This window comes from Eublepharis macularius, chromosome 5, assembly GCF_028583425.1.
Source record: "Eublepharis macularius isolate TG4126 chromosome 5, MPM_Emac_v1.0, whole genome shotgun sequence".
NCBI classification, from domain to species: domain Eukaryota; kingdom Metazoa; phylum Chordata; class Lepidosauria; order Squamata; family Eublepharidae; genus Eublepharis; species Eublepharis macularius.
This window is the reverse complement of record NC_072794.1, coordinates 174,037,782-174,108,469: the sequence shown is the minus strand read 5'-3', so window position 1 is coordinate 174,108,469 and position 70,688 is coordinate 174,037,782. Positions and strand designations below refer to the sequence as shown.

Genomic DNA, 70,688 nt, shown 5'->3' with positions numbered 1-70,688 from the left:
ACTCTAATCCGGAGAACTGGGTTTGATTCCTCACTCTTCCACTTGAAGCCAGCTGGGTGACCTTGGGTCAGTCACAGCTCTCTCAGAGCTCTCTCAGTTCTACCCACTTCACAAACTTTGTAAATAGTTCTGAGTGGGTGTTAAGTTGTCCTGAAGGGCAGTATATAAATCAAATGTTGTTGTTGTTGTTGTTATCACCCTCCCAATCCCTCACAGGGAAAACAACTTGCAAAAGAAAGAGGAAGAAAAAAACCCCTCAAATCCCAGCAGGGAACTCAGTGCAGAAGGCACAGCTCCACTTCTGGCCAGCAACAAGCTGATAATCAGTATGCAGAAAGAGGTAGCAGAACCAGAACCCAGACCCCACGAGGGGAAAAGACACATCACGAGCACCGGGAATCCTTTACATGAAACCTGCCACTGATAGCAAGGCAGAAAAGGTTGTGAAGACTCAGACTGCAGCACGAGTTTAGCATGCCTGGGTGGGAGGTCCTGGCCACACGCGATGGCAGTTCCCAGAGAATGGGATATGCAAACCCCATGAGGCTAGATACTACTTCTGGAAATAAAGAGAGAGGCAAAGGGATTTCTCTGGGTTAACTCTATTGACGGAAGCATAAAGTAGAAGTGACGTGAAAAGGGCAGTTCATGAGAGTAATTTTTACAGGGCAAGTCTATGCTACTGAACAGTAAAACACAAGAGCGTTTACTCAACCTTGCACTCAGAATATGGCATCCCAAGAAAACTGGACACAAAGGACTTTGGAAGTGAACATTAATGCCAAAGTCCTGAGTGTCCAATTTACTTTAAAATGCTCAATTGCATTCAACATAGACAATCCAATAGAGTCCACCCAGGAAAAAGGAGATTGCATGCAGACACCCTAGATGGAAGGAGGAATATGGGGGAGCCAGGATGGGGAGGAGAGGAAAGAGGGGGCGAAGAAGGCCTCGAGTGGGTGGAGAGGGAGTAAAACAGTGGGTGTAGCTGGGGTGGGAGAGTCATATGAGGGAGGGGGAGGGGGTGTCATATGGGCAGTTGGAAGGAATGAAGAAGGGCAAGGGGTGCCAGGAGGAAGTAGTGAGTGTGCAAATCTGTTCTCTGGCAGCAGGGCAGTGTGCAGGATGGCAGGGACGCCAAGTCTGTAAGAGAAAGCCTGCATGGTTAAAGGCACAAGTCAAGGAAGGCAAAAAAGGCATATAAACGTAGAGTTGGAAGGGAAATTCACAGCCCCTCCCCCCCAGTGGCAATCAGCCTTACCCTGGGCATATAAGAAAGGGCCGCAAGAGCCAAGCACCGGCTCATCGCTGTTAGCTCTTGGCTCTTAGCTTGGAGGCCTACAATAGCCAGTTGGTGAAGTTGGACCCGTAGAAGAGGTATCCTCCGTGTGTGTTTGATTATTTAAATTATTTAATTTGGTCTGGACATTTTTGTAGACAACTTTGTGGAAAGTGGAATAGCAAACTGTTAGAGGATTTTTAATAGAGTTCCCTACCATTTTAGTTTTGTGAGCAAGGAGCTGGCATGTGAAAGTTATGGAAAACACCTAAACAGTACATTCCATGTCTCGTGTTGCGATTGGTGCTATGCTACGGGTCAGTATGACACTACACAACTTGGTAAATACACAACTATAAGCAGTTTTTATCTAGAATAAGGACTCCACATTCAGCCTTGGACATTTCATACCGCAGATTATTTATGTCCCAGCTTTACCACAAGGAGCCAGAAAGGATTCTTATGTGTATTAAGCATTTTGATTGTATCTTGCCACTCAAGGTAATGGTACCATCATTCTCTGCAAGATGAAGCCTAAGTGGACAGTTCGTAAAAACTGTGGAGAAACGCCCTTGTGGTTTGTGGAGTTCCCTTTCTATGGGCTGCAGAGGGGAGGGGCCTGTTCTGGAGTGGAATGTGATTGGCGGGAGAGCGAGTCAGTTGGTGGGGCGGGAGTTGGAAGTGGACAGTTGGTGGCTGGAGAGCAGAGGGAGAGAAGGCTCAGGGGGGAGAGGTGGATCTAGTGTGACCCCAGGTAGTGAAGGATCGGGCCCGCCCTACACAATATCTCATTAGGCCATGAGGGACAGAGAGTAGGGGTCTCTGTTTAGGTTTTATTAGTCCTTCCGTTCACTGTTTATTTACCTGTGTATAGTTAGCAGTTCAATAAATGAGTTTTGGAATTTATGAAGGAAGAAAACTCTTCTGTCCCACACAGTCCCCCAACCCCTTGGGCCCACTAGCAGAGAAGGGGGGTTAGGAAGCTGTCCTGCCTAACCAGGACCCACTACAGGGACAGTGGTGGCAGCAACTACCCGGAGACAGGGGAGGGAGACAGCCCCTTCAGGTGCCTGGCCAGAGGCAGGAAGGGAGGGGTAGGCAGAGCGGGGTCTACCAGTGGGAGGAAAGGCCCCAATTTGCCACAAAAACCGTTTGATCTTATGATTAATTTTGTTCTGTAAATAGTTTAGCATTAAAATATTTAGGCATAAGGGTAAGGGAGCTTCATGCATTTGAGTTTTGTGTAACAATAAAATTCATATTTCTCTGCATCACTGTGGTTGGTGTCCTGGATTATATTTGGGTAAGCAGTAGAAGGGAAACTCATAATTGGCAGCACAGTACTATTAAAGAAATTTCTCTATCACAAACAAACAAAATCTGAGATAAAACTAACACGCTGGAGGCTCTGATCTCCTTATTCAAAGATTCAGGAGGAGAAGAGACCTCAGATTTCCTAACGTGACTTTACAACAAATAACAACCCCTCACTCCCACCATTCATGAATTTGTTCATTTGCCAACCAAGTGGTGGGGTCTGTTTTTTTCAAAACTGGAACACAAAGATGAGGGCAAGTGAATGCTTCACCCCGTTTCCCTCTCTGGGCTGTGTAGGAAGACTCCCTTCCCAAACATTGCTAAAGGATCAGGACGGGTAGCCATGTTAGTCTGCCTGTAGCAGCAGAATAGAGCAAGAGTCCAGTAGCACCTTATAAGACTTGCAAAATCCGTGGTAGGGTAGGGTAGCTTTTGTGAGCTTCTGGACTCTTGCTCTTTTCTATTGCTGAGGGAGGCTCTGTTGGGTGAGGACAGAGTGCAGTCCCTAAGAAGCTCAACCCCAGGGGCTGGGAGAGAGAAAAAACGCACAGTGGGAATCGAAGTCTTGTGTCAGGCCTGCTAACCACAGGACTGCCATATTGTTTTTAACTGCTGTATTTGCCAGTCTTGTTTGTCTGCAGGTTCACAGAGCCAGCTGTGTTCCCAGGACGGCCTTATCTAGCACGGCTAGCCACAGACCTTGGAGGAGTCTTACTTTCGCATTCCCAAACCCCTGCTGTCTCTAGACTTTGTGGGGGGGGGAATTAGAAAGGAGGGTTTGATATATTGCAACCTGTAACTAACACGTCATTCTCAACAAAGCTTTGTGTTCAGCCAGAAGCTTTCTTGCCTTCGGATTTACTATGGACACCTGTACTTTGAATATAATCTTTCAATAAAGACCCTTTTGACTCAAGAGACCTTGGAGTTCTTGCAGCAAGGGGGTGGGAGATGAAATCAGAGTAACTTGAATTCCATAGACTGACATTTTGTTGAGAATCTTGTCTTCTCTCCCTTAACCCACACCCGGGAAGGATGGCTACCGGAGATAATCCGACTGAACCTCCTGCGCCTGGATTGGAGGGTGGAGAGACTCCTTCTTTGCCTGGAGTTAGGGGATTACAAACTACCGCTGCTGGAGAGATACCGTGGAGCAAGTTGGGTGCCCGCTCTAGAATTAGTATAGGAAGAGGCATTCCCCCAGTGACTTCGGTACCAACACCTCGGCAGTGGGACCCTTGGCCCCGGGAAACCCGAGAGAGGCACTGCGGGACTATGTTTTCGCGCCCCTCAGGAATGTTTGGCCAGGATGCGCCGCTTGCCCCCTTCGCGGAGGTCCCGGGGATGGACAGCAGCGGAGATTCGGTCTGGGAGGCCCTTCAATCCTCTACGGGGGCCGCTAATGCTGCCCAGATTACCATGATTCCCCAGTATGTATGGGAAGAAGCAGCGGGGTGTTTGGTGGAGGCTCCTATGCCTCAGGACTGGGCAATTCCCCACTGCGAGCTACAGAGCTGGGATAACCTCGATGTGGGGTCCATCGGGTCAGCAAACTTGGGAAGTGATGCTGCCCAGCCCACTGGGGACCGGTGGAATCTTCTTATGGAAAAAGTCCAAGTGATGCGCTACAAAATGTTGGTGGTAACCAGCCTTACCAAAGGCTGGGTGGACAGTGCAGCTGCGGCTCAGCGCCCTGTTTCACCTACGGAAGTGTTATGCTCCGGCCAGGAAATCCCTGGGGAGGATGTAATCACGGGGCAATTGGCACCGCTGGATTTACTGAAAGGAGAGGATCGAGTGGAAGGCTCTCTTGGTTCAACCTCCTCAACCTCCAGCTACCACGAACCGGTGGGTGAACTGAGAAATGTGGGACTACAGACAACCCAGACCCTGGGAGCAGGAGCTGTTGGTGGATTTTCAGAAGAGGAGGTGGAACAGGCCTTACAGATGCAACAGGCCTGGGAGGTGGAATTGCACAGGAATGCGGAGAGGGCAGCAGCGTCAGAGAGAAGGAGGATGGATGATGCTCACTACGCAGCGATGGAGGCACAAGTGGGGGCCATGCGAGGGGATATAGCCCAAATGGCCCACCTCATGGGACTGATGGTGATACCTCCTGCAGGAATCCCTGCACAACCTGCTCTGGTGCCGAATATACTGCCAGCGCCTGCCGTCCACACACATCCAGCCCCTGCAGCCCCTGCCCCTTCCGTGATGGCTCAACAGCTAGCTCTGGTGCAACCAGGAGTGACTGGCCAGCTGGTCCTGGTAGCAGCAGGAGCCCCGAGGCCTTTACATCAACCCAGGCCTATGCCACAACCAAGGGCGATGCCACCACTGCGTCCACCACCAATTCCCCAGGCTGTCCTGACAGCCGAACCTATCCCTCACCAAGGAATCAATCTGGCCCCTGTCCTCCAGGCTCCCTACATGCCTAGGAGACCTGCCCCGCAAATCTCTTTGTGCAACCCCCCTCAATGCCCTGCTCTGGTACCGGAAGAAGTACGAGGGGTGGAGGTACCGATGGGGTGGATTAAGTTGGAAGCTATGTTTGACGGTGAGCCCTGAAAATTGGGATTCTTCATAGTGCAAGCGCTACAGTTTTTCAACGAGTGGGGGCATTTATTTCCCACGGAGCAGAGCGGTGTCATTCACCTAGCCTCGAGGTTGGAGGGAATAGCGGCAGAGTGGTATGTAACTCTCTATGATATGGGGGCACCTGAACTTTGGGATTTGCAGGCGTTTATAGCAGCTCTGAGGGCCCAGTATGAAGACCCCCTAGAAAGCGGGAGGGCTCGCATGGACCTAAGAGCCATCAGACAAGGCTCCAAACTGGTCAGAGAGTATGCGGCCAAATTCCGTCAGCTAGTTGCCAAATGCCCAAACTACCATGAAGGAGTGAAAATCGAACTGTTTTGCAATGGCTTGAATCTGGAGTTGTTGGATCAAGTGCTGATGCAAGACGATCCACTCACCTTACTAGGGTGGATTCAGTTAGCACGTGAAGTCGAAAACCGCACTCAGGTGGTTCGGCTGGTCAAACAACACCAGGCAGGTGGCGTGAGGCGGCCCACTCCCCCACTTGGAAGAGGCAGGATAATGCTGGGAACTCGAGATACACATTGGAGACAAGGTTTGTGTCTGCAATGCGGGAGTGGAGGATATTTCGTGGCCCAATGCCCACTGAGAGTGGCCCCTGAGCCAACTAAGCAAAGACCTGTCCCAACCCCTCGCACAGGACGGGTGGAGCAGAAGGCGCCGGCGCGGCACAGCTGGTCAGAAGTTGGACTGGAAGCAGAGGAAATAAGTGGGAAAGATGCCTACCAAGCCCAAGAGCCAAGTGCATCGTACTCGCTGGCGGGAAACGAGGAGGATCTGTCGTGAAAAGGCCCTCACAGCAGGTTGGAGAGGAGCCCTCCCCTAAAGAGGTGAGAGATAGGGGGGCCATACTATTTATGCCAGTGGTACTGGTAAATCCCAAAAGCGGGACCCATGTAAGGGTACAAGCTTTAATAGACTTTGGCTGCTCGAGGGATATTATTTCACCGGCCTTGGTGAATGGACTAGGGTTGGAAACCCACGAGTTGGAAAGTCCCATTATATTCAAGCAAATGGATGGGTCCAATATGAACCCTGCCACTTATGAAACTGAACCTATACCGACTGGTATGGGAAAACATTGGGAGACCCGACCCTATATTGTCAGCCAAGTAGCCATGTACCCTCTAATCTTGGGGAGCCGCTGGCTTTGGGATCACAACCCTTACATTAAGTGGTCAGATGGAATGAAGATCTTCAGCAGAGACCACTGCCAACACCATGAATGGAATAAAGAATGGGGAAAAGAAGCCCCTACTCCTTTAGAAGTGGCTCTACTCATCCAGGAAGAGCTAACATGTATACCTTTGGAATATAAAGATTTAGCTCAAGCATTTAGTGAGGAGGAAGCCGATGGACTTCCCCCACATCATGCCACAGATTGCGCCATTGAACTAGTGCCAGGAGAAAAGTTGCCCAAGGGCAAATTATATTCAATGAGTCCGGCGGAACGCCAGGAGTTACGAAAATTCATTGATAAACACCTGGAGAGGGGTTTCATCTGTCCCGCTAGTTCCCCCCATGCAGCTCCCGTGTTATTTATGATGAAAAAGGATGGGGGACTTAGGCTATGCACCGATTTCCGCAGAATCAAAGCAGTATCAATGTCAAACGCCTACCCCATCCCATTAATCTGAGATCTACTCAGTGTGGTGGTGCAGGGTAAGATCTTCTCGAAATTAGATCTTTAAGATGCTTATTTTCATGTCAGAATTCGGGAGGGGGATGAATGGAAAACTGTGTTTAACATGCCTTTGGGACAATTTGAATATTTAGTCATGCCTTTCGGCCTGAAAGGGGCTCCATCTGTATACATGACGGTCATAAACGAAGTTTTGCATGAATATTTATATAAAGGAGTGATTGTGTACCTAGATGATGTTTTGATTTATTCACAAGATAAGGCTTCCCATGTGGAATTGGTCAGGAACGTACTAAAAGCCTTGATCAAACACAAGTTGCCTGTCAAATTATCTAAATGTGAATTTCACAAGGAGGAATTGGACCATCTAGGCTACCGCATATCAGGCCAAGGGCTAAAAATGGACCCGGCCAAGGTCCAAGCAGTCAATGACTGGGCGGCGCCCACTACCCGAAAACAATTGCAATCATTTTTGGGTTTCGCTAATTTTTACAGACCCTTCATAGAAAATTTCGCCCAAATCGCCTTGCCCTTAACGGACTTACTAAAAACAAAAGGTAAGGAATTGCAGGCGAGCAAACCACAGGCTAAATTAAATTGGACTGAGGAATGTCAACAAGCCTTTAAAGGCTTAAAAACCAAATTCACTTCAGAGCCAGTGCTGCAGCATCCTGACGAAAACCATAAATTCATTGTGCAGGTGGATGCCAGCGACACGGCCATGGAAGGGGTGCTTCTGCAGCAGGACACTAATAAAAAATTGTGTCCATGCGCTTATCTTTCAAGAAAGTTCACAGATGCTGAAAGAAATTGGAATGTATGGGAGAAGGAAGCCTTTGCTGTAAAACTTGCACTCACCACCTGGAGACAGTGGTTGGAAGGGGCTCGCCACCCCTTCGAGGTGTGGATAGATCATAAAAACTTAGGAGCGCTTCACACACCCCACCGGCTTAATGCTAAACAGCTTTGGTAGGCGGAATTTTTCTCTAAATTCAACTTCACCCTGAATTACTTGCCTGGCAAATCCAATTTCTTAGCAGACACTCTCTCGCGCATGCCCCAACACGACAGCCAGAGGGAGGAGATAATTGACACCGTCTTCTCTCCCACCCAATTGGGAGAAGCGGTGACTACTCGTAGCCAAGCAACCAAAGCACAAATGGGAAAGAAGCCAGATCTCAGTGGATGGAGAGAAAATGTGAAAAGTGAAGTGGAAAAGGAGGGGGAGGAAGTGCCCACAGCTGAGCTCAGGCAAACAGAGGGGGGAGAATGGCTCAAAGGCTCTAAACTCTACATTCCCTTAAGTTTAAGAAAAGAAGTACTTCAGCAATGCCACGATGCCAAACTTGCTGGACAGTTTGGCTATCTTAAAACTCTCCACCTAGTCCAAAGACAGTTCTGGTGGCCAACTATGAGATGAGACGTCTCCCAATATGTGTCCTCATGCCCCACATGCATCATGGCCAAACCAAGGCAGGGAAAACCCCCGGGATTGTTGCAACCACTAGAAACCCCCTCCAGACCCTGGGCAGTGATTTCAATGGACTTTACAACCGATTTACCTCCCTCAAAAGGATGTACTTGTATTTTGGTGGTTGTAGATTTATTTTCCAAACAAGCTCACTTCATCCCATGCACCACTATTCCTACGGCAAAGAAATTAGCCAGCTTGTTTATGAAACACATAGTAAGATTTCATGCTTTTCCCATCAAGGTGATTTCCGATAGAGGTGTGCAATTCGTTGCCAACTTCTGGCGGGAGCTACTACAAGTAGCCGGCATTGAACAAGGTTAAGCTCCGTTCATCACCCAGAGACCGATGGGCAATCAGAAAGAATAAATCAAGTATTAGAACAATTCCTCAGGTGCTATATAAATTATCAGCAAGACAACTGGGTAAATTTCATCTCTTATGCCGAATATGCGTACAATAACAGTATCCACAGTTCTACGGGAGAATCCCCCTTCAAAATTGTTCACGGATACGAGGGGTTTGATCTTAGTGGGTCTCTCCTAAATGTTTTTGGGGGGACATGCCAAAGCGTTTAAACACAGCAGAGCAGCCAAAAGCAGTTTGAGATCTGGTGCAGTGCCTGAGGCTGCGCAGCAGAGGGAGAGCAGGAGCCAGGAGCTCATACAAAAGGCAGAACTGGTGGGGTGGGGGGTGGACTCACCGATGTACACCAGAACGTTCAGGGGACCCGAGGCTGTGTGTGCCCAAGAAAGAAACCCTGTTAACTGTGGTGCCCAGTTCAGGCGTGACCTCTGCCATACGGACTCCTTCCTTCCCTGAACAAGCTGCAACCTCCCCTGAAGCTCCCAGATCTTGGCTGTCTCCGTGGTTTAATTTTTTTTTTTAAGAAATTTTTATTGGGTGAGTAAAGATTAATATTACAGATTTTCAATTGAAACCCTCATTTCCATATTCTCCCACCCTTTCCACCCCCTCTTAATCTAAGACTTCCAACAGTTTTCCAACCCGCTGTCTAAACCTACTACTTATATCTCCTTTTCTATTCTTAACTGTCTTAATACGCTACTGAGATAGATAATATATATTGAATTAAGCAAAACCTAACATCAAACTATCAATTACATTATATTTCTAACTTATCTCCCCTCTTCTTTTGTAAAGATCAGTATCTCTTCCTTTCTGTAAGCTTAATAGTTATCTAACAACCACAATTCTCCCTTTACGTCCCACTTCTTTTCCAAATACTGTTTTAACTTCCCCCAGTCATTAAAAAATTCTTCTGGATTCTGTTCTCTCAACTTTCTTGTCATTTTGTCCATTTCTGCCATGTACAGCAATTTTTGTATCCAATTTTCAATAGATGGCACTTCTTGCGTCTTCCATTTCTGAGCATATAAAATTCTTGCCGCTGTTGTCATATAGAATAATAAAGTTCTTTGTTGCCTGGGAATCTCTTCTAATTTCAAATTTAACAACAGTAGTTCTGGGTTCTTATTTATTGGATTTGTAAAATTTCAGTCGTAACTTCTGTAATATCTCCCCAGAACTGTTTTGCTACCTCACAGGTCCACCACATATGATATAATGAACCTTCATGGTTTTTACATTTCCAACATTTGTCAGGTCTACTGACATTGTCGTTGCAAAGTTGTTGACTCTGCCCTCCTCAGGCACGATTGGGTCCATCATGGAGCAGGCATGGCTTGCCTACGCTCCGCCTCCCTATACTTACCCCAAACCTCAATCTCCCCTGGGGAAAGGGGCACGGGTGGGGGGAAGTGTTGCTTGCCTGCTACCGCAGAGGCCAAATCGCCCTGCACCAGCTTTCCAAGGCAGACCTGGCCAATGCACGTGTCCGAAGACCAGGTCTACTCACCACGGCATTGCAAAGTGGTCGGCTCCACACTCCCCAGACCCGATTGTGGCAGGATGTCATGGGCAGGCCTTGGCTTGCTTGTGCTCCACCTCCCAAGGTGAGTACACCTGGCATCCGGATCAGCAGAGGTCAGCTCTACCTGCCATCGCGTTGTAAGGTAGGTTGACCTGGCCTTCGCTCACAGATGAAGGCCAGGTCTACTTGCTAAAACTTTGGCGGGTAGACCTGACCTCCACTCATCTGAAGGCCAGGTGTACTTGCCATGGCATTGAAAGGGGAGTAGACATGGCCCCCGCACATCCGAAGGCCAGGTCTACTTTCAGGTCTAATTGCCATCCTTCTTTGGTAGGTTGACCAGACCTCCACCATCTGAAGGCCAGGTCTACTACCTATGGCATTGAACGGGGGAGGAGTAGACCTGGTTTCTACATGTCTGAAGTCCAGGTCTACAGAGGTGACCTCCACTCATTTGAATGCCAGGTCTACTTGCTATGGCATCTAACGGGGGGGGAGTAGACCTGGCTTCTGCATGTCTGAAGCCCAGGTCTGTTCGCCATGGCGCTGCAAAGCAAGTAGACCTGATCTCCGCACATCTGAAGGACAGATTTGCCATGGCCACTTGGCCTCTGTACGTCTCAAGGTCACGTCTACTTGTCATGGCTTTGCAAGGTGACTTGACCTGGCCTCCAGACCCATACAGCTCAGCTCTATCTGCCATAGACTTGCAGGGACAGGCCAATTGGGCCGGGGGAAACAGGGGAATGCCACTCCCTGGGCACACTCTCGGATGGTGCAGCATGCTCCTATGCACCACTGTAGGGGGATATCAGCCCAAAGCAGTCCCAATTCGACCCACTGTGCACTGCAGGAGCACGCCAGGGCCCTTTCTCCCCCCCTCCAGGTAGAACTCCCTGGTTCCAAAGCCGCCCGATTCAGCTCAAATCGGGGCTCAATAAAATGGCTGCAAGGTGCAGAGGTGCTCCTGGGCCCTTTCTGCCCCCCCCCGACAGCACTCCAGGTCTCTGCAGTGGCCCAATTCAGGGCTGCATCGGGTGGCTGCAGGATTCAGGAGCGCTCTAGGGCCCTTCTCCCCCCCGCCCCCTCATCAGCGCTCCTGGCTCTGCAGTGCCCAAATCAGGCCTGGGATTGGCTGGTGGAGGGAAGGGTCCACCTACCAAACCCTCTGCAGCCCAATTGGGGTGAGGAGGTGGCAGGATGGACGGGCCCGCCTCCCAGCCCTTTCCCAACATGGTCGGCCAGCACTGGGGAGGGAGCAATGCCAGTCCCAGCCACCCTGTCCTCCCCCCCACCCAGATTGTGGTGCGGCAGAGGGGGCAATGCCTGGCCCGCCTGTCCGGCCCTTTCTAGAGCCCATTGTATTTTTTGCCCAACAACGGGCTTTGTTACTAGTAATAAATAAATAAATAAACGTTACAGAAGAATTAAGAGACTGACAGAAGATATATGATTTTGAAAATCAGGCTCCTGGAAGGCAAGATTTACACACTAGCAACAATATATGTGGCAAACAATACAAGAGAAAATTTTTATGAAAATATTTTCCAATCCATTTTCAATTTTCAGGAAGATAATGATCTTCAGAGACACGAATGGGTTAATGGATCTGAAAAAAAGATAGGTGGGAAAAAACCAAAGACGGCAAACTTCCCAAAAATGTGTTTAATTATATGGAAATGGTACAATCAGAAGATGCTTGAAGGATCAAAACTCTGATTAATGGAGACTACTTTCTTTTCTGACAGATACCAAACACATTCCAGGATTGATATAAAAAACCTGAGTTATCTATATTGTTTATTATTAGAGATGGGCACGAACCGAAATACGAACCTATATTAAGCATGAACCAGTCCGGTTCGTGGTTCACGAGCCGTGGTTTGTCAGATCCTATTTCTGATGAACTGACACGAACTTTAGGCTAGTTCGTTTGGTTCATTTTTTGGTTCGTGACTGCAGACAGCCTGGTGCCAACTCAATCAGTTTCCCAGGCAACAGGGGATGGACTTCCTGTAGACCTTCTGCTGGCCCGGAAGTGACCTTCTGCTGGCCCAGAAGTGATGCTTTTCTGACCCTGTTGTGCTATTTTCATGAACCAAACAAATGGGTTCACGAACCAGGGGCAGGTTCGTGAAAGTTCGTGGTTCGTGAAATTTGACAAACCACGAACCGCATGGTTCGGGGCTTTTCCAGTTCGTGCCCATCTCTATTTATTATATATGTCCAGTCTTTCTTTTCTTTTTCTTTTGATGTAATTATAATTGTGCTATCAATGTTATTTTATTTTTTCTGTGCTGCTTATATTTATAAAAATAAATTTTATATATATAAAAAATTTATACACTGCCTTAAAATACCTATGGCTCTAGCGTACATTAATTTGCTTAGTCCTTAATAGAGATGGGCATGAACCGCATTATGAACGTCAAAAACCCACGAAAATAGCAATCGCGCGATCGTGAACTGGCGGATTGTGATCAGCCATGGCCAACGAACCAGCAGTCGGGAGAGGCCTGGTTCGGGGCATTAGGGCTCGGTTCGGGAAGCCAGACACACAGGCGCCAGCAATCTATTCCCCTGGCAATGGAGCCAGGGGAATGCCTGATCTCTGTTTGCCCTCCTTCTGTTGCCCTGGAAACCCGAATGGAAGCCCAGCTTTCCTTGATCAGCAGGGCTTCCTTCCAACCACGGAGCAGCAAAGCAGTTACAAGTTGAGAGAAGATACCCAGGGAAGGGAGGGGGAAGGGGGTGTTCTGTAGCCATGGGCACTCCAATCTCATCCCTGCAAACCCTGATAGGCAGCTCTGACGGCCAAACACAGACCTCCTGTGTTGCTGAATGGGACCCCTGCTTATAAATAGTCATGGTCTCCCAGGCTGGGTTTCACTTTCTGCTAGCAGTGGAGTGGGACAGAGCTCTTGCTTGCCACTTGCTCACCTTTGGAGAGAGAGACTGAGAGAGTACAATTGAGCTTGGCTTTGGTGGATAGGGATCTATCTCCTCTGCTTCCAGGGCTGCTGCCCTGTATTGCTGGGAACAGCGGGGCGCCCCTCCGCTTTGTCCTCCACAATCCATGATCCGGTTGGGTTTGGGAACGGGAGATGTTAGTTGCTGTTCGGGAATTTGGGATCGTGGTCTGCACCGAACCACGATCCGCTGGTTCGTTAATTTTTTTGGGTTCATGCCCATGTCTAGTCCTTAACCCTGGCTGGCTGTACCCATTTTCAATGTAGCAATAGTCAGATTGCAAGGCCTCTGTTGGACATATTTACAATATAGTTGCTTGGCTGCAATTTACATTTGGGGAATGTTAGAAGACTTCACTTCTAAAGCTGTCCCTCTTCTTAGGTTTCAGAGGGGGAGAAACCAGAGAGTTAGGTCAGAGCATCTGTTTACTATTTACTCAGTTATTGCCTTGAAATATCCTTTGATGTGTAGATTGCTAATCTCAGGACTTCCTCCTCAGAAACAGATCGGTAAATAGGAATCTATCTCTCCACTTCCCTATTAAAAGTATGGAGATCCTATAATAAAGATATCCTACTTCTTTTCTAAAACTAAAACTTTTCTAAGACTTCCACACTCACACCAGCCAGCACGCCCAACCACCCATCATCACACTTTCTCTGCAATCAATGCTACTATGTTAAGGACTAGTTTCTGTTCCTTTTAATAGGGAAAAAGTAAGTCTCTATTTTATTTTACTTTTCAGTTATGTTATCATTACATTGTATTTTGGAAATGGAAAACTGGGAAAGGGTAGGCCCTATGTTTCCTTGCTGAAATAGCTTTGTTTGTTGCTGCTGCTGTTTTCTGTTTTTGAGAGGGTTTTTTTGCTGGGTATGAAAAAAACAGTTTTTTTCATGGTAATGTGTGTGTTGGGGGGGGGCTGCTTCAGCCACCCCTAAGCTCCTCTTTCAATTTCCATTCCATTTTTAAATGGAGAGGTGGTAGCTATTGCAGAAAAGGACAGTTCCTAAAATTGAGTGCTTTCTTTCTGAAGCAATGAGAAACCCCATCTGCATGAACAGGATTGGGTGGGGCGGGGTTGCAGATCAGAGGCCTTTCTGTGATTTCTTTTTGCCCTGTGTGCAGCCTGGAAAGAACATTGGGAGGGAATGTGCACTTTGTACATGTTCCTGCTCTCCATTTTCCTGGTGTAGTACAGTTTCAAAAGGGTGACCAACTAGCTAATGCCTAGAGAAGAAACTGGAAAAAAAAGATCAGTTAAGTAGCATGTTCAAAACTACAGCAATGTATTGCTATAGGATTTGGGGATTCATTCAATAGATAGATATTTTGTGTCTTTTTCAAGCAGATGGAGGCTGTAGCTACTCCTGCTGGCTCAGGCCCTCGGTGGCGTCTGGCTTCTGCTTTTGAGGAAGTGCAGGAGAGAATGCTTGTGGGAGCAGAAGAAGGGGGAATAGGGGATTAGGAGAATATTTGATTTTATTGTAATTTTTAAAAAGAGAATAAACAGTTGGCATTGTTAATTAAAAGTTAAAGTTGTATTTCAGCTGTCTGAAGATTTGTTGAATCCAAATGTGTTTTGCAAGTTGAACCTAAAGAGCAGAAATTAGCTATGCACAAGAATGCAGTCATTTCCCATAAACTTAATTATGTGGTTTTGTTAATAATGTGGTCTGAATGTCTCTGGTTTTAAGGTGGAGTCTCTTGGGTACAGGAAAACATCTAACATTAAGGACCTCTTAGTACACTTGGAATTAAAGCCTGTGGAGAACTTATCGATGGCTGCCAGAAATAGTAGCATCACTACTGGAATGCACAGGTGCGGCCACTGTGCAGCTTGCCGCTTTATGATCACAGGAGATCAACCGGCACTACGTTGCCCTGATAAACAACTACAATTAAAACAATTCATTACTTGCCAGACATCAGGAGTAGTGTATGTTATCATCTGCCCCTGTCTTAAATTGTATGTAGGGAACACCATACGCCCCTTGCAGGTCAGAATTTTAGAACATGCCTCTAGAATCAAGAATAGAGTGCTAGAGGCACCTTTGACCCAGCATTATGTGGATTTAAAACATAATTGTACTGATATCCAAGTGTCTGGTCTATATGTGTCACCCGCAATGCCACAATTAAGTAAATTTCAGTGCTAAGTCACCCTTATGAATAAGGCAGAATCAAGACTCCTGTAAATGAATGCCCAGGAAAACGTAAAAAATGTTCCCCTACAGGCTTTTCTGTGTTGCCTTTCTTAGTGTTAGATTTGTGACCATTAGTTTGTCCCATGCACATGGTATGTATATTTGTAGATCTTAATGTGATTATCCTAAAAGACAATTTCAAAAACAGGACGCAGCAGGAGATCGCTGAGATAACACTTAAAAAGAGCCCAGTAGCACCTTTAAGACTAACCAACTTTACTGTAGCATAAGCTTTCGAGAATCACAGTTCTCTTCGTCAGATGTGCATCTGACGAAGGGAGCTGTGGTTCTTGAAAGCTTATGCTACAGTAAAGTTGGTTAGTCTTACTGGTGCTATTGGACTCTTTTTGATTTTGCTACTACAGACTAACACGGCTAACTCCTCTGAGATAACACTATAACCACTGGCCAGAACAATTAATTTTGATGCTGTCATTAGAAATTTTTCACAAAAAAGGCAAGGAAAGCTCATTTTTAAGTAAATTCAAAGCCTTTTTTTTAAAAAAAAACCTTTTTTTGATCTTATGCTTAAAATCATTATGGATAAAAGAACAAGGGCTAATGGAGCAGGAAGGGGGCCCTAAATTTTTTTTTTGCACCACCTCATAAAATTCCTCTCAGAGATCCTGGTTTTGGCTATCACAAACAAAGCACATCAGGAGGCGGTGAAGCTTCCCCTCATTAGCGTTTCCGCACCCTGGGAAACTCTTACGGGATGACGCAGCCAAACCCACCTTCCTGAGTAGATATAAATTACCTGCTAACATCTTTTCTACATTGTGACACTGAGAGATCTCTGTCTTTTGGTGCTACACCTCTGAAGATGCCAGCCACAGCTGCTGGCGAAACGTCAGGAACTACAATGCCAAGACCACGGCTATACAGCCCGGAAAACCCACAACAACCAAAGCCCTTCATGGACTTGGATCCCTATATCTGCTGGACCACCTCTCCCCCTCTTCTCTCCTATGCCAGCTTCACTCATCTGAACAGGCCTTCTGCAGATACCACCCTGCAGTTGGGCAAAAAAGCTGCCTGTACACATGCATTAAGAACATAAAAAGATAAGAGAAGCCATGTTGGATCAGGCCAATGTCCCATCCAGTCCAACACTGTGTCACACAGTGGCCAAAAAGCCAGGTGTCGTCCTTAGGAGGTCTGCCAGTGAGGAAGGGACACTAGAAGCCCTCCCACTAATTGTGCCCCCAAACACCAAGAATACAGAGCATCACTGCCCTAGACAGAGAATTCCATCTATACCTTGTGGCTAATAGCCACTGATGGATCTCTGCTCCATATGTTTATCCAACCCCCTCTTGAAGCAGTCTCTGCTTGAAGCTGCCACCATCTCCTGTGGCAGTGAATTCCATGTGTTAATCACTCTTTGGGTACTTCCTTTTATCCATTCTAACCCGACTGCTCAGCAATTTCAATGAGTGCCTACAAGTTCTTGTATTGTGAGAAAGAAAAATACTTCTTTCTCTACCTTCTCTATCCCATGCATAATCTTGTCAACCTCTGTCATGTCACCCCTCAGCCATCGTTTCTCCAAGCGAAAGAGCCCCAAGTGCTTTAACCTTTCTTCGTAGGCATTACTTCTTGGGCATTACTTAGGACCAAGTCCAGGATCGCCTCTGTGGGGCCCCCCACCTTATGGAATGGCCTGCCTGAAGAGTTCAGGAAAGCTCACACTCTTCTGGCTTTCTGCAAACAATGCTAAACTGAATTATTCAGGAGGAATTTTTATTTGGGCAATAAGGTTGTGCTGTAAGCAAAGGGTTCAGAGAAGTGCTTGGGCTAAGGATAGCAACTGAAGGCTTTACTCCTAGATTTATTAAATGTCCCAGCTGTCGATCATATTCACTTACAGTGTAATCTGCCTTGACTCTCAGTGAGAAAGGTAGCAAAATAGAAAGGAGACCAGTAGCACCATTAAGACTAACCAACTTTACTGTAGCATTAGCTTTTGAGAACCACAGCTCTCTTCATCAGGTGCAAAGTGGTTCTCGGAAGCTTAAGCTTCACTAAATTTGGTTATTCTTAAAGGTGCTACTGGACTCCTTTCTATTTTGCTACTATAGACTAACACGGCTAACTCCTCTGGATCTATGAGACAGGTAGAATATCAATCAATCAATCAATCAATCAATCAATCAATCAATCAATCAATCAATCAATCAATCAATCAATCAATCAATCAATCAATCAATCAATCAATCAATCAATCAATCAATCAATCAATCAATCACAACAAAGCCTGCTGAGGGAAAATCGGCATGGTTTCTGCAAAAGGAAGTCTTGCCTTACTAAGGTTTTGGACTTCTTTGAGAAAGTGAACAAATATGTCGATAATGGACAGCCAGCGTAACAGGACTTTCAAAAGGCTTTTGGTAAGATACCTCAGAAAAGACTCCTGAGTAAGTTTAGCAATCATAAAAGATAAATAAAAGGTTAAACAACATGAAGTAAAGAGAGAGAATAAATGGATAATTCTCTGAACGGAAGGAGGTAAGCTGTGGAATCCCATAAGGTTTGGTATTGGGGGTGGTGCCCTATAATTTGTTCATAAATGATCCGGAACTAGGGAGCGACCAGCGTAGTGGCCAAGTTTTAAGATGACACAAAATTATTCAGGATTGTGAAAACCAAGACCGACTGGGAAGAGTTCTTGGAGGATTTCCACACATTGAATGAATGGGCACCGATATGGCAGATGAAGCTCAACTCTGTGCTGAGGGATAGCCGGAAAGGGATTGAAAATAAAACAGCCAATATTCTAATGCCCCTGCATAGATCTATGGTTTGGTGCCTTGTTTGGAATAATAGGTGTAGTTCTGGTCACTGTGCCTCATAAAGGACATTGCAGAACCAGCTGCTAGAACTCATCCAATAAAGTTTTTTTTTTAAATAATTTTTTATTTTAACATCTAGAACAATAAACTACAAAAAACTACAATAGTACAAGGGGAGGGAAAAAAGGGAGGAAAAAAAAAGAGGGGGAAGGGGGGGAGGAAAAATGGGGAAGGCAACTCACAAACACTAAACACTACACTTCAATGCTTTCCCTTCATACTGCCAAGTTAAAAAATAGCTTAATAAAGCAATGATGGAATGGTTGATCTTACAAAATACAAATTACAATTCCAATTAAATCTCCCCCCCCCCCCGGGCCTCGGACGCAGTTCTCTCTGAGCAGCTACAGCCGCAGCGCTCGTTGCCTCCCCCCTCCCTTCAGGCTTCAAATCTTCTTCTTTTTGCTTGGTGTCTGGCCCAAATTCTGGATTCTTGTCCACAAAATCCCTTAGCTGATCTTCCGAATTAATCTTGTAAGCTTGATCTTTATAACTAAACCCGATTCCTTCCGGAAATAGCCATTTGTACTTTATGTCACGTTCCCTCAAAAGAGCTGCCAGCTTCTTATACTTAAATCTTCTCTTCCGGACTAAAAATGGAACGTCTTTCAGTATCTTGACTTTATTTCCCAGAAAGTCCAACTCCGCATTATATGAGTTATATAAGATATTGTCCCGGACCATCCCGGATGAGAACTCAATAACGATCTCGCGAGGCAGCTGCCGCTTCATTGCATATTTTGAAGATGCCCGACGGACTCCCAAAATGGAGCTTTTTACTTCTTCTTTAGTTGCCCTCGCGGGTGTCGGTAAAAGTTCCGAGGCAAGATCCCATAAATCCTCGTTTTCCTCCTCTTTAACATTCTGGAGACGCAAAATGGTCTGTGTTCGCTCCACTTGCAGCCCAATCAGCTGGTTTTCCACCAACTTTAGCTCCTTGTTCGTTGCTCTCATAAGTGACGCATTTTCCCGAGCAGACTTCTCTGCCCCCCCGCTACTTCCTTGATGGCTTTCACATCGCTCTCAATTAAGCCCACCCTTTGATCTGTTTCATTCAGCTTGTCAACAAAGGGTTTTATGGCTTCAATAACCGATCTTTTCACCAGTTCCTCGAGCGACTCGCCTCTTCCCTGCAGGGCAGCCGAAACTGACTTGCCCAGAGCAGGACTCTGCTTTTTTGCTGCCATTTTAGGGGGGGGGGGACCGCCAATCTTCTGAGACTCTGCGAGGAGGGAAAAAAACCGAATCTTCTAAACTTCAGATCCCACCACTCCTTCACATGCGCTTGTAGTAACAGAAGGGATTCGCTTACTTACAGGCTTCCGCCTAATCCTGTTCTTTGCCGTTTTCCATGGCCCGGCAGCACACAAGGTGCCGCACACGTCTGCCGGCCTCCATAGGGACAAACGGGCAATTTACCCCCTGCCTCGATCTGCCAGAGGGCTCTTCCCGTCTCGTCCCGGACCCAGGCTCCCTCCCTGGGAGCCCTGGGGGCTAACCTTTGCAGATCAGCTGCCCAGTCAGGCTGCTCGGCCTCTTCTTCTCGGACCTGCCGAGAGGAGCGTCCGACATGGCCGCGAAAACGAAACCGAATCACTCATCCAATAAAGTTGATGGGCAGTAGACTCAGGACAAAGAAAAGGAAATACTTCTTCATAGTGAAATTGGAGGATGAAGATGGAGGCAAAATTTGTGAAAAAGAAAGTTTCCCAGGATTCAGGGCAGTTTGTGACTCAACTGGAAAAGGGCTCAATGCTTTTGTTGAGAACACTGAAGGGAAACTCGTTAAAGACTGCCACGGGCAAGGTTATGATCATGGCGCCAACACGAAGGGACAAAAGAAAGGTATCCTGGCAAGATGGCTTAAATTGTACCTATGGCTGTTACTCTCTCATCTGATCGTTTCAAATGCATCAGCAACAGCAATGGAATCTACTCCTCTTTTTGGTGTGCTAAACTGCATATTGGTGCTATTTTCTGCCTTGGTTCAATGGTGGCAGATACTGAAAGAAAATGTGCCCAACCTTACTGTGAAACCATTGAGTGGCGCTCCCTGGAAAAGTCACATAGACAGTGTGAAGCCTTTTTGATATCAGACAAAAGAAATTTCTGCTGGTCTGACAGAAGTAGCAGAGTTGTCTCAAGCAGACGAGCACGTTGTCCACCAGACCAACCGCTAGATTGCAGGTCCTTGATTTCAGTCACAGCATGGTGTGTTATTCTGTTCCACATTAATATTGCTAGTTAGGCTATGCAATGCCTTACGAGGGATGCTGCAACTGCTACTTCCCTGGTGAAGAAATGTGCAGACTTCATCACATCATACCAAGAAAATCGGTTCTGCATCATACCAAGAAAACCGGTTCTGCAAAGGTCTTGCAGAAGCCCTTGCTGCTCATGCCACTTCCACGGAGCCCCCTTGAAAGCACCGCAAGAAGAGGCAGCTTGAATATGTGAGTCAGACTTATGAGGAGGAGGAAGGCAGGAGTGCAGGAGAAATCAGCTACGCTCTTGTAGACTCTGTTTTTCAAATGAAGAGCGATTTTAACAGCTTGAGTGTCACTGGAAAATATGAGGATCCTTCTTCAACCTGCCACAGGAGACACCTGGCATCTCCTATGTGGATCTCCACGGAGCCCTCAGTGACGGTGACAAGCCCACCATCGACGATTCAGATCTTTGGCTAGGGCTGGGCCATCTCCAGCACTTTATACCTCCTGGAAAGGGCTTAACAAGAGCTGCCCTGAAGTATGTTCATATTACCAAAACGAGCGACGCCTTTCCAGATCTTCGGGTAGCGCTATGAATTCCCCCAACACTTCCAGTAGCTTCTCAACATGGCATCTCATCAAACTTACTTACGGTCTACCCTGGATGATGAGAGACTCACATCACCTGCTAGCCTCGTCTTTGAGAAGGACGTCACTCAAAACCTTAATCTCTCAGCCGCTGTACAAGAGTGAGCACAAGCCGAAGCTCGAGAAAGCCCAATCTGAGCAGCGACGGGGGACGAGACGACACAATGGAGTGATCACATTTCATTACGCTCTTTTAACAGAGAGTTTCAAAAGAGGTCTCTCCCATGCAGGAATATATGGTTTTACTTTCAATATTTTTGTTTCCTTTTTTTTTTGGCAAATAATCTTTATTTATAATACTCGTTGCATGAATAAAAACGTAAATGAAAATAGTGTTAAAATTATCCAGTTTTCCAACCATTCTGCCAGCCTATGAAGAGATGCAAATGAACGGCTTCTTTCCCTTTAGACATTGCCAGGGCTTTTTTTCTGGGAAAAGAGGTGGGGGAACTCAGTGGGTGGCCCTCGGAGAAAATGGTCACATGGCTGGTGGCCCCGCCCCCTGATCTCCAGACAGAGGGGAGTTGAGATTGCCCTCCGAGGGCAATCTCAACTCCCCTCTGTCTGGAGTTCAGGGGGCGGGGCCACCAGCCATGTGACCATTTTCAAGAGGTTCCAGAACTCCGTTCCCCCACGTTCCCCCTGAAAAAAAGCCCTGGACGTTGCAATGAACGGTCACCTTCTGAGCTCATCTCCTGCAGCTCAGCTTGGTGCCTGCTGCAGTTTGGCCTGGGAAAAAAACATTGTCCTGCTCCTGTGCCTTTAAGAGGGTCAAACTAGACATGCTGGTTTTTTAAGACTTGAGAATCCTCCATGTGAAGGAGCACAAATAAGGAAATGCCCCCCTCCATCTCTGTTTCAGCATGGGGAAACTGCTAGGTGGAGGCAGGATCCCTTCCTACACATGCAGCAGCATTCCAAGCCCGAATGGACTTTATTTTTGAAAGGCCATTCCCCATAGGTGCTGTGTGGATGCAGGAAAACAAGGCTGTATGCAGAGAATCCACACCCAGCTCTTTAAAAACGAGCATGTCTAGTTTTTGGCCCTCAGATACAGACCGTTTGTGGCAGGGGCTAAGCAGGCCATCGTCTGCCCAGCGCTGTGGGTCACGGGGCTGCTAAAAGCACAGCTACAGGGTCTGCTTCCTGAGCTGGTAACACCCTAACAGCAACCAGGTGATGTCTGAGAGAGGAGGTCCGAAGGGGAGGCAGAGCCCCTTTCCTGTGGGACTTCTTTGTTCGTCCGCTGCCCATATTGGAGATGAGTGAAGGATCAGAGTGGACTTTCACACCCAGATGTGTCTGTGTGATGCAGCTCTCCTGTGGTTCTCTGTTAATTGCCCAGGTGTATTGCGGGTGGGCAGTTCCAGGAAAGAGGCTTACTTGGGGATGGAGGAGAGGGGCCCCTTCTCTCTAGATGTGGGGTTCCTTCTCATACAGTCTAAAGCCCTCCCGGCCCCAAGGAGAGTAAGTTTCACTTAGCTGGGCAATTGGCACTCTACCTTGGCAAATCTAGCAACATGGAGCTGTGCCATTTTTAATTTGAGGCTAGTCTACTGTACTACATTCTACATGGGTCTTCCCTTGAAGTCAACTCAGAAACTTCAGTTGGTACAAAATGGAGCAGCTCAATGACTAGCATATGCTAAGCGGAAAATGTATCTCACACCAATCACGTGTTTACTCTGTTGGATACTGGGCTCAATAAAAGGAACTGAGAATTGCCTACAAGCCCCTTCATGGTCTAGGTCCAATGTGTGTGGGGGGCTGCCTCTCCTGCTGTGTTCCACCACGGCAGCTTTGGTAGTCTGAACAGAACCTTCTCAAGGTTCCTCCATGCAAACTGGCAACTTCACAACTGGTCTGCCCCCATGTTTTCTCTATGGTGGCTCCTATGGCCTGTTTGAGGAGGTCAGAAAGGCATTTCTACCATTTTGCAGAATGTGTGAAACAGAATAGTTCAGGAGAGCATTCTTCTAATGGAATTGATCTGTAGTGGGACGGAGTGGTCCAGAAGGCACCTTCCTATGAGAGCAGGGCCAGCGCGCCCATTGAGGCTAGGTAGGCAGTGGCCTCAGGCGCGGGGTGCCGGAGGGAGCGCCGGAGGAGGCGGGGGGGGGGGGCGGGAGCACGCACCACAGAGCTGCGGCCTCCTAGCCCTCCCACCCTGCACCGCTGCTGCCGCCAGCACACCCCCCCCCGGCCGGGTGCAGCCGCCGCGGGCAGGCATCTGCGGCGGCGCAGGCAACCAAGCGGGAGAGATCGGAGGCCACCCGCGTACCATCAGAGCTGCCCGCCACAACGATCGGGCCGGCAGCGGCGCGCGCACTCCCATGATGACGTCACACATGACGTCATCATGCAGGCCGGAGCGCACATGCTTGCGCGCGCGCAGGGGAGCACCCGGCCAGCTGGCTGCGAGCGCCGAAAACCCTTGTGCCGCCCCTGTATGGGAGTGTGTGTGTGTGGGGGGGGGGATTGCATTGCCTGCACCTGCCTTGTCACCCCACATTGTGTGTTGCTCGCACTAGGACAGCCTGGGAAGTTTGGTGTTCACATTGTCATTTAATGTATTCCTAGTATGAATACATTGGTATTGGCATTCAGTTTTGTATTCCTGGTTCTATTGCATTGTTCATTTACATTGTTCATTGTGTATCTCATACTGTATGTTCACACTGTTGCTTGTGTTGCCATTCAATTTTGTATTCTTAGTCCTAGTGCATTATTTATTTGATGTCTTATAATGTATGACAACATTTTTTTTCTCTGTCTGTACTTTGCAATGCACATTTTCTTACCTGAATAGGTGGTCTCCTTGTGAGCTGGGGGAATTAGCATTAGCAAGTGAGAGGGGATAACTGCAAGATTTTTCCACCAATGTATATCAAGATCATTCCTCTAGAGAACCCTTTAATAAACAGGTGGGTATTCAACAGGAAAGGTTTCTTTATTAACAGAGAAGTAAAAGGCAAGCAAACAGAAAACACACACAGCAGGCACAGAGAGCTAACTAAGAAAATAGTGGGGAAATGGGAAGGCAATTTCAGGGAGGGCTACAGTTACCAGTCCGGAAGAAGTGGGCGCCCATGGAGGTGGTAGTGAGGATGGCCAGCGTCTCATAAAGGGGAGAGGGGGCTCGACATTGTCTGAGGGTGCATGGATGGGTCCAGAACACACAGGGTGGGATAAGAGTGCCTCTGCCCCTGCTCTACTGCAGGACCGATCAAGATCAGGGCCTCACAGCACTTTTTAAATGGCTTTAAAAGCGCGGTGGCAGCCCCCTTGTGGACACGAGGATGTCATCATATCTAGTCTGACCTTCATTTTAGGATCAAGGGGGTACTTTTAAGTGGAAGGCACAGAAGGAGACACCAGGAAAAATAGTTCTATGTAGGGTTGCCAACTCTGGCTTACAAAATTCCTGGAGATTTGGGGATGAAGCCCAGGGAGGGCTGGGTTTGGGGACTCAGTGGGGTGGAATGCCCTAGAGCCCCCCCTCCAAAGCAGCCGCCTTCTCCAGGGCAAGTATTCTCTGGAGTCTGGAAATCAGTTATCATTCCAGGAGCTCTCCAGGCCCCACATGGAAGTTGGCAACCCGAGCTCCATGCCTGGCTGGGTGCTGCAATCCTTGGTGATGGTTTTGTCCTTAGATACCTGTTGCCTCATCCATGCAATGTCTTTGGGGCCTTTGCAACAGTTTATTGCCACATCCTCTTTCTCCCAGGAGTATTTCCACACTGCCACCACAGCCACCTTCTCCCTCGCTTTGCTGGGACGGTGTTGCAACATTCGTGTGCCCCCCTTCTACCCCTCCCATTTGCACCCAGTTGACGTGAATATAAATGTGCCAGTGATGGACCCAGGAGAGGAAAGGGCTCCCAGACCGGACCCATCATGCGCCGCAGGGGCCTCCTCCTCCTCGTGGGGCTGCTCACCTTCTGGGCTGAGCTGGCACCTGGCTCTGGTCAAAGACCTTCTCCAGGTAAGCGATGCCTTCCCCTGCTTTGCCCTGGAGCCACTGCCAAACCCCTGCCGGCCCCCCTCTTTCGGCGTAAGCCCAGCCCAGACAGAGACAGCGTGCTGCTCTTCTGGCTGTAAGAGAGGCACAAGCACAGCCTGCTTTGCCAGAGGTGAGGAAGACAAAGCCAAGCCCCCCCCCCCGGCTGCCTCACATACAGCCCCCCAATGCCAGTGTTGCCCCCATTGCCCGGGGCAGCTGAAATGGCCAGTCACACCAAGCAGCCAAGGCAACCGAAGTGGCCTCTCCTAGAGAAGGGCTTTGGCAAGACACAGCCTAGAAACAGCCGTGGTCCCCTGCTGGGGAGGAAGCACCGGCTGGCTCTGAGGGGTCAGGATGCGTCCAAAGCACCCTGGGCATGAGGGACACCCTGGGCAGGAGGCTCATATTTGGCTTCTCTGGAGCAGCCAAGTCAGAGCCACTTGCGAGGCGCAAAGGGGAACGCTAGCTGGAGCCTTACCACCACCCCCATCCCAGCATCAGGGAGCGGGCCTTTCATGGAGGGGAAGGGGCCCCCATTTGGGCCCAGCCCCATTCTCAGCCAAAGGAGAGTGGCCACGTGGCTTCTCGGCCACCTCCTCCGCTGCTCCTCTCCAGCTGAAAGAAGTCTGCTCTGCCTGGGCACCCTCGTGTACCACTGATTCCCCCCACCTGCCATGAATCACTCTGCTCCTACACTCTAGTCCGTGGTGTTGAAGGTCAAAAGGATGCAGCCTCTGCTCCGAGACGGAGGCCCTCGTTGTCACTCCCATTTCCCCACCAGTGTGCTGAATGTCTGGGCTCAGCCCACAACTTGCCAGGCTGAAAAGAGGGCCACTACAGTGCGGACAGGGTGGTGATGAGCCCAGGCGTTGTGCCCCCCCCATCCACCCCAGGCATCACCCGCCCAGAAGAGACTGGAGTTGCCCCAGAGCCCAGACGTGCAGTTCTTGAGAATGGACGTGTGCCCCAAGAGGCCAGCTGTGCAGACCTTGGCCCCCTGCAACAAAACCTGCCATGGTGACAGAGACTGGCCCCGCCCCATTAAGTGCCGCTTCACCTGCTGCAGACTCGGCTGCCTGGACCCAGGTTCTGGTGAAGGGCCTCTTCCCTGCTGCTGCTCTCCAGGAGCCCATGTGTGTGACACACTTGGGCAGCCGGTGCTCTTGATAGTTCTCCTTCCTCCCTATCACAGCTCTCAGCCACCAATGCCTGTTACCAGCTGACACGGGACCGTGCTTGGCATTGTTCCGGCATTACTACTACAACCCTGTTCAAAGGAGATGCCTGATGTTCACCTACGGGGGCTGCCAGGGCAACAGCAACAACTTCAAGACAAAAGCGGAATGCGAGAAGGCCTGCATAGGTATGGAGCTCCTGCTTTCCTTGTCTGGGATGGGGAGGGCCATTGAGACAGGCAGAGCGGGAAGCCCCCCATCCCCTTTCTCCATGAGAGTTGCATGGATCTCTCCAGAAGGGGGCCAGTAGTATCCTGACAGCAGTAGGTGCAGCAGTACCATTTTTTTCTGAATTAGCAATCTCATTGTATCTTTCCCCGTAAGAATTTCACACTAAACAGATTTCCAGTTTGCACTCTTTTGCATCCATCTTAATGAAAATGGCGTAACACACAAACACATAAAGTGAGAACAAGTCTCAGGGGTCTGCGGTGGTGATGCACCCCTTGACAATGAAGCTTGTGGGGGTTCAGACAAGGCAGATGGGGGCATGGATGGAAAGAACTGCAGGGAGTGCTTGTATCTCTTCTAGAATGTTTCAGGTAAGGAGGCACGTTGGTCTGCAGCAGAACAACAGAATCTGAGTCCAGGGGCACCTGGGAGAGCCAGAAGATGTTCAGGGTGCAAGCTTTTGAGAGTCAGAGCTTCCTTCCTCAGAGACAAGTAGGAATGAAATAGCAAAGAGTCCAGTAGCACCTTTAGGACTAACCGACTTTATTGTAGCATAAGCTTTCGAGAGCCACAGCTCTCTTCATCAGATGCAGCTATACCCTGTGTTTGCAATCAATTGTCACTGCAGACAGCCTTGTGCCAATCAATCAGTTTCCTAGGCAACAGGGGTTGAGCTTTCTGTAGACTGTCTGCTGACCCGGAAGTGACCTTCTGCTGACCCGGAAGTGACCTTCTGCTGATCTGGAAGTGGTGATTTGCTGGCCCGGAAGTGGCGTTTTCACGAATCAAAATAAACCGGTTCGTGGACCGAGGCAGGTTCGTGAAAGTTCGTGGTTCATGATATGACATCATCAGAGTGGGATTACAGGCGTTACAAAGCACAGAGATAGGTTAAGACAAAACAGTGGAAGAAAAGCAGGATATTACATAGGGCAGATGGAATATACATACTATACGCATTGGTATAGATGACAGTCATAATACATGTAAGAGGCTCTCTGAATTCCAAGCGTTCAGTTTTTTTTTAAAGTAAGATGCTAGCTCCTTTCATTGGAGAGTTACAAAGGGAAGACATATATCTGCAATTAAAGGGGGCACAGAGGTAACTTTTTAAAATGTTATTTATTTATTTGCTTCATTTATACCCCGCCTTTCCCCCCAGTGGAGATCCGGGGCCTCTTCCATCCTTCTCCTCTCCTCCATTTTGCCCTCCCAACGACCCTGTGAGGTGGGTTAGGCCGAAAGTGGCTCATGGTCACCCAATGAGCTTCATGGCAGAACGGAGACTAGAACTCGGGAAAAAGTGGGGATTCAAAGAACCTGAAACACACGTTCTTACAATGTTGTATTTATATGATGGGATTCAACTACTGCTTTGTAAAACAAACCCTGAAAAGCTATGATGGTATTGGGGGGGGAGGAGAAACTGCTGAGGGACCAGGGCAGGAAAACTATGGGGAAACCTGCCATGTAGAAAACAGCATGCTGGAATTAAAATTCAGGAAACCACCTCCGGTCATCTTTTGCCTCCTGCCAAATGATCTCTTCCAAAGAAAGCACATCGATTTTTATTTTGAGCCTAACATTTCCAGTTCCTGTGAAGGAACTCTCTAGTTCTTCTTTCCCTCTCCTGGTGCACTCACCAGTTTCCTTTCTTCTTTCTCTCTCCCTTGCCTGTTGTGGCCACAGAGATTTGCAAACTCCCCAAGGACTCTGGTCCATGTGAGGCCCTCTTTGAACGCTACTACTACGACTCAGCCAGCAGGACGTGCAAGAAATTTGTGTACGGGGGATGCAAAGGGAACGGCAATCGGTTTGCCACCTGGACAGGGTGCATGGCGGTCTGTGGAAACCGAAGCAAAGGCTAAGATTTCTCTCTGGAAAAGGTAACCTCTTCGCCTGGAGTGACTTCTCTTGCTGTGGGAAGTGTGGAAACTGTGGGGCTACACAGACATCCAGGCTGCTGGCATTTACTCTTCCAGCTCCAGTGCCAGATCCCTGAGGGAGGTTTACCTGCTCATCTTGGGGTGGGAACTGGATTAGCACCGGTGTTGGCAGTCCCAAGGGACTGATGCTCAGCCCCTTGACTGCAGAAGCACCCCCTTGTCCCCCAGCCCCCCCAAGTCACTGCTGCTTTTCCTATCCACAGCCGAGTGCATAGCACGAGTCACTCACTCTTTTTGCCAAAGGACAGCTGGACACCGTAAGGAAACACCAAAGCCCCAGGAGAAGATACTGGGCTATGTACCCGTGGCGTCTCTTCTCCTTTCCTGATGCTGATGGAATCACCTGCTTTTCCTACAATAAATATTCTTATCTTCTGCTTCTAAGTCTTCTGCACCCTCTCTTATACTCCTCCCTGTCTTAAGAGCTGCCCTTTCTCTCCTATGCTAAGGTGGGGACATCAGTGGCCCTTAGCAATGCTGTAAGTCATTGAAGAAGAGACAGAACAGCTCCAAAACGCAAGCCCACAGCACTGTCCATTGAACATAAGCCAGATGTTGGACACATCTGTATGGAAGATATCCAGACTCCTATATCCCAAAGACCAGAATTTCCCCTTCTTTTAAAAGAAAAATTTCTTCTGGCTGCAGAAGAAGGTTGAAAGGACTGAATTAATGTTGGAATGGGGCAGGAGGGGGTGGTGGAAGGACAGAGGTGGGAAACCGGGTGAAAGCAATAGCCCGGTTAGCTCCCTTCTGTTTCCCTGACTGGTAACAAGCTTCCTGGGACCCAGAAGGGGCTTTTCTACAGCTAGCCCTTTTGGAATGGGGGGACGGGAATTCCTTAGCTGATATTTCATGGAGCTTGCATTGCACAACCTGCCCTCCTTCCCCCAAACATGGCACATTGCCTATACAAGAAGAAAACTTGTGCAGTCAGCAGTCCAGCATTGACCAGGCAGCACTGAAACGACAGATGCTCGCTGCTCCAAATCTGGCATATGGCCACAGTGATGGATGGTGACTGGCGCGTCGGGTTGGGATGCAGGGAATTCAGGCTGAAGAGCCTTCTTGGTCAGGCAGGAACCCGCCAGGTGAGGCAAGACACCACGGTCCCTTGCCAAGCGCACAGCCCACCTGATAACAATGCCTTCTTCTCCAGTCCATCCATCCCTGTGATTCTATCCTAGTTGAGTGAGTCACAATTGAATTCTTAAAAAATAAAATCAGAACTGTGGCAAATTTGCCTTGATAAATTTGATTGTGATAATTTTTTAAAAGCACATATCCCACACTCTCAGCCCTTGGCGGTTTGCCTGGTGGCTGGGAAGCCCAGAAGAAGCCCAGGTTTCAAATAGAACTTTGAGACTGTCTTCTGGAATACTAAACCCAGAGAGTGAAATTCTGGAGCCTCCGGAAACTGAGTGAAATCTGCCTGAGGATGATTGAGAGCCAAGCTACAAGTGACGCTTGGCACAGGTTGGACACTTGTCGGCTTCCCTCAAGTTTTGATGGGAAATGTAGGCATCCTGGTCTTGCAGCTGTAATGGAGAGCCAAGCTGTAAAACCAGGACGCCTACATTTCCCATCAAAACTTGAGGGAAGCTGACAAGCGTCCAACCTGTGTCAGGTGACACTTGTAGCTTGGCTCTCAGCCACTGGCTGGGTCCAATGGTGAGCCGCTGATAATAGCAGAAGGTTTCATAGATTTCATAGAATTATAGTGCTTGAAGGGCTGTCATGTAGAGGATGGCGCGGAGTTGTTTTCCATTGCCCCAGAAAGTTGGACCAGAACCAATGGGTAGAAACTAAGTGAAAGAGTTTTGGCTAAACATTAGGAAGAACTTCCTGACAGTTCGAGCGGTCCCTCAGTGGAACAGGCTTCCTCAGGAGGTGGTGGGCTCTCCTTTGGAGGTTTTAAAGCAGAGGCCAGATAGCCACCTGACAGCAGTGCTGATTCTGTGAACCTGGGCAGATTATGAGAGGGAGGGAGGGAAGGGTTGCATCAGGGCTTGGTTCTTGTGGCCCCTTCTTACCCGCCCAGGGTAATGCTGATCACCACTTTGGGGTCAGGAAGCAATTTCCCCCAGGTCAGTTTGCCATCTTCTGGGCATGGAGCAAGGTCATTGGGTGTGTGTGTGGGGGGGGGGGGAGAAGTAGTTGTGAATTTCCTGAATTGTGTAGGAGGTTGGACTTAGTAACCCTGGAGGCCCCTTCCAGCTCTATGATTCTAGCCTTTGTTTAAAAACCTCTAATGAAGGGGAGCTCGCCATCTCCCAAGGAAGTCTGTTCCACTGAGGAACTGTTCTGTCAAGAAGTTTTTCCTAATGTTTAGTCAAAAATTCTTTGGGTTTAATTTTAATCAATTGGTCCTGGTCTGACCCCCTAAGGCAGCAGAAAACAACTCTGCACCATCCTCTATGTGGCAGCCCTTCAAGTACTGGAAGATGGCTATCCTATCCCCTCTCACTCGTCTCCTCTCCAGCCTAAACATTCTGAGCTCCTTCAATTTTTCCTCCTAGGACTTGGTCTCCAGACCCCTCGCCATCTTCGTTGTCCTCCTCTGGAAACGTTCCAGCTTGTCTATATCTTTCTTATATTGTGGTGCCCCAAACTGAACACAGGTGCGGTCTAACTAGGGTAGAGCGATATCATCACTTCACATGATCTGGACGCTATGCTTCTCTTGACACAGCCCCAAAATCACATTTGGCTTTTTAGCTGCCACATCACACTGCTCACTCATGTTCAGCGTATGGTCTACTAAGATCCCTATATCCTGTTCACATGTACTACTGCTAAGACAGGTCTCCCTCATCCTGTAAGTGTGCCTTTGATTTTTCCTATCCAAATGCAGAACTTGAAATTCATTTTATTTGTTTTAGACCACTTTTCCAGCCTGTGAAGATCATCCTGTATCCTGACTCTGTCTTCCCCATCCAGTTTAGTATTTTCTGCACATTTAATAAGCATTCCCTCTATTCTTTCATCCAGATGATTTATAAAATGGTGAACTGAACAGGTCCCAGGGCCGATCCCTGAGGCACTCCACTTGTCACCCTTCTCCAAGAGGATGAGGAACCACTAACAAGCACTCCTTGGGTGCGATCTGTCAACCAGTTCCAGATCCACCTAACAGTAATAGGATCCAAACCACATTTTACCAACTTGTCAACAAGGATATTATGCAGAATGTGCAAAACAGAAATGTGCAGGAGGGCATTTTTAGGAAGGCATTAGAGGCTTAATAGAATGGAACAACTCAGGAGTGTTTTTTTGTAAGGGAAGGCTATTGCAGCGTAGCGGAAGGAAAGGTTGCCTACAGCTGAGAGCGCCGATGGTGGCTCCAGGCCCGTCTGTTTCCCCCTGGGGTTTTGCAGAGACCCCTGACCAATGCCCTGCCACGATCTGGTTCTGCCAACCATCCCTCCCTGAACTCTGCTAGGACAAGGAGACGTGCCCCCAAAGGTCCGAGGCCCTGCTAGTGCCAGGGGGGCTCCAGTGCCATCACAGAAGGGCAGGCACAGTCGTAGGGCTGGTGGGCTCGCTTTGAGCTCTTGTTGACCAGAGTGGATTTCCTCAGAGGAGGAAAAGGCACAGGTTCAAAATTTCTGAAATCAAAGTTCAATGTTTGAATTTAAAATATTTCCAAATTCCGATTGTTTAAACACAACTTGAAATACAAATGAAAGTTCTTCAGGCAAGCCACTGACCTGCCTTCTAAGGGTGCTGCAAAGAAAGGTGTGTGTGTGTTGATACAGTTTGGTTTCCTTCTGGCTAGCAGTGGCTCAGGAAGTAGGAACGTGGGCATCTTCCTTGGGCGAGACAATTAACGTTGAACGGGCCCTGGGACGGATGGCAGCATTACCACAGGCAGCCACAAGGAGGCGCCGTGGCATTGCGGGACTGTGCCTGGCCAGCCTGGCCTACTCCCCCAGGGCCCTCTTCTGGGAAAGGGCCTGCCCAGGCTGTTCTTGGAATGGGGCATCTTCCAACCCACGCCCAGAACTGAGACGCCTTGGCGACGTCATCATACGAGATGCTGCCTTCATGAAACTCTGGAAGAGAAAACCAACCCACCGCTCAGGGCTGTGCAGCCCTCTCCCTGGCCATGCCTCCTCCCCAGAAGGCAGACAGCTGGAGCGAGTGCCAAGCATTGGAGCCTAATCCCCCTCCAGCCGTGGGCGCTGAGCACCTGCCAGCCCCTCCCTCTGTGCGCCCCAGCAAAAGCCGCTGCTTCGAGCAGGTCCCTGCAGAGGTGGCATCTGCGCTTCATTTCATTTATTTATTTTACGACTCTTGTATTCTGCTCTCCCTGAAAACCAGGCTCAGAGCGGAGCGCAGTAGGAATATAAAACAGGCAGCGGAGCAGTTAACACGTTTCAGTAAAAACATCGCGGCATTCTTATTGCACAATCCCGCTATGTACAAAGACCCGTGGGGGCGAGTGGCAAATGGTTTGATGTTCAGCAGATGGGGGGGGATCATATCCCCCTCTGGTGGGAGGCCGACTGGGGAGGAGGGGCACCTCTGCAGCCCTGGGTTCAAGGGGCACCTGGTTCCTGATAGGGAAAAGGTGCAGAGCCCATGCAAGAAATAGTTGGGAGCCACTACATGCCTGTGAGGAAACAGGCAACGCTTCCTTCCTTCTTAAACCCAGTAGGCCGCCTGGAACTGCAGCTGAGGAGTTCATTTCAGGTGGGTAGCTGTGTTAGTACGCAGTAGATGAGCAAGGTTATCTGACGAAGGGAGCTTGCTTCTTGCTGAAATTTAAGGGGCCACTGGAGTCGAACCGGGCCTTGGAGCCTCTCCCCCTTCCCAGTCGCTCAACAGGGAAATGTTGCAAGAAAGGGGGGCTCCCCCTCCCACCCATGCCAGTCCAGCTCCTTGGCCTTACTGGTCTTCACAGGCCAAAGAAGCCTGGCCTTTCTTCAGTCACTGAGCCGCGCCTCGTCCTGCCCATGCCCAGGCGCGGGCGGCATCCTTGCCTGGGCGGCTGCCTTGTGCTCCTCCTCTGCCATCTGGCTCAACAGGGAGGCAGTTCATGGAGGAGCCGGTGAAGCAGCACTTCTCTGCGCCGAAGCACTCCTGGTCGTGGAAGCAGGTGTCGGGGGAAGGGCTCGCGCTCTTCTGGGGCTTCTTCTTGGGGCATTTTCCAGGTTTCTCTGTAAGAAACGAGGGGGTCAGTCTTGGGCACTGCGTCAAGTCTGGAGTGGGTGGGAGGGGCCAGGCAGGGGCTGGAGGAGGCAGAGAGGAATGGTTTGAAGGCCAGAGAACAGGACTCACTTGAGGGTGGCCAACTCGGGGCTGGGAAATTCCTGGAAACTTGGGGCTGCTGCTTGGGAGGGCAGGGTTTGGGGAGGGGAAGGGCCTCAGTGGGGTACCATGGCTCCAAAGCAGCCATCCATGGGTGCCGATCCCTGTAGTCTGGAGTTCAGTTGTGATTCCTGGAGATCTCCAGGCCCTGCCTGGAGTTTGGCAAATCTAACTCATTTCCTCTTGGGCCATGATCCCCACCGCAGCCTGATGCACGTAGATGCTCCTGGCTGGCTCCGGAGAATGAGCAGAGACCTCTGCAGCATGTATGTCAAAGTCTGCACTGAAGAGGAGACTGGAGGGGTGTCAGGTCAACAACTGGCCACAGACCTTTCGCTTGGCCGAGTCCCCAGTTTCCCTGGGCTCAGTGCTCATGCACCACTCTTCCTCGGACCTGTCCCCCCCGCCCAGTTTCATCGAATAATACGGGGGGGGGGGGGCTTTTGCTGAGTGTGGGTAGCAACAGGAGCCTGGCTGGGCTGGGATAGGGTTCCTTGCCTCCAGGTGGTGGCTGGAGATCTCCCGGAAATAGAACTGATCTCCAGACTGCGGCTGCTTTGGAGGGGCGACTATTTGTCCTTATACCCCGCTGAGGCTGCTCCCCAAATCCCACCTTCTCCAGGCTTCATCCCCCAAATCTCCAGGAATTTCTCAACCTGAAGCTGGCAACGGGGGACCTCCAGAGGGCTCGCTTGGGGCCTGAATGGGCTGCTGGTTAGAAATCCAGCGTTGGTGGAGCTGACCCTCCTGTAGAGAAAGCGGGGCGCATGGAAAGGACGTTCCTGGCGAATGGTGGCCCCAGCCTTTGTCCTGTCTGCATCGTTAGCATCACCACCCCCGGTCTGACGAAGCCTTCTCTGCAAGATGGGTTTGGCTTCCTTGTGTTGCCGCCTGATCCTATGGGGCTGGGACAGGACAGAGGGAGCTGACCTTTCAGTGGGGGGTGGGGGGGTGTCCATTAAGTGGGTCGGCTAGGCTGGCCCCAGCTGCGCTTGACAAGTCCTTGGTGAGAAAGGGCAGTGGGCTGTTCTGAAAGGGGACAAAGAGGCAAAGGGCGTGAGTGGAAAGAGTCGCATCTGGGCATTGAGGGTCTCTTTGTTCCACTGATGGGCTGTTTCCGCTCTGTGGCCACCTCTGCTCTGCTTGAATACTTGTAAATAAAGCAAACATTACAAGACACCGCCAGAAGTCTCTCGTGCTGTTTTGCCCAAAGGAAGAGAAACTGTTTTCCTCTTGCTGAGAGACGCCAGCAACCAAGAATGCAGGATCGCTCCTCTTACTCATGAGGAAACTATCCCTGGGTCAAGTGGCCCCCTTTCAAGGCACGGTGGAACATCTGAAATCCTCCTCTTAGCCCAGCCGTGCAACGGGGCATTCCTCTTTGGTGGTTTTTTTGCTGGGCTGGGGGGCGTGCTTGAGCTTTGGCGCAGCCGTGAGAGGCAGTGTTGTGCAGTGGTCAGAGCGCTCTAGGCTCATGGGCTTCCATGGAAGCTCGCTGGGTGACCCTGGGGCCAGCCACACACTCAGCAGATCCTGACTCGCAGGGCTATTATTCGAGGGTGATAACATGGAGGCAAGTTTCAGGTGGGTAGCTGGGTTGGTCTGCAACAGAACTGCAGGATTTGGCCCAGTGACCCTTAGAGACCAACAAGGTTTTCAGGGTATGAGCTTTTGAGAGTCACAGCTCCCTTCTTCAGATACCCAAGAAGATATCGGAGGAAGGGAGCTTCGACATTTGAAAGCTTATACCCTGAAATTCTTGTTGGTCTCTAAGAGGCCATTGAGCTCAAATCTTGTGGCTCAACATGGAGGCACGGAGAAGGATGTCGTAAGTTGCTTTGGGACCCCATTTGGGGATAAACATGGGGCATAAACGAATAAACAGGGGTTAGGTAGCAATTTTCCCCAGGCCAGTTTGGCTAGGGAACCTGACAGTGTTTGGCCATCTTCTGGGCATGGAGTAAGAGTCACTGGGTGTGCGTGTGGCCGGGGGGGGGGGACTTGTGAATTTCCTGCATTGTGCAGGGGGTTGGACTAGATGACCCTGGAGGTACCTTCCAACCCCATGATTCTATGACCCCTCCCTCTTTCCAGGGACTCCTGAGTCTCCACGACTCCCACCAGGACCCCTTGCTCATCTCAGCCTGCCCCGGATGTGCCAAAACAGTTTTGGCTGCACTGAGGCAATGTGGCTGCCTGTCTGCACCCTTTGCCAGAGTTCCCGGGGAGGGGGCTCCACACAGAGGGGGGAAAGGAAGCAGCAGTGAATACTAGGGGAACAGGGGACCCACTGTGTACTGGATGGGAACATCCCCTGCCTGTGTGAAGCGGCCCCTCCGACCAACCCCCATGAAATCCAGCCTCAGGGCAGAGAAAGGCTCTGCGCTGGACAGACCGGCCAGCTCTCCTTCCACCTTGGAGGGAGTGAACATGCCCACCATAAAGCTGGTCTCCGCCGGCCTTCTGGGGCAAGGCACAGGGGGCCCCATGGGCTCTGATCTTATCGCAGTGCCACTTGCCTGGAAGGGGTGGGTTGCAGGTTCGGCCACCGGCTGCCTCACAGCACTTCTGGGCCCCTGAGCAATCCTCGTCCACCACACAAGTGTTCGTGCACGGCAAAGGCGCATACAGCTTCTTCATCGGTGGGGTGGCGCACATCCCGGGCTTGTCTGAGGGCAGGAACAGGAAGCAGAGTCAGCAGTTGTTGGAGGCTGGAGAGCAACCATGCCAGCTGCCCTGAGCTGCATCTCCTGGACGAGGATGGGGTCACATCCAACTCAGGGCAGGGGCAACTGGAGCTTGGCAGCACCTGGAGAGGAGGGCACACTGGGGGGCATCTGCCCTGTGCTCGCCTGCAGTTCTGCTGTGCCCCAGCTGGGCCTGTTGGCATTGTGTCCTCTTCCTCCCCTGTTCCCCAGAGCCCCTCCGGCCTGCTGCCCATCCTCAAGATGTCCACACTAATCCTGACCATCAGTTGTGATGTAGCAATATGGAAGCTGCACTACGGCCGCCTGGGGGATCTGGGGCCATATCCTCGCTTGCCACGATCCTCCCTGGGGAACCTCAGGCCGGGCAGCTCCAGCTTACTGGGAGATCTAGCAGAGGGAGGTGGGAGTCACATGCGCCGCCCTGAGCTCCTTGGAGGGGGGACAGGATCAAATGCAAGACTGATCGGAGCTCCTCCTTTGTGGGGGCTGCCAACCCCACGGCTTGGGAGTTGTGAAGTTATAAGGGGAAAGGTGTTGAAGCAGCAGAGCTGCCAAGGTCAAAGCCTGTTTGGAAACCAGAATCTCTGGCCCCAATCCCACATGGCTGCATAGGGGTGAGAGGAAAGGCACTCTGCACATGCACAGTTGCACTTCTGCCTTTGTGGTTACTGCCTCCTCTTAAGGATGGGCGAAGCATTTCCCTGCAGAAGACTTTCTGGGCTGCAGCCCCAGTGAAGCCCTATCCCTGCCCTCCCTTCCCCACGCTACCTCTGCTGGGCAGCATGCAGCTGTAGCGGCAGGCGAATTCGCAGCACTTCTGCGGCCCCTCGCACTCGCTGTCGGCTTCGCACTTCACGGTGCACGGTGGCTGGAACAGCCCGCTGGGAAACGTTGGGCAGTAGCCAGCCTTCCCTGCACGTAAGAGAGGAGGAGATGAGGGCCGGGTACAGGGAGTGGGCAACCGGGCTGGCACCAGGCTTCTGCGCGGCCCTGCCTTCCCCCTGGGAAGAGGGTCCCTGCCAGGACACTCAGGAGGCACAGCCCCGTCCCAGGCCGAGAGCAGGCGGAAAGGGGCGCCACTTAACCGCCTCGGTTCGATCCACGAAGACTGCCAATTAGCACAGTGATGTGGTCCCTCTTTCATCCTCTGGGCACCTCCGGCTCCCTTCCTTTGCCCATCCAAGGGTGCTTTAATCCCTGGCAGGAGGGAAAGGCGCTCCTCTGCCGGAGACCCTGGAGAGCTCCTGACAGCCACAGAAGATGGTCATGACAGATGGAGCTGTGGTTTGAACCAGCAGCTTTGCACGTTTCTCCATTTATGCGTGGAGCCATCCTCGGGGAAGATACTAGACGATACACTCGACCCTGACTCGGGTCAAGCATCCCCCAACCATTCGGTTGACACGTGACGTCAGGGAATTAATGTTCCCAAGCAGTGGAAGGCTGGATTTGGCTGGCGACCATGGCACACGAGGAGGAGGGGCTTCCGCCTCCCCTCCTGAGCCGTTTTCCCAAGATGAAATGGCTTTTTTTCGGTACTGTCAGGTGCCACGTGCTGCAAGCAGTACACATGGAGCCGCTCTGTGTTAGGCTTAGGAATGCACCCCAGCCAGTCGGCAGTTCAGGGCCCATGCCTTGAGCGTTCCTCCCCATGCCACAGCCCTAAACCTCCCTCTCTGGCCACCACCTATAAAACAAGAATAATGTTTTTTTTGGAGGGAGAGGAGTGAAGTTGCAATTCTAAGGAAATTTCTGCAGCCAGTGCCATTTTCCATGTGCTTTCTTTGTTTTTGCAGAATCACAGAATATTTATTTGTATTTATTTATTTAATTTATAGCCCGCCTGCCCTGCGAATGGGCTCAGGGCGGGTTACAATAAAATGCTCAATAGGCATTAAAACATAGAACCACAGTTAAAAACCATCAAACAACCATAAATACAGGCAAACAGCATTTCGGATGGCGGCCCCCCTCCAATTCTCCAATCATTATGTAACAAGCAGAATAGAACAGAAGAGGTGGGGGGGTCACAGTTTATAATAAGCTGGTGACTGCACTTACAGGGGGCAGATGATTTCTCTGCCCCCCTGGTGGGAGACCAGTAGGGAGGCTCCTAAGATGATCAAAGACTGGCCTCAACCGTACGCCTGGTGGAACATCTCTGTCTTAGAGGCCCGACAAAAGGATATGAGATCTTGGCAGGCCCAGGTGTCCTCCGACAGAGAGTTCCACCAGGTTGGGGCCAGGACTGAAAAGGCCCTGCCCCTGGTCGAAGCCAGCTGGGCCTCCCTGGGGCCAGAGACCACCAGTAGATTATTTGTTTAATGCACTCTGGGGTACATACGTGAAGAGACAGTCCTGCAGGTATGCTGGTCCCAGTCCGTTTAGGGCTTCAAAGGTTAAACCCAAAACCTTGAACCTGATCCAGAATTCCACAGGGAGCCCGTGCAGCTGTGGCAGGATGGGAGTAAAATGTGCCCTGTATGGCGTGCCCATCAGGACATGTGCAGCAGCGTTCTGGACCCGCTGTAATTAGGTTAGGCCCAAGGGAAGCCGTGCATAGAGTGAGTTACAGTAATCTATTCAGGAGGTGACCATTGCATGGATCGCTGTAGTTAGGTCACGGGTCGACAGATAGGGCGCAAGCTGCCTGGCCTGTCGAAGATGGAAGAACGCAGACTGGGAAACTGCTGTGACCGGGCCTTCCATTGATAAGGAGAGAGCCAACAAAACCGGCAGCGCCGACCCGCCTGCTGATGTCTGCGAAGCTCGTCGGCGAAGGCAACCAGTACCGCCTCAGTCCCGTGTCCCCGGTGGGAACCGGACTGGAATGGGTCCAGGATGGAAGAATCCTTCCGGAAAACCTGCAGCTGTTCTGCCACCGCCCACTCAATCACCTTCCCCAGAAACGGGAGGTTCGAGACTGGTCAGTAATTGGATGGATCGGTGGGGTCCAAAGATGTTGTTGTTTTTTCCCCAGGAGAGGCCTTCAGCACTCCCGGAAAAACCCTGGAGCTCAATGATGGATTAAGACAGCCCTTATATGTTGCCCGGGAGAAACAAGGGCCCTTTTCACACTGCTTACCTGCTGCTGCAATGACGTGAAATATTGCGCAAATAACGCGGAACGTCCGTGGTTTTCGCGCGATATTTTTCATTGTTGCGGCAGCAGGTAAGCAGTGTGAAAAGGGCCAATAACTTTTCTGCCACATGCCCGAGGTAGAAGAACATGCATAATGGAGACCTGACTGCATGCAAATGGAAAATGACTTTCAAATTACACATCGTGAACAGACACGGGCTGCTTCTGCACACGGATAATTCTCCGGGGTGGCTCCTGTTGCTGCTGCGAATACAGAAGTGCCCACACATCAGTTTCTCCTGTACTTTGCTTGCGTTGGATAACTTTTCCTCCCCACAACAGAGTTTCTTTTTTAAAAATGTGAATTACTAGCTCTCTATAACATGGTAACATTTATAACAATATATTGCCACAATCTCTGCAGTCTACACCTTTCTCCTTATAACTTCACAACAAAAAGGGCAATACCCTTACTTTAAAAAAATGAAATCTGGGAACTGGTAGATGGTAGTAATAGATGGTTATCATATATTTAATTCTGAACTTTTTGTACAAACTTTAAGAAAGTCACTAATACGCAGAAATATCTGAAATCTAATAAATAAAATCGGGGGGTTAACACTCTCCCAAATAAAAAAAATGACACCTGTAGCTTTAAGCAAAAAAAAAAAAAAAAGAGGCCACTGAGCATTCAGTCTCAGTTTGAAGCTGTCAGGCAGCCACAAGAACATGGCTAAGCCATCCAAGCCTTGATTCCTGGCAAGCAAAGACAAAGTCTCGGGCAGTTAGAGCAGGAGTGGGCTTGGGCAAAACAGCACTTGAATGGGCCATGTCCCCCTTCCTGCCGTGTTTCCTGGTGGGGGAGGACGCAGCAGAGACCACTAGACACTCACTGCCCACATCACTCAGCAGGGCATAGGGCTGCCGGGGCTCCCTCCGCCTCCTGCTGCCACTCACCTGTTTGGCAGAGGGGAAAGGCTGGGGAATGTGCCCAGGTGATAAAAAAAAACCTCCCAGGCCACTGTGCAATGGGTACACTCCCAATGGGTGTGACAACTTCACTTCTTCAAGCGATGTCAATGTGCCAAAACTGGCCCCTGTGAAGAGCAGGAGCATGCCCGCTGCTGGGCACGATGATGTCACATCGCACTTGCCAGAAGCACACCCAAGGAGACCAGAACAATACATGCCAGGTCCCCCGCACCCACTAGGAGATAAGGGAACATGGCAGCCCTAGCATGGCATAGGCCTGCCAGTCCCATGATGGGGTCAGGGGGTCCCCTGCTCCCAGTCTCCCCTGCTGCCAGTCATTTAGCAGGTAGGGGGATGCTATGATTCCACGGAAACGTTACGGTTTTATGATAGGTGGTGTAATCTTAGAGTGTTGCTCCAATATGTTGACATCATTTCTGGGTTGGCACAACTCCTATTTCCCCACACACATACCAGGCTTGAGCCAGTTTGGTGTAGTGGTTAAGAGCAGCAGGACTCTAATCTGGAGAACCAGGTTTGCTTCCCTCCACTTGAAGCCAGCTGGGTGACCTTGGGCCAGTCAGAGCTCTCTCAGCCCCACCCACCTCACAGGGTGATTGTAAACTGCTCTGAGTGGGCATTAAGTTGTCCTGAAGGGCGGTATATAAATCGGATGTTATTATTATATTATAGGCTCCTGGGTGGGAGAGCTAGAAAACACCAAAGCAGCGTGCATAAAGGACAGCATCTTTAGGAGTAGAAAACCACAAGAGTCCTGTAGCACCTGTAAGACTAACAAAATGTGTAGTAGGGCATGAGCTTTCGTGAGCCACAGCTCACTTCTTCAGATACTTCAGGTATCTGATTCTGATACTTCCGGTATCTAAAGAAGTGAGCTGTGGCTCACAAAAGCTCATGCCCTACTATACATTTTGTTAGTCTTACAGGAGCTACAGGACTCTTGCTCTTTTCCAGTGCTACAGACAGACTAACACAGCTACCCACCCTGAAGTCATCTTAAAGATGTTATGCGTCAGATGTTGTGACCACAGTTCTAAGCGAGCTGAAACGTAAGCTGCACAAAACCTCCCTTATCCGAGTCTGCCTATCCCCCCATGCCAAGTAAAGAAACTGGGAAAGAGTCCAGCATCATGCCTTAGTGGGCATCAAGTTAATGACCTTTGGAAACAGAATACTAGACTAGACGGTCTCTGAGAAAGATGGATCCAGGCAGGTACAGGGTCCACCTTGGTCAATGCAACTGCATGCTGCCAAGCAGCAATTCACAGGCTACTGCCTTGACTTCCAAACTGGACCATTATTTTTTGAACTACGACATGTGCCGGTGTTATGCTCTTTCCAGGCCCTTAATATGGTCTTTCCCAAATGAGCTTTGCTTTGATTCCCCCCCAGAAATAACGCAGTCCAACATATTGCCCTGCTGCCTGGAAGGAATACGCACATTTTCCTGCCCCAATGTCAGGAAAATGTCAGGTCCCGTCCGATGTCGCTAGTTCCCACTGTTGGCTTCCCTCAAAGATTCCGTTTTCCCAACATTTTTTTGCCCCACCACCAGACTCAAAAAACCCAAACAACCAGTAATTATTATTGCGCTACTGATCTCTCACCACTTATGCATTTCCATTTCAAAGTTTAGTCCCTCGGAATTCTTGTTTTTCATTCCAAACAATGACATCTCCAGCCTTCTTCATGTCAAGATACAAGGGGAAGGCACAGGTGGTTTTTATCCAGGTTGCCTGGACAGGAGTGGGGTTGGGAAGCCCTGAGACACCTGGGGCTGGGCAGCAATTCTCCACCTGAGGATCATTTCAAACTCCCATCTTGCTGTGACTTCTCCACATTCCACAATAGCAAAAGGAAACAAAAAGTGTGTGGTGCTTAGAGGGAAGTTATTTGTATGTTGATACTGTGGTAGAGAGAGTGCATGAAAAGAACTACAAAAGGGGGTGGTAAGCAGCCACAGTAGCCACAACAACCATGCCCCATGAGCCACTGCACAATCTCTGCAGAGCAGATGTTCGAAGGAAAAGTTAAAAAAGAGGCAGAGGCCCAATATGCATACCTCCACATTCGCAGCAACAATGAAAGCAAAACAGAGAATCCCTGCCATCTGAAAGTGGCGGCGGTGTCAATCTCATATGAAGGGGGTGGGGTGGAGTCAGCCAGGTGGAGTGCCTGGGCGCACCGTAACCAGTGAGCGTGCAGGATAAGCCCAGAACCCAGGACTTGGTTCCATCTTGCCCCTGTAAGCAGCTTTGCACTCGCACAAGTCTCTTTGCACACCTCCTCTTCTTGAAGCTTCTTTTGCCAGGTCAGGCCTTTTCTGCTCAGCTGCCCTGACAACAGCCTGGAGGAGATAACACACCCAGCAAGCTTTGCCAGCCCCAGTGGAACCTGAGCATAGAAGCTTCCTGCCCACACGGCACAGACACCAAGGATTCCTGGCACTGCTCCTGCCTCCTGAGTCATCAAAGTGGAAACCCACAACTTAGGGATACAGTCAGTCAGGTTCTGAAATTCTAGTGTATTAAAGTGGCGCAGTGCAATGAATAAATAACAATACTGTTATAGGCATAGCAAATCACATAGACAAACAGTGTGCAATAAACAGCTCAACATGGGCCAATTGAGAAATACCCAGTGGTGCAATCAAGTTCATATCAGAGTTCATAGCAGAGATGAAACATAAACAGCAAACCAGAGAAGCTGTGAGTTGGCACATGGCCAACTAGAAGAGGTGTGACGGACTGCTGCTGAAGTTTGTAACAGCGGCAGAAGTGTTCTCAGAGATGTTTGGTGAGGAGGTCTGTTGGCCCCTGATGCAGTCTGGAAACAAGCGTTGTTGATGACCGGTTCCTTGTCGGGTCTCGGTCCTGCAGAGTGTCCCATCTCCTTGTTCCATCTGTTGAAAGAAAATGAGAAGAGTACATCTATTTAAGAACTTACCTTGAACAGGAACGAGGGGTCCTCACAGCTTCTCTGGTTTGCTATCTACGTTTCATCTCTGCTATGAACTCTGATATGAACTTGATTGCACCACTGGATATTTCTCAATTGGCCCATGTTGAGCTGTTTATTGCACACTGTTTGTTTATGTGATTTGATATGCCTATAACAGTATTGTTATTTATTCACTGCACTGCGCCACTTTAATACACTAGAATTTCAGAACCTGACTGACTGTATCCCTTAGTTGTGGGTTTCCACTTTGATGACTCAGGTTGTTGCTAAGGGAGCTTCCTTTTGTTTGATAAACTGCTCCTGCCTCCAGCAGGGAGACACCACCCGTGGTCACCGACCATGCAACTGTCTGCTCTCTGGGCAAGGAGGATGCTTGATCTCCATCTCAAAAGCCTCATGCCCCCGAGCATCATCCCCCAGTCTTCCAGGCTGGCAGCCCTTGGTGGAGCTAAGCCAGCTTGGCTCCACTGACTGCACGGCGTTTCCTGGCAGGTGACGAGCTCTGCCAGATTGGCCAGCCAAGAACTCACCTATCTTCTCTTCCCCATAGTCCAATGCCTCTCCGTCCCTGAGCATAAGTAGCCCCATTAACCACCAAAGGACCTCTGGCTTCATGGTGCTCTCGGGATCCAGGCTGCAGTGGCCAGAAGGGAGCCATGCTCATCTTTAAGTGGCTTCCTGGGAGGGGTGGGGTGGGGTGGGGTGGGGCCAGCTCCCATTGACCTGGTCTGGCTGCGCTGGCTCCTCCCCCTGATTGTGGGTACGAGGGATGTGGGGCAATCAGGACTGAGCCTGGATGAGATCTGGAAAGATTCACTCTGGCCTACATCTAGCACACGAGCCAAGCCTCCTGCTGGGACTGGGGAGGTGCCAGACCTGCATGTCTGTCTCTGCCAGGCCATGGCCAGGATACTCGCTCCAGCTCCAAACAAGCATTTCCTGTTTTTGCAGCTGGAGGAATTGCCTCCTCCAGTAGACAGCTGCTGCTCTCCATCTCTGCCCAAAGTAGGCTTGCCAAGTCCCTACTGTGTGTGTGTGTGTGGCCGGGGGGGGGGCGGGGGGAGCTGACCATTACCTTGTGCCTTCGACGGTCATAGGTCCAGAGGAGTTAGCCGTGTTAGTCTGCAGTAGCAAAATAGTAAAGACTCCAGTAGCACCTTTAAGACTAACCCACTTTACTGTAGCATAAGCTTTCGAGAATCACAGTTCGCATGCATCTGACGAAGAGAGCTGTGGTTCTCGAAAGCTTATGCTACAGTAAAGTTGTGTTAGTCTTAAAGGTGCTACTGGACTCTTTACTCTTGTGCCTTCTGCGTGTGAGTCTTGTGTGATGATGTCACTTCCAGAAGTCTTGTGCACGGGGCTGATTCTTTGAGAATCAGCCTCAAATGAGGCGTGGGAGCAGTCCCATGGCGAATGCAATGACATCACTTCCGGAAGTGACATTGTCACATCTGCTAGGAGTGTGTGCACTTTGGTGGGGGCTTACCCCCAAACTCTGGGGGGGGGGGGTGCTATGCTCAACCTGTTGAATTCCTGTGAAATAAAGCAAGAGTCTGGTGGCACCTTTAAGATGGGAAAGAACATTTATTCCAGCAGGGCTTTCATGAGCCAGAGCTCACTTCCCCAGCAGTGTGAAGGACCCCTCCACAAAGGTCATGCTTTCTTATTCACAACAGATCCTGTTGCACCAATACAGATAAAAGCACATGACAATAATCAATAGTGAGCAATACTAGGCCAAGCACTTGTATTCGGACTTTGCATGAACCGTCTCTGTGTTTTTTTCTATGTGTTAGGTAATTCTAACAGGTGTGCTTTAATCTTTTGACAGTTAATTAAAATAGTGGACTCTATCGAGATTAATGTTCCTCTATCATAGATTCAACCAATAGTGATCTCTCAACTTTTTCTGACACTTCTCAGAGATTTATAGTTTTGTTTTGCAAGTTTGAGTATAACGTAATTTTTTTACTAATTGGAAGGTTGTACAATAGAAACTATGAATATTCAATGAAGCATCAGACCAATTATCGTTTGTTTGTGCTATCATGTGAATAGACCTTAGATATTTGCATATGATGACTTATAAAATTGCAAATTCAGATAGAATGGCAGAGCTCTGATGGAAGAAATCTCTTGCGAGAATTTAGGTGAGAACTTATTTTTACCTATGCATTTCATAGAAACTTTGATTATGTTAAACTTGGAATTTATTAGGAAATGTTAGCAAACTTATTTCTTATTGCCTTTCTGTGTTCTGTTTTTATAGGATTTATATTAATAACCATTTATATTTTGATTACTTGCTTCATTAAAAAACTAGGGCGTATTTTCAATAAAGTGAAATAAACTCTAGACAGGTGTCTGTGTGTTTGATAAAGAGTCGCAAAGCAATATTGAACCCTATATAAATAAATGTACTGATAAACAGATGGTTCAAAGAACTTATCTGTTTGACAGGTCTGGGAACTAATTGCTGAAAGCTTTCCAAGAGAAAGATACATCTTTCTTTTGGCTAGTAGAAGCTCAGTTTCAGACACGGGCAAAAGCTCATTACAAGCCACTGGGAATGGGTGAGTACCGTGCCCGGTTAGACAGGCAAAGTACGATTAACATAAAATCTAGCACAGGATGAAGCAAAATAAGCAGATACAATAGGAAGTTACAGATGAACTAATTAATATCTATGAGGATGTGTTATGCAAGGTATGAGCACCCATGATGAGTGAGGAATGCCATGTCTTTATTAAGACCCTGTGGAGGTTAATAGTCTGGAATTTGTTAATGAATTCCAATTCAGCAATTTTACATTGCATTCTCCCTTTGAAGTTCCTTTGAAGGAAATTAGCAACAGAATGCCCTTCTGGCTTGTGGATATTGCAATTTTAATTTGCCTCTATTTGCTTTTTTGCATAGGAAGTGACCTCTTTATCCACTGTGGATGGCAGAAATTCTCAGACAAGGGTCCTTCAAAGGGAGACTTCAGTGTGAAGTTGCTGATTTATAATTCATTAATAGGTTCAAGACTATTTACCTCCTAGGTCCTAATACAGAGATGGGATTCCTCACTCATGGGTGCCAATGTTGCATATCTTTCTGTAATTCCCTGTTGTCCACTGAGATTAGGAATGGTGGCAGAATTAATTACAGAAAAGACAGGGGAGGAAACATCTTCAGAAAGGGTACCCGACATGTTGGTGCCTCCAGAGAGTCAAACATTGTCAATTCAACTATACAGGATATTCATCACTTAGAGGAGTGTCTGAAATTATACCAGGAAAGGGGGGGCAGGTGCCCGAGGGATTTCCCCAGAATATAATGGCAGCGAGTGGTTCAGGTTTGCTCTCAAACACATGCCAGGAATACCAGATTTCTTGGATGCCCCCCCCCCCCAATCTTGTATGACTCTGGGAATCAGTGTAGATACGAAGGATGTGAGTATGATATTCCCAGTGGGTCAAGAGTGATACTGAATGATATCACTGTTGAAACAACGCACATGGGTGATAGGTATGTGTGTGTGTGGACAGGGACAAAGGGGTCTCAGGCGAGGCATATGAGTGGAGACTATTGCATGATGAAATTAATAAGGATTTACTGTAGACCAATGAGCGGGGAGAGAAGTTTTACATCCACATTCTGGTGAGAGAGCACCCCCCAAGACGTACGTTCTGTGTTCCAGCTGTTCCATCTCCCCCAGCCGTGCAAACGACCCCAGTTGTGGACTAAGAACATCCTATTCCGAGACTCCTAGTGTTCAAGGAAGGAGATCAAAATTCTTCAGTAGAAAATGGCCAAATTACCCCAATATTAATTCCTGTACTTGGAATGCCCTGGAGCTCCAGGAGCTCGAGGGTGGTGGGGAGGACATGTCAGAGCAGCAGCAGGGCCAGAAAGACAGGCAGGAAAGAGGACAGGCAGGAAAGAGTCAGCGAGGGGAGCCCAAAGCTGGCAGGAGGCTAGCAGCGGCAGAAGGAGCTGCTGAAGCTACTGCCGCTGCCTTCACTTCAGCTGCTACTTGACCATCCCTTTTCACAGAGAGGGGAAGGAGTCTCTGACTACACTTCCCAGGTAAACTTGTGCGAACCCGCCACATGTCGGGCGTCTCGTGTAGTTTAGCTCTCAGAAGCTAAGCAAGGTCAGCCTCGGTTAGTAATTGGATGGGAGACCTCCGAAGAAGTCGAGGGTTGCAGAGGCAGGCAATGGCAAACCAGCTCTGTTAGTCTCTTGCCTTGAAAATCCCGCCAGTGGTTGCCGTAAGTCAGCTATTACTTGAGGGCATTCTCCACCACCACTCAGAACGCTAGTCCAACGTGGTTTACCCAAAGCGCAGGCCATCTGTCCCTAAAGAATAGCATGGTGTGATGAGAATTTGGCCTAACAGGACACAACAGGGGGAAATAACACACGGGCAATAGAAGCTGGTGAGGATGCATTGGATGGTTGTTTTCCTTTTGTGGCTGCTGGATCTGTTCCAGGATCTTACAGGATCCAATGAGTATCAAAGAGCAGTCCATTCGTAATCCCCCAACAGCAGTTTAACCACACCATCTGGTGCGCATCTTCTAGCTGCATCGGCTGGGAAAGACTGTCCAATCTGAAATTTTAGGAGGGGGAAATGATTTGTTCAAACCTTGCAGCATCCCTTGATTGGCCCACATGTGGCAAAAGGGGATCATAAAACACAGGTAATATTGGCTCCAATTCAGTCTCTTAGGCAGGACTCTAATCTGGAGAGGCAGGTTTAATTCCCCACTCCTCCACTTGAAGCCAGCTGGGTGACCTTGGGTCAGTCACAGCTCTCTCAGAGCTCTCTCAGCTCCACCCACCTCACAGGGTGATTGTTGTGAGGATAATAAGTACACACTTTGTAAACCATTCTGAGTGTGGCATTAAGTCGTCCTGAAGGGCGGTATGTAAACTGGATGTTGTTGTTGTTGTTGTTGACCCCAATTCCCCCCTCCCCCCAACTCTGCATCACTCCTGGAAGCCTCACCCTTCCATTCCTCATCTGAATCTCAGCCTTCGCCCGGTGATGCTCGCCTCCCAGGTGGCTTGTGCCCCTTCCACAGGATCCTGCCTGCTGCAGGGTGCCAGGGAGGGGCTCGTGCCCAGGGTCTGCTGCCTGGGACCTTTGCTTTGCCAGCCTGGACTCCACAGCTCAGTGGGTTCTGGCTTTCCACTGCGCTCCGCGGGTGGCTGAGATGCACTGCAGAGTGGCAGGTGTGACTCCGGCCTCTGCCAGAGGTAGCAGCACTCCCAGCCAGGCACCCTGCTTCGCTTGAGGAGGCATGCCAGCAGGCACTCTGCCAGGCTCTGCTCTCCCTTTCCGCGTTGCTCTGCGATGACTGAGCCACGCCCGCCTTCACACTCTCGGCGCTGCTTCCATGTGTGCTTCTCCCGCTCTTGCTTGGGGCCAGTTTTTGTTTATGACGGGCGCAGTCAGAAGATTACAGACGCTCAACACAGGAAGAGACATGACGAAAGGGGCCTCTAATCCGCCTCAATTACCGCAATCCGTCCCTGGCACAGGATGCGTAATTACACACCTGGAGTCGAAAATCCTTACGAGATACTGTACCCTTCAGGAGGGAGCTGGTGTTTGGCATGTGGCCTGAGCTCGCCTCAGGACCAGGAAACCTGCGGCTCAAAGCTCTCTTCCACCATGAACTTGCCAGGCAGCCTTAGGCAAGCCTCCCTCTCTTTTTGCCACATCTCCAATTTGGGGCTTACCTTACAGGGCTGTTGTAGCAGCCAGACAATACACATGACATGCCGTTGCAGGACTTGACCGGAGGGGCAAAGCACCCAAGGCACTTACCCTGCTGATTTGGTCCCTGCCAAGCAAAGTTCCCAAGTACATTGGGACCCGCTTCAGATCAAGTCTGTGGAGTGGGAGGAGGAGGGGCACTGCCCACCCCCCCCCCGGTGCCGCTTTCCTGAGCTGAAACGTCCTGCAAGGGGCGCTATTTGCTCTGCTGTGAGGCTGCCTGGGCAGTGCACGCTTTGTTTCCCGCAGGTCACGTGTTTGACTGCGAGGTGATCAGAGGCCCATGGCGTGCCAAGATGCCTCGCCTAGTTTTGGCCTCAGTTTCTGTGCAGTGTGGAGTGAAGCAGGCCTGGGAAAGAAAGGCTGCTCCCCGGACTAGGTGCCCGTACTGGAGGCCCCTGTTCCTTCTGTTTTTAAAAACATGATCAAAGGAGTTTGGGATGAGGGGGGGCTGCTGGTGCAGGAGAACGGATCCAGATCACGGTTATGGTGAGTGGGGGTGGAGTTTACCTTTTCTTATGTACCAGGGATGCTGATATGGATCCCATTTCCCCAGTGGGGGTGGGGGATCCCCTGCTTTCACCCTCCACCCCCCCTTAACTGGCCAGCAGTGGGGAGGGGAGGAACAGACCTTCTGGGTGCACTCTCGGGACAATGCGATGCAATGATATCATGTCCTGGGAGTGATGTCATCGCACCACCCCGAGAGCCAGATATGGGGCTCCAAAGTGGCATCCAAAGGTGTTTTGACTGAGATCGTCCCCCAAAGGGTTGAGAAAGATCGTAGCAAAGTGGGGGGAAATGTGGAAGCAGGATACACAGGTGACTATAGCCTGTTGCTACTTCTTGCTGTAAGAAATCCAAGGCAGAGCAAAATGTCCACGTGGCAACAGCCTTAGATGGGAACAGAAACATAAAGAGAGCACAGGGAACGGACCCTGAAAGGGAGCACTGCGGAGCCCTGGCAATTCGGATGTGAGAGTCAGAGGAGAGTTGGCTTGCGTTACCCTCGCAGCCACGGAAGAGGGCGTCCTGGGCTTGGCTTTGAATGTCGGCTTTCTTCATGCATACCCACAGACTTGGCCTGGGGTCCTAAGGGAGCTCCTGCCACTCAAGAGCAGGCAGGCCAATGGGCAAACAGACCAGCTATTCACTTCCCCCATCCCAGGGATGGTGCACTGGCAACTCTGCCATAGTTAGCAATTTACCAAGGATGGCATCTTGCCACGCTCTGCATTACTCCTCAGCTAGTGCTGCAGAAGCAAGATTTCCACCCACGTTTGGCAGGGCGGGAAGGGGGGCCTGTTGCCCACTGACCCTGGACCCTGTGAGGAGCTGGCAATCCTCTTGCATGCTCAACCTGGCAGGGTGAGCCAGTATGGCGAAGCGGCTGGAGTGCTGGAACAGGATCTGAGAGGCCCAAGTTCAAATCCCCCCCTCTGCCACAGAAGCTTGCCGCATAACCTTGGGTCAATTACCCCTCTCAGCCTAACCTACCTCACAGGGTTGTTGTGTGGGGAAAATGAAGATGAAGGGAATGATGCAAGCTGTTTTTGTCCCCATTGGGAAAAAGGATAGGGTACAAATGGAATAATTTAAATCAGTGATGTCCTTGGCAGCTTCTGTCCACTAGTTCCTCGCCATGCTTCTTCTGCTAGTTGTTGTGACCCTCGAATGAGTACCACCTTCTCCCAACAGGCCTTGTAACCAGGCTGTAACACACCTTTGGAACTGCCAGCTGTAAACAAGATGAAGAAGGGATGTCCCCTAACATGAAAGAGGCAAAGCAACAGGGATTGCATGAAGAACCTAACATGGAGCCACCCTGATATTGCTTAACTTAATTTCCCCAAGGAACCTAACATCTATACCAATAAAAAGGGAGCCGTGTTCCAGACGACTCATCACTTATCCCAGAGGGCAGGCATGGTAGCACGCCCCTAGTGGGAATAAGTGGAGAGTCGCTCCCCGGCAGCACTCTTTGCCTGCAGTGGCCTGATCCAGGGCTGGAACAGGCTGCTGCCAGGTGCACAAGCCTGGCACCCCCCCACCCCCCGTGTTCCTCGCCTGAGTCCTAGGATGCCCAGGATAATGAATGAATGAATGAATGGTTATAAACTAACAAGCATAAAACTTCGTAACTGAGCCTCCAAGAAACATGGGGGGGGGGGTTGTTCCCACAAATGTCAGGCATAGGTCCTCTTAAGACCCCCCTCCCAAGCTCTCTTAAAGAGAGTTTGTAGCCCTCCACATTCTGAGCTGGAAATTTGGTGTTTGGTTTTGCATTTTGTTGACAGCACTTGTCTCTACGGTCCCGTTCATCCTTGGGCCAGAGTTCCATCCACTGCCCTGAGATTGCTGCAAAGACTGGAATCTCTGTAGCTAAGGAAAATCAAAAAGAGTCCAGTAGCACCTTTAAGACTAACCAATTTTATTGTAGCATAAGCTTTTGAGAATATTGGTTAGTCTTAAAGGTGCTACTGGGCTCTTTTTGATTTTGCTACCACAGACTAACACGGCTAACTCCTCTGCATCTGTAGCTAAGGAAGAGGGAGAAACGTTTCCTTGGCCTTGGTTAGGGAATTTTAGCTGCGAAGCCTCCTCCATTGAGTCATAAGTAAACAAAAGCTTTGATGAGGAGGGAATGAGACGACTAGAGAGTCAGTGTACCAGAACAGAACAATCCGTTTTTGGCATGCAAGCAACACCCGTGTGGCCTTTCATGGGTGAGTGATGGGCACGGGGTTGGCTGGCAACAGTGAGCCAGTGGGTGATGGGCACACAGAAGCCTCCCCTCCCCCACTCTTGCTACACACTGGGAGCTGCCAGACTGTATCTGACGCATTTGTCTTTCTCCTGAAGTATAAGAGAGCGTTGGTGAGGAGTACGCTCTGCCCTCAGTCCCAGTCCTCTAAGCAGACCACCTGATGCGCCATTTTGCAGAAAAAGTCTCCTCCCTTGGCTAGGCTTGCTAACCACAAAGGGTGGGGCTTGGTCTTCTCCTGAATTGTACCTGATCTCCTGACTAGAGGTCAGGCCCCCTGAAGGTTTGGAGGCAGGTTTGGAGCAGGACTCTACGGTCTACCACAGAGCTGTGTTCCTGATATGCGGCCTGCGGAAAGGGTTGCCAGATGGCACAGTAAAAAAAAATGGACGTATTGGTTTAGAACTCTTCAGTCCTGGCACTGGCATGACAGCATCACTTCCGGAAGTGATGTCATCCACCACCCGCCTCCCCCTGGGTGGCTCTGCCGAGCGAGGGGGGCAACGGCAGAGCAATGTTTGTGGGGTCGAAAACTTTGGCTGTGCCTGGGGCTCTGTCTGGACGGCCTCTGAGCTCTCCCGCTGTGGAAATTAAACCAAGGGCTTTGTGCATGCTTTTGCCACGCCTATCTCCTTTGCCATGAGGCTGGCGTGCATGTCTTCCCTACTCAGCACCACACACCAGGTGTTGATGGCAGCGCTGTCAGGGAATGCCTGGTGCTTTATGCGCTGCTTGAAGGACTGCTTCTCCCATAGGAGCCTGCCCATTCAGCCTGCCCATCGTCAGAGGCCCTGCTTTGGGTGCCTCGCCATCTGAGACTAGTCGGTTGGCAACCCAAAAAAGGGCCTAATCGGGCATGGCACCAAAACTTTGAAACCCCCTCCCCAGAGATCTTCACCTCTCTCCTTGTCATTGTCTTCCTCCAGTAGGTGAAGACTTGCTTGTTTTGTTTAGTGGTCTCCCACTGTTATTGGCTCTCCTCCTTGGGGATGTAGTTATGTATGCTAATATATTTTACCTCTAAATGTAATATAGTTACACATTTTAAATGCTGTTTGTTGAAATGTTTTACTGCTTTGATACCTGCCACCTTGGGGAACCTATTTGGGCAGAAAAGCGGCACAGAAATGTATTAAGAGCAGCAGGACTCTAATCTGGAGAGCCAGGTTTGATTCCCCACTGCTCCTCTTGAAGCCGGTGACCTTGCATCAGTCACAGCTCTTCCAGAGCTCTCTCAGCCACACCCAGCTCACAGGGTGATTGTTGTGAGGATAATAATAACACACTTTGTAAACTGCTGTGAGTGTGGCATAAAGTTGTCCTGAAGGGCGGTGTATAAATCAAATGACAGTATCATCGGTATTATTAAATAAATAAAACCTCATATTTGTGTGAGTGTTTAGGGAACTGATCTTAAATGTGGGGGGCAGGAGTCTGAGCCTGGCCTCTCCCTTCTCTTTTCCTGTTGCCTGATCCCTTGTTGTGCCAGAGGTAAGTTTTGTTGTCTGCCAAAGTCTCTCTCCCTGGAAATCAGCTTTGTGCCTCTTTTTCGATTTAGCCAATACTGCGAGGCCCTCCACAGGAGGGCCTCTTTAGAGAGAGCTAGTGGGGGTGGGGGGGGACTATCCTTTGCTGAAGGTGCAGATTTGTGCCCCTTGTTGCTGCCCAGTGATTGCCCGTGCATGCGCACGCATGCATGCAGCGTGTGCACACAACACACACGCGCGCCTAGCGAAAGTTCTGGACCCTGAGCTCAGCACGCGTCAGCTCAAGTTATCTTTGGCCTTCATCTTTTCATGAAACTAACTCGGTTTCACTTTCTGTTGCAAATTTGTCAGTTTAACAAACTGCACTTGGATAAGAGGAATTATCACCCAGAAACTCAGAGACCTCCCAAATTAATGGCAATCTTGTTTCATCCTCCCCCCTCTGTTCCTTGGGTAAGTTTGGGTAACTGGTCCTGGCTGCACTTCTGGCTGTCGCCCCTTGGGGGTGCAAGACGACATGCCTCTAAGCCGGGACTCTCAGCTGAGCCCCGAGCTGCTGGTCTTGGGCGCCTGCGGCATGTGAGCCCGGAACTTGGGATCCTTCCCGCCCCCAAGCCATTCTCTGCTCTGCTCTGCCGTCTCTTTTGGGTGTCGTTTCCATGGGGCTCATTCGGCCCGGGGTTGAGCATGACCAGATCAATGGCTTTTCAACTCTCCTCCTCTTGTGACCGAAACCCTCGAGTCACGGTCACTTGCAAAAAGATAAGAACAGGAAAGCGAGTCTGAAGCATTCCTTAGCAACGGGGATTTCACTGCAACCAACTTTTGGTTTTAAAGCCAGGAATGGAGGAACCACATAAAAGCACAAAACCACGGTTGTGTCTGAGTCCAGGGCCAGCCAGCTTCTCAAAACACCTCTTGCAGATTCCAAAAAGCCAGAGGGGGAGATGGCCCCTTAAAGGGTTTGTTAATTTTATTTTTGCCTCGAGAAAGGCTCTGTCAATTTCACCTCCCCTTCCTGGAGGTGAAGATGACATTAGCAAGCCCTCCGAGGAGCGGTCTTGAGGGCTCTGTCTGTTTAGACGGTGGATGGCGCCTCCCAGGCCCGCCGCGCTTCCCTGTCCCTCACTGCAACATGGCGGCCGCCGTGCCCCCCCACCCTCCCCCCCCCGCACAGCCTGCAACCTGGGCCCCCAGGTGAGTCTGTGGGCCGGTGTTTGCAAGCCAGTACTGGAATGGGGGAGGAGAGCGGGGGGGGGAAGGCTTAAGGTCACCTAGTGAGCTTCCTGGGCAGAGCGGGGAACCAAACCGGGGTTGCCCAGATCCCATTCCGACACTCCTGCCACCATCCCACACCGGCTCTCCGTACTAACCTTGCTTCGGAGGTCAGCATTCCTAAACAATGAATGAGAAGACAGGCCGGTTGAGCCGTGGCTGAGTTGGGGGAAAGGTTAAATGAGGCCTCTGGACCTCCCTTCCCTAACCGTGTCTCTCTTTCCTCCCAGCGTCAGCACCAGCGAGAGAGGAGAGCCAGCCTTGCGACTCCTGCCTCCCACTCCGAGCCAGGGGCGACGTTGACACCTGCGCCTCCCGGCAATTAGGCCGCCACCAATCCCGCTGGAATGAATGCCACACCCTCCTGCCTACGGCTCCATGTCGCTCCATCCAACTCACCTGGGATTCGTTTCCCACCACGCCCAGCCACTTGCCAGCGCCTGAGCAGCAGCGGGGTCAGCTCTGGAGCTGGAAAAGTTGAGGCTGCCTGTTGAACCTGCCGCACATCCAGCAGCAGGCAGGGAAGTGGGGGACATTTCTTCCCTTTTGGGAGCATGAGGTTCGAGGGGGGAGTCTCTTTCCAGTCCCCTTCAGCTGCTGGGTTCGTGACTCCACCCTGGCAAGGTCTGACGCAACTCCTGGCTCATGCTGGCCTGAAGATTTACCCTTGCCCTTTTTGTGGAGTTGGCACAGGTGGCGTGGCCTCAATAGCCAGATTGCAACCCCACTGAGTAAGCCCAGCTCCTGTGCAATCCTTGGAATGTCCGCCCAGGGATCGGGAAGGGCGTGGAAGCCCAGCCTTGCACAAGTCCCTTCTGCCTCCCGTCTTGCCCTGCGCATCCTCCTGGGCTCCAGGCGGGAGGCTGCTTTCTTGACCCGGGGTGGGGGTGGGGAATGCTCTCTCTTTCAACAAGATCCGCCTCCCCTTGACAGGCAGGTCAGGAACCCCCAGGCAGCATCCTGACAGGCGGAGGGGGGGCCACCCACTTTCTCAGATTCAAGGACTGCTTTTGAATTGCAAAATGCAACGTGAGACCCACTTTAAAAAACCCGCAGCTGCCCACTTTTCTCTTCGTCTCTTTGGGGACGTCCAGACTCACAGGCCGGCGGGCAGCTGGTGCGGCATGTTGTTGCACAGGAGGGGAGAGTTTGTCCAGCAGGGGAGGTTCTGCGCTGCTGCTTTTGGTACTTCGTGTTTTAGATTTTAAATTATTTATTGTTGTTTATTGGTTTTAAAGTTGAAATGTCAACGTCTGTCTATAATGTGTATCATGTAATCCACCCTGAGCCTGCTGATGCAGGAAGGGCTGAACGTAAATTGAATATACATACATAAATAAAAACAAATAAATAAAAAGCCGCTGCTGCCGAGCCAGTACAGCAGTCCGTTGCCTCCAGGCAGGTCTGCCCTTTCTTGCTATTCTTTTCTTTGTCTCCCCTTCTTGTTCCAAAAATTGTAATACAGCCACAGACCTGCTGTTGGGTGGGTCCTCAACGTACCAGGATAAGACCGAGTCTCGCAGGCAAGCCGCTCACCTACCCCTGCCCTCTTCTCTGTTCTTCCCTTGCTGAAGAAGATCTCCTGTCACAGTGTTACCTGAACTGGTCTCCTTGCGAGTAAGAGTGTGTGTGTGTGTGGGGGGGAATTAGCAGCACGGAGTAAGGCTATATGAGAGGGGTAACAATGGGATCTCTCCATCAATTTTTACAGAGTCCCTTCCCAAGATAGCAGACGAGACTGGTGCTTTAAGTTTCAAAGATCAATCTTTTATTAAAGAGGAAAAACACGCACACACCGGAGTAAATAATAAAAATGGTTACACACACACAAAGTCCTAGGAAGTTAGCCAGAAGTTGGAATAGAATGAGAGAGGGAAAGTATATCTGCCTATCTTGCAGAGTAGTCCAGTCCACGGAGGAAGCTCCAAACGTCCAGAGTCCTCGGCCAAGAGAGCAAGAGGCTTCGGGTAACCTCAAGGGAGCAGCGCTTTGGATCCAATAAGCGAGCACAGAGAGAGAGAGAGGCTCAGGGAAGTGACCCTAAGGGAGCAGCAGAGCTTGGGTTCTGGGAGTGTGCATCGTTTGAATGGGGCAAGGGTCCCTATTCTTATAGGGCAAAACGTACCCTGAGGCAGGAGAGCCCTCCCAGCCATTGGGACAAATACTCCAACAATCAGTTCCTGGGAGTAACAAAGGTTTGATTGCTTCTTGATTGGCGCTGCCGGGGTGGGACAAAAGAGTAAGGTTTGCTCTCCTGTAGAATAATAAAGGAACATTTGCAAATTAATGTCCCTGGAGCTGAGTAGATGAATTTAGCTGTGGAATGTACCTTTTCCCAGGAAGAAATTACAAGACTTATAAGTGCTAATTGATTTCTCCTCAATCAATGGGCTGGGATCACGGAAGAAAGGGAAAGGATGTGGGATGACACTGCGAGGCCTTTCTTGCTCTGGCTCCACCCAGAGCTGAGAGGACTGTATACTAATCCCCGCTGGTCACTCTGCATTTACATTCGGCATTCCCTTCATCCCTAGATCTTCTGAGCGGGACTCGGCAGCTGCTCGCTGGAATTCCCCTGTTTGCAAATCCAACTGCATTTAATCCAGGGGGTCTTGTGATTTTGATATCATAGGCAGCTATATTAAATAGCTATTAAACATGGCGAAGGCCGGGTCGACTGCTTACAGCAGAAGCTGTTGTGGCAAGCAGGTGCTGGGCCTCCCTGGGGCAGAATAGCCCACCTGTATGAAAGCTCCCTTGCTGAGCAGAGAGAAACAGGCGGCACAGCCTGAGACATTTCCACTGACATGCATATCCTGCAAAATACACAGGTAGTTGTTGTTCATTGGTTGCCTGGGAAGATGCAATTATCACATGCATTGCCACTGAGAGTGCATTTGGGAGTGTCCTAAGCCTGTACTAGAACTTGTGACATCCCAGGTGTTGAAGGACACCACCGCCTCTCCCTGACAGCTGCAACTTGCAACACCTTGTAATTTTTTTTAAAAAGGCTTTTGATGCTATTTGTGTCTGTCTGCAAAGCCAGCGCAGAAGCATTCTCCCCGTCTTTAAAAAGGACGCGTGGCAAATGCCATTACCGTGGGGAGGGGCCAGGGCTCTGCATACAGAATCTGGCCCTGGCTTCACTCCCTGGTGCTTCCGGCTGCAGGAACGGACTTGCAGGCTGAGCTGCAGCTACTCAGTACTGGCTACGTCCGCATGCCGGGGGCTTCCTGTAGCAAGAGTAGCCCATTTGGACTGCAGCAGGACCTCTGTCGTGACGACGAATCTGCTGCTGGAGCTGACGGCCTTTGCACGGGGCTCGGTGTCAAGCCATGAAGGGTTGCGTGGTCCTGCTGAATAGCCGAAAGGGGCTAATGTGCTGGCGCTAGAAGGGATAGGGTTGCCAGTCTCCAGGTGGGACCTGGAGATCTCCCAAACTACAACCAATCTCCAGGCTCCAGAGGAAATGGCTCCTTTGGAGGAGAACTCTATTGCTAGGCTTCCTGGGACTTTCCCCATTGACCATTGATCGCTGGAGATTGATGGGAGGTGACAAACCCCCTTGCCTGTCACTGGCAGGCAACCTGGGAAAGCGTGGGGCTCCAGGCGTGCTCTCGGCAGGGTGCAACAACATCACTTCTTGAAGCGACGTCATCGTACCGGCCGCAGGCATGCTTCTGAGCTTCGCTGGGGCCAGTTTGGGCTCCAAATGGGATGGATTTGCCATGAGTGAAGTGCGGGAGCATTCCCATGGCCGGCGTGATGATGGCACTTCCTGGAAGTGGCATCATCGCACAAGACTACAGGGATGCATGAGGCAAGTGCCAAGTCCTCCTCCTGCCAGCAGGGTAAAGGGACCTGGCAGCCCTGACTATGGCATTGTGCCCTGCAGAGGTCCCTCCCCGTACTCCACCCTCCCTGAATTTCACCACAAAATCTCCAGTTGTTTCCTAGCTTGGACTCTGCTAACCGACTGAGGGCTAATGAGGGGGTTGCATGGATGCCCTGTATCAGTTGCTGCAAGTGGACTGTGTCAGGCTATGGGTGACAGGCTATGGCTGATAGACCCCTGTACCGTCACAGCAAGAATCCAGGCTCTTGGTTAAAAGGTTTTATTCAGGAATCAGATCAGTTCCACAGATATGTCCATATGTCCACTCAGAAGCAAGGTAAACATCTAAGCAGTAAAAACAGGTTGACAGGAATGGCAACACGTGGGAAAACCATTCTTCTTAAAGAATACGATTACTCCTTTCCCCCCCCTCCCATCAGCAAAACCTAACTTTGGTGCGAACCCATCCTGAGAACTCCTCCTTACGTATTTTAACTATCAAGTCTAGACACTGAGAAAGCGGGAGACCAAAGCTGAAACGCAGTAATTCATGGAAGTGAGCAGTGTACAAGGTCAGAAGCTCTGAGAGCTCCCAAAGCCATTAGACAAGACACCTGCAGCTTCAGAAAGCCTGTGAAAGCAACGCAGTTATGGCGTTGGCAATGTGGCATCAAGGTGCAGCGTGAAACACTGGTTCAGAATAACGGGTCAGCATCAAATAATGGCATTGATGGGGCACAGACATGATGGGCGGGATAGAATTGCCAGGTTGTGCCTGGCAAGTGGCAGGAGCTTCAAGGTGCTGGGGCATGGTGCAGGGCGACATTGTACGTTCCACTACATCATTTCTGGAAAAGGAGACAACCGTTAAAGTCTTTGTCTTTTGGGCCGACGTCACCTTCCAACCCCAGGGCCCACTTTGCCCTATAATTACTCTGGCTTTGCCCCAGCCAAGCGCTGCGCTTTCAGAATCCGTCTCCCAGCAACCATGCAAAGGCAAGCTTATCTGGTGCTTTTCCTTGCACAACAGACCTAAGCTTAGGCAAGTGGAGAACCAGGAGGTGAACAAACTTTCCAGGTGAGCGTATGTTGCACAGCCATTAAAATCGCCACATCACTGGCTGAGCCTCAGATCTGGGAGACAGTTTGGTACCGTGGTTAAGAGCACGGGACTCTAATCTGGAGAACCTGGTTTGATTCCCCGCTCCTCCACTTGAAGCCAGCTGGGTGACCTTGGGCTAGTCACGGTTCTCTGGAGCTCTCTCAGCCCCACCCACCTCACAGGGTGTTTGTTGTTGTGGGGATAATAATGACATATGGTTGTTGTGGATTTTCCGGGCTGTATAGCCGTGTTCTTGGCATGACCATGGCTATACAGCCCGGAAAATCCACAACAACCATCGTTCTCCGGCCATGAAAGCCTTCAACAATATAATAATGACATACTTTGTGAACTGCTCTGAGTGGGTATTAAGTTGTCCCGAAGGGTGGTATATAAATTGAATGTTGTTGTTGTTGCTGTTATTGTTGATGTTATCATCATCATCATCATCATCATCTGTTCAGGACGCCTTTGCTGTTTGTAGACCCCATGCTCGGCAGCTCCATGGCTGCAGCCACTTTTCTGCCCATACAGTGAGACTGCTCTCCAGCCACAGCTCCGGTTGCCTTAGGACATCCAAGTGCCTTTTGCCCTCTTGCTTGTGCCTGCACAGTATGGCACACACCTGGGCTCCGTGCCTGCTGCTTTTGGCAGCTAAGCAGTTGCAGGCACCTTGAAGGGCAGGACTTGCCACTCAGGGCCATCAGCCTTTGCATAAGGAAGATGCCCTCCCTGAGCCTCTAGCTAACCAGTTGGCAAGAAAATGAATCCGTAATGTTAAAAGTCCCTGCGTTTCATTAATGACAACCACCAATGAATTGATAGGGATTTTAAAGGTCAAGGCATCCAAGCAGGCAGAGATTATGTGGCATAATTTATTTAATTAGTTTATTTGCTGAAAATATTTATATGCCCTTTCTTCTAGGCATCCTGGAACCCAACATGGGTAACAACAATGTAGAAACAATATAAACAGTTTTATAAAACAAGGCATTGACAACAACACACCAAAAACGGAAATCCCTGAGATAAGCAAATGAGATGCTTTTAGTGCGTTTCAGCTGCCGATGTGGCCCATTGTCATTGTTATGTTTAAATCTCGCTCGGGATTTATTTCAGTGATGCGTGTGCAGAGAGACAAGTACAGCTCTGTGTGAGAATCCGCACGCACCAGTTCCTCTACATCCGGACAGTTCTGCAGCCATTAATGTTCAAGCTGTCAGACAGACTCTGACCAGCAGGAACAAGACTCCCCCCTGCCATCTGACGGCAGTGCTGTGAACCTGGGCAGACCGTGAGGGGAAGGGCAGAAGGGGTTGCACCAGTGCTTATGTGGCCCCTTCTTACATGCCCGGGGTAAGGCAGCAACTTCCCCCAGGCAGTGTGGCCAGGGATCCTGGAGGTTTTGGGACATCTCCTGGGCATGCAGGAAGGGCCACTAGATGTGTGTGGAGGGAAGGGGGGAGGTATTTGTGAATTCCCTGCCTGGTGCATCGATGACCATGGAGGTCCCTGCCAACCCTAGGATTTGATGATTCTATGATTAATTTTTTTTTAATCTTAGCAATTCTTCCTTTGAACAATGAAGGTGAATGCATTTCTGTGCATGTTCAGAGGTGGTATTGCTATGGCAGATTTTTGAAAGCGGATCAAGGACCCGCCAAATGTTCAGCTCCAGTGACTGCAATGCAGGGTCGTGGTGCAAGAAGGACCTGCAGATGCTTGAGGCTATCTAGCCAGGAGCACAAATATTTCCTCCAAGGCGAGCGCTGGACCCCTCGGTAAGCTGTGAGGAATGGCAGGAGTCCACTGCTTGGTGTGAATGGTGCTCTTCAAAGGGCCAGGTGGTGGCTGAGATCAAGTGCAAAGCAGCTCCCGGGGCAGAGAAGGAAAAGGCAGCAACCCATCTGGGGTTATAGAGATCCAGAGGAGTTAGCCGCATTAGTCTGTAGTAGCAAAAATAGAAAAGAGTCCAGTAGCACCTTTAAGACTAACCATCTTTACTGTAGCATAAGCTTTTGAGAACCACAGCTCTCTTCTTCAGATACATCTGTGATTCTCAAAAGCTTATGCTACAGTAAAGTTGGTTAGTCTTAAAGGTGCTACTGGACTCTTTTCTATTTTTGCCACCTGGGGTTGAAAGAGGAAAGGGGGAGAACAGACTGGGGAAGGAGGCAGGGCCAGTGGGGGCCGTTTGCTCATGATAGGATGGCTTGGGCTACTCCTCCTTCACTACCTTTATCTTGGGGGGACAACCCCTTCTAGGCGGGTCCTGATTCTTGCTGGTTCCTGAACGTGTTCATGTGCTGTTCCTTGGGATCAGGGCAATAGCTTTTCTTCCTGGTGTGACTGATAATCCATAAAGCGGGATGATGGTGGGTGGGTGGGTCCAGCTCTGTCCGCAGCTTTGCTCCCCAGGGCCTCTCCTTTTCATGTCATGGCACCAGCATGGCTTCTGTAGCTGTCCCTGCATTTGGGATGGCCACTGGCTGTTCTGACTGTCCTGCAAAGTAGGGGCTTGTCTATCTGTCCGTCTGTCTATTTTTATCTTGTTCTTCCTCTCAGGAGCTCAGGGAGACATACTTGATTCTCCCATCTTCCCTTTTATTGTCACAACAACCCTGAGAGGCAGGCTAGGGTTGAGAGAGAGTGACTGGCTCAGCATCCCTGATTGGGCTTCACGGAGATTTGAACCAAGGACTTCCCAGTCTGAGTCCAGCACGTTATCATTACATCACACGGGCTCTCTGGCTTGCCCAGGGCAGGACTTGAACCCAGGCCATGCTCACTCTTCTGCCAGGTTCCTGGTTGACCTGGCTCCTCACCCCGCCTGGTGCCGCCTGCTTGCCTGTGTTGATGCTCGATGTGCTCCACTGCAAGGCCCCAGTCCAGGCAGCTTCCCCGTGTCTGGGTGTTGCCCATCAACGCCGCCCCTGCACTCTGAGAACCTGACTGTCTGGGCAGGGCAGTGCTCTGAGGCCGAATGAGAAAGGAATTCAGTGCGAGGAGCCAACCCAGGGCAAGCCTTGGCGCATCCCCCGAGAGCCTGCCCCACCTGGCTGGCTCTTTAAAGAACGCCTGGCTCAGCTGACGGGCTCAGACGCAGCTCGACAGCACCATGAAGGCAGGCGGCCCCCTCCTCGCCGTACTGGCATGGCTTGCCCTTGGGGCCCAGCTGTCTTCTGCGAGCCAAGGTGAGTGCCATCGGCAGAAGGGGGCGGGCTGTGCCGTGCTGTAGCAGTGGTGGTCGGGTGGCACAGGAGGGAAAGGTGCTACTTTGGGATGCCCCCCTTTCACATGCCCTCCTGGTGCAAACGTCTCAGTGGGGGAACTGCAGGCAGCAGGGGCCTGCAGAGCGAACGGCTGCGTGGATTCCCTTTCCGCATGAGTTTCTGGCACAGGCAAGCGAGCTGGGCTGGCCAGACTGCACCAGCAACCCATCTGGGAAGGGCCTGCATCTGGGGTTGCCAGCAAAGTGTAGGGTTGCCAGCTCCAGATTGGGAAATTCCTGGAGACTGGGGAGGTGGAGCCTGGGGACTGTGGAGTTTGGAGAGGGGAGGGCCCTCAGCTGGCTGTCATGCCGTAGGGTCCCCACTCCAAAGCAGCCCTTTTCTCCAGGGGAACTGACTTCTGCTGCCCGGAGATCAGTTGAAATTCCGGGAGATCTCCAGTCGCCACCTGGAGGCTGGCAACCCTAGCAAAGTGGTGTGAGATCAGAGGGCAGGCCCCAGGGCCCTTTGCGGTATTGCAGTTAGGGGAGAGGGGTGGGGGCAGAGAGGTCTCCTGCTGGGTTGCCCCCTCCCTGCCTCCTCTGCAGGGTTGTAGGGAATTCTGGGGCTGCATCATGCAGTCGCTTGGGGCCGCCAGATTTCTTGAGCCAGCCATGCCCGTTGCTCAGGGAAGCCCCGCAGTGAGTTTCCAACTAGACATGATAGGCAAGATTTGTGACCAGAATATCTTGCCATTTTAAAAAGCAGCAACGACCCTAACTCACTGGTTCGGTGCCTGCTCTGAAAATCAGAAATGGTGGGGGAAGGAGGAGAGGGTTTTAACTCCTGTCTGTGCCCTTTCCTCCATTTAAATCATCTCCGTCCCTTAAACTCCAAGGAAGTCAGTGGGGAATCAAGGTGGATCTACTTCACGGCTGCAGAGAACTTGAACCGAGCGATCCCTGGCCAAACTGTAGGTCCCGCACCACACCACACTAGATCTCCATCATAGCCCCAGTCTCACAAACCTTGGTCTCTGGGGAGGGGCCCTTAGACTAGACTAGCTGAAGCTCCTAATTTTGGAAGTGAAGCCCTGGAGATGGGCGCCGTCCAGCCTTGCTGTGCATTTCAAGTGTGCCCCTTGCTTTGCAGCCAAGACGGGCTACTGCTACAACGTGGCCCCCTTTGGGGACGTCTTTGATGAGAAGGACTGCAGCGCCTGCCTCAAGAACAACTCTTGCTCCACTTGTGCCAACGACGCGCAGTGCCCGGGCAACCAGAAGTGCTGCCCGGGAGACTGTGGCTACATCTGCCAGGAAGCCGTCTTGAGTAGGTTCCTCCCCCCCCCCGCTTTTGTGCTGTGGTTCTCAGTCCGCTGGGCCCGCTGGAGGGGGGCGCTTGAAAAAGCAATGCTAAGAAAACTCCTCCGATCTCCCGCAAGAATTCAGATAACTTGGACCACTTCAGAGTTTTCTCTTTTACATGTGGTTCTTTGGTGCTTCTAAACACGTTTTCCTACACCAGCACGCACATACTGATTTACAGCTGAAGCAAAGGGAACTCCTCAGACCACACTTCTTGGGGGGGATGTGTGCTAATTGCTAGTTTGGGGGCCCAGAAAGCGCATCGCCTCATTACAGCATGGTGGGGGTGTGGGAGAGAGGCATTGCTGAGGTGCTGACAGCCAGACACTGCCTGTGCCGTACAACTGGGAAGGGCAGGACGTCTGTGACGAGAGCAGGAGGGAAGAGGGAAACCTCCAAGTGGCTTTTGATAGGAGGCTCCCAAGCTGCGGGCACTCCAGAGGTGGGTGGGCTGCAGGGTCCAGGCAGCGCTTTTGGAGACGGAGCAGATCACGTGCAGCTTTGACAGGGCAAACCTCTTGCAGCTGCCTCAGCACCCTCGCCCGAGATTTCTTGTTGCCTTGGCAGAGGTTCAGAGCTGCAGAGGCAAGTGTGCCCTGCCCTGGGCAGCATCTGTGGGGAAGGGGGAAGGCAAGAGGCTTGGCTGGACAGACTTGGAGGGTGAGGCAGCCTCGGAACCATTCAAGTTAGAGTGGAACTACAAGTGACAAAAGGCACAGATTGGACACTTGTCCGCTTCCCTCAAGTTTTGATGGGAAATGTAGGCATCCTGGTCTTGCAGTTTGGCTCTCCGACTGCTGTCCAATAGACTTTTCAACTGTCACTTGTCCAACATTTTGCCAAGCTGCCTACAATTCCCATCAAAACTTGAGGGAAGCTGACAAGTGTCCAATCTGTGCCTTTTGTCACTTGTAGTTCCGCTCTTAGAGGTGGATTTACTTGGGATAGCGGGAATTCTCTAGCATTTACTTTTCCACTGTTAACTTTAAATGTCATCGCGAGGTCCTGAGCTCAGAGTTACTAGAACTTCCCTCACAAAATGTCATAGATCCAGAGGAGTTAGCTGTGTTTGTTTGTAGTTGCAAAAGAGTAAAGAGTCCAGTGGCACCTTTACGACTAACCCACTTTATTGTAGCAGAAGCTTTCGAGAACCACAGCTCTCTTCTTCTGACGATGCATCTGACGAAGAGAGCAGTGGTTCTCGAACACTTCTGCTACAATAAGGTTGGTTAGTCTTAAAGGTGCATCTGACACCTCATTTGGGCAGGGCCAAAAATGCTGGTGACAGACGCATCACTGAAAGCATTCCTGAGCTAAGAGGATGAGGCAAGTCTCCGGAGTATCAGTCACGAACAGTTGCCCCCAGTGCCCTTCGGAGCTGCGCCTCCCCAGGCTGCTACTGCATACCAGGGTGACTCTGTTTGTCTTTGCGTATGTGCTGAAGAGAGAAGAAGTGCGTGGCTGTTGCTTGGCAGATGCACACCCATGCACATAAGATCGTGCATGCTGGCATTTTCTGAACCAGCTCCACTTATTCCGGGTATCCTGAGTACTGAAAGGAAAGGGGATAGATTAATTAGAACAAGTTTTAGATCTTTAAAGTAGTGCTTTTGAAGTTGGTTGTGCGAGGTACTTTTTAAAGAATTAAACACCAGCCCAATGAATCAGTCAACCTTGATCCGTTATGCTTGAGCAGCAGCTTCCCTGTTGACTCTTGTCCTTCTGCAGCCCTCGGCAGTGGGGGATCTTGGGGGACAGACGGGCTCCTTAGGAGGACTTGCATTTAAATGACCGAAAGCCAATTCCAACCAGGGAGCGAGCTTGAGAATTCCCCTTGCAATTTGTTCTGGCTCTCTTTGAAGTGCGCATGTTGCAGCTGATGAGCACAAGGAAGGACACACACACACACACACACACACACACACACACACACAACACTCACCCCTCCACTCACATGTACATTGCCAAGTGAACAGTTTCACTGAAGGGCAGCTGCTTGTTCCTGGCCTCTCATGGGAGCTGCCACCAGAAAGAGGAGTTCACGATGCGATGCTGGGTTGGGGCACAAACTGTGTGCATGACGGGGGGGGGGGAGTTTCAGCTAGAGCCAGTGACCCCCTGAACCCATCCCGAGAGCCAGTTTGGTGAAGTGCTAAGAGCGGCAGGACTCTAATCTGCAGAGCTGGGTTTGACTCCCCACTCCTGTGCTTGAAGCCAGCAGGGTCACCTTGGGTCAGTCGCAGCTCTCTCAGAGCTCTCTCAGCCCCACCCACCTCACAGGGTGATTGTCGTGAGGATAATAATAACACACTTTGTAAACTGCTTTGAGTGGGCATTAAGTGGTTCTGAAGGGCAGTATATAAATCGAATGTTGTTGTTGTTGTCGTCGTTGTTATTGCACTACTTTACTCTCTCTCCTTCTCTGGATGCCACAGACCTCTGCCACCTGCCCTCTGTCTGCGGGAACTGCAAAGCGATGTTTTCGCGCTACTTCTACAACAACTCCACCCAGAAATGTGAGCAGTTTGTCTATGGAGGCTGTGGCGGAAACAAGAACAATTTCGAGACGGAAGACGAGTGCTCCAGCATCTGTGCGCCCTCCGGTAAGGCTGGGGTGAGGAAGAGGCTGAAGCCTGCCTCTCTGTGGCCCCTGTCAGGAGGACCCCACCATGGACACGCCACAGTCTGGTTCACACGCAAGAGCCTCTTTTCTTGGCCGCCTTGTACTGGGGAGGGTGTGTGTGTGTGTGTGCTGGGGTGTGTGGGGGGTGTCTGTTATGCAGAGTTCCAACCTCCCTTTGCCTCCCTTTACCTCACTTTAGCGCAGTCAGATTTTGACCCCGTTTCAGAGTTGAGGGGGACGAAAATGCTCTGCTTTCCAGTCACAGCAACACAATGAAGGAAAGAGACTTTGAACTGCTCATTACCCTGCCTTGATGCTGGAGTCCTACAAGGCCCAGAGGCGTTCCCAACAATAAGCCCACTAATTACAGACGGCCCAACCCCTTCAAAGGCCTCAGAGCATCCCACAAGGGTTACCTCGGGTGGCTCGGTCTAGAGTCCCTTTCTGCTCATTCTCCATCTCACAACTGGCCTCTCCTTCAAGGATCCAGTTCAGGCAGAGAAAACAGCTCCCGATAAGGAAGCTGCAAACTGGGCATTGATGGCGGTCAATGGGGAAACTGCCTGTGCTTGAGTGTGGCAATCAGATGTGAGCTGAGTTCCCTTCATACCAAACCACTTGAACTCCTGCTGAACAGGTTTCCCTGTTTGTTTTCCCCCCAAACCGCACATGCTCAAGAAGGCTGCTGATTCAGAAAGGTCGTAGGAACAAAGAGCCAACTCCATAATCTGCTGCCTAATGCAAATCAAGCCAATAAACAGTGTTAATAAATAAAGATACAATTTGTACAGCTAAAAGTCGGGGTTGTGGAAACTTTTCTCTCCTGCAAGTAACAAGAGAAAATAAGCACTTGAGTCACTTTAACATCTTTTGGGACTTTTCTCATGCCGTATATTATTGACTTTTAGCTGTACAAATTGTATCTTTATTTATTAACACTCTTTGGACCTGTACTTATGACTATTCATCACTATTTATATACTGGATTGCAAGATTGTTGTTCAGCATTGATATATGCAGTATTATTCATCTTTAATGAATTGATAAGATAAGCTTTTCCTGTTACATGATCGGTGCTTATTTTGTTTATTGGCTTGCATTTGCTTTAGTTTGCAGGTTATGGAGATGGTTCTTTGTTCCTACAGTCACTGCCGTATTTCTCTCCTCGGTTTGTGTTTCAAAAAGATCAGCAGCAATTAACATTGCTAAGGTCTACTTAAATGAATACCCAGTGGTATGATATTTTGAAAACAGCTGTATTTATGAATGATTTATATATAATTTGTGACTGATTTAATTATCTGTAGCTGCAGCCCAAAAATCAGCCACTGGTTTTCTGGCACTTTTCCTGGCTCCACCAATGGATTGATAATTGCTGTTGCGCTATTGTGCATTAATATTCTATATCTACAATCCCACCGGTGAGCTGCCATGGCAGGTCTTGGGAGCATCTCAAGCTCCCAGATGCTTCTAGCGACAAAAATACTGGACTTGGTGTAATCTAGGGATGCCAGCCCTTGTCTGGTAATCCCAAGGAGCAATGTAGACAGAGGGTTCTTGGAAGTAACTTTCTGTTTCAAAATGAGAAATGGCATTGTGACACTCTAGGATTTTCAAAAATCTCTTTGGTAAAACTGTAGAGATTTTTGAAATTCCTAGAGCATCAGGTATCATTTCCTGTTTCGAAACAGGAAGTGACATCATGGTGTCCTAGAACATCATGACATCATTTCTTGTTCTGAAACAGGAAGTGACTCCCCAAGTGACTCCCCATGCTGTTTTCCCTCCCATTTCCCTCCTTTTGTTTCACTACGTTAAGGTGCCATTACCTGGTAAGTGGCATCCCTGGTGTAATCAGCTCCTTGGCAGCCCCTCACTCAAAGCTGTGGTGGACGAGTACCCCCAGCAGCTTCATGGAGGTGTTGAAATGCACTTGGAGCCGGAGCTGAGCCTTGCCGAATTCTGCATGTTGACTTCATTTGCACCCACCCTCCACAGGGCCCAAGCGGCTTCCCAGGGGCCGCCTTCCCATCTCTGTCCTGTCTGCTCTCTTCAATTTGCAATAGAGGCTCTCAGGGGACAGACCCGCACCTCACAGGGCATGACATGCCCTCGGTTTGGCCTGGGATTGGCCTGGTTGGTCACGAGTGGTGTATGCCTGGGCCAGAGTGACCCTGAACCTTTGAGGTGGAACAAAATGAGCTGCGGATTTTGGGTAGGGGACGCCATCATCTCCGTATCCTCTTGCTCAGCTTCCTTGTACACTCTGGACCTGCACAGAGTGGGTCTAGTTTCAAGGGGTGGGGTGGGGGCTTCTGTGTTTCTTAAGGGCTTCTGGTGGGGCCGTTTGGCTCTGCAGGACCATATTTACAACCCCAAACTTCAAGGAAGCCAGACTTCTGGGTACAGGGAATTCCTGAGCAGAAATAGAGTTGGTTTCCCATAAATGATTGTCTGTTTCCCGCCCCCCCAGGCACAGCCTAGAATAAGAAGATTGTTGGAGAAGCTTTGCCCTCAGTTCCCACACAGCACTCCCGAGGCGCAAGATCGAGGGCATTGCTCAGCTCTGCAACATCCTCTTTCCTGGTCCGGTGAAGCAAGTGGCAACAGCACGGCCCTCTGGGTCTCTGGTCCGAACGATCAGGCAGGAGGACCTGGGGGTGACGGGGCAGCTCTCCCCTCGGGTCCTGGGGCTGTCTCGGCTGTCCTCACATAGAATGTGTCTTAGACATTTATCGTGTGATAGGAATGCATGCGTGGTGGAAGCCCCTCCCTCCCTGTGCAGCCTTGGCCTGAAGGACAGTCTTCCGGCAGCCTTCTGCTCGGCTTCCTGTCCCCAGACTTGTGGCTTGTGGCTTGGGCAGGTGGAGACCAGAGAAAGAGCTGGTGCTCCTGGCCACTTCCCCTCCCTTCCGTGAGAGGCCGCAGCACATTCTTCCTTGGTCCCAGCAAGGCCTTTGGCAGTTCAGTCCACGGGCAGCCACTTGGTGACTCATTGAGATGACCGCTCTCTTGGTCTATCCTGGAGGCAGTGACTGTCCCTCTCAACCTGTCTGCTTCAGGGCCAGGCAGGCTGCCGTCTCCAACTTGTGCGGGGTCAGGTGTGCATGCAAAACCCTTGGTTCCCTGAGGGCGTCGAAGAATGTGATGTGCCTCATGTTTGCCCTTCTGTGTGTGTGGTTAAGAGCTTTGGCACCAAGGATGCACTGCGCAGGCTCAAGCAAAACTCGGAGCAGACTCTCTCTCCATTTGGGAACCGAGGGTTAACTTGGCTCCCTGCAAAACAGAGGAAGCCCATTGGAAATTCAACTCCAGCGGAGGGATCACCCCCTCAAGAACTAACAGATGTCACCCTGGGCTAAGAGACAGAGTGGGCAAACCTTGACTGCTTCCAGGCCAGGCTCTGGAAGAATCTGCAATCTTCTGAGCGTTGGAGTTTCCCGTTCAGGTGGTTTCGACAAGCTGCATCCGGATCCCCGGTCTTTGGGTCAGATGTGAATTGTGGGTTCCCTGAGTTCCCCTGCATGAAGTGCCCAATTTAGAGGCTCAGGGAGAAGCAACTCCAGCCTTGCCCATGCCATCTTCCCGGCTAAAATGGCCCCGGAGATGCTCTCTGCTCTCCTCTCCACTGTCTCCTCCCTGTTATATTTGCACAAAGCCTGACAAATAGATATTTTAAAAAGAGAACATTCAGAATGGGCACAGATGGGGGAGGGGGAGCTCAACCTCTCGCTTGCTGTGATGTTGCGGGCGTGA

The 70,688-nt window shown here is 50.2% G+C and overlaps 2 protein-coding genes across 2 annotated transcripts in view; one reads left to right on the top strand and one right to left on the bottom strand.

Annotated features, from left to right (window-relative positions):
* Positions 1-33,375: 33,375 nt before the first annotated feature.
* WFDC3 (WAP four-disulfide core domain 3) lies at positions 33,376-44,595 on the bottom strand. The gene is made up of 5 exons (XM_054980491.1): positions 44,576-44,595; positions 44,031-44,134; positions 37,233-37,376; positions 36,195-36,425; positions 33,376-33,605 (listed from the first exon to the last, which is right to left on the bottom strand). The coding sequence occupies exons 1-5, from the start codon at positions 44,593-44,595 to the stop codon at positions 33,376-33,378; spliced, it is 729 nt and encodes a 242-aa protein (XP_054836466.1).
* Positions 44,596-62,820: 18,225 nt separating this feature from the next.
* LOC129331020 (eppin-like) overlaps positions 62,821-70,688 on the top strand; it is an 8,297-nt gene continuing 429 nt past the window's right edge. The window contains exons 1-4 of the mRNA XM_054981341.1: positions 62,821-62,930; positions 64,098-64,274; positions 66,745-66,912; positions 69,406-70,688. The exon at positions 69,406-70,688 is cut by the window's right edge and continues 429 nt beyond it. Coding sequence (XP_054837316.1) covers positions 62,855-62,930; positions 64,098-64,274; positions 66,745-66,912; positions 69,406-69,416 — 432 coding nt within the window. The 5' untranslated portion in view covers positions 62,821-62,854 and the 3' untranslated portion in view covers positions 69,417-70,688. The remainder of the gene's footprint in view (positions 62,931-64,097; positions 64,275-66,744; positions 66,913-69,405) is intronic.

Excerpts from the sequence above, each read along its gene's own strand:
- WFDC3 (XM_054980491.1), bottom strand. The coding sequence starts at position 44,595 with ATGACCGTCGAAGGCACAAG. Across the intron at positions 37,377-44,030 it reads CTATGGGGAAGAGAAGATAG|GGAAGGCTGGCTACTGCCCA; the intron begins GTGAGTTCTTGG and ends TCTTACGTGCAG. Across the intron at positions 36,426-37,232 it reads CTGCATGCTGCCCAGCAGAG|ACAAGCCCGGGATGTGCGCC; the intron begins GTAGCGTGGGGA and ends TCCTGCCCTCAG.